This window comes from Hydra vulgaris, chromosome 03 (assembly GCF_038396675.1).
Source record: "Hydra vulgaris chromosome 03, alternate assembly HydraT2T_AEP".
Classification (NCBI taxonomy): domain Eukaryota; kingdom Metazoa; phylum Cnidaria; class Hydrozoa; order Anthoathecata; family Hydridae; genus Hydra; species Hydra vulgaris.
This window is the reverse complement of record NC_088922.1, coordinates 5,258,038-5,319,244: the sequence shown is the minus strand read 5'-3', so window position 1 is coordinate 5,319,244 and position 61,207 is coordinate 5,258,038. Positions and strand designations below refer to the sequence as shown.

Sequence of the window (61,207 nt, the reverse complement as noted above, 5' to 3'; positions counted from 1 at the left end):
CACAAAAGAGCTCAGTAAGTGCAACAAAAAAAAAAAAATCGTTTTACAATCTGAAATCATCATCGATTTATTAAAAAATAATTTGAAACTGTATCTAAGTGAAGACATAAACAAAGAGCGCATTTTTTTAAGAAGAAATAAATAATAATAAAATAGTTCAAATTTTTTTTGAAGACCTAATAATGTATATTTTCAGCACTATAACATTATTTTTTTCATTACCAAATGATAGCGGCTAACCTAAAATTAAAAAATCCCTGAAAAATAATTTGGAACTTTAAACAAACTTCAGCATTAACGCTATAGAAACAAAGTAGTGCTAAAAACTCGCTCAAGCGAGTTATTTTCTAAAAAAAGTTAAGCTAAAAAATTGAACAAAAGAATTGAGCTAGATTATGGGCACTACATGGTTAAAGGTCAGTCCTACTTTAAAAAAAAACACGTGGATAAAATGGACCAGAGACTTTTTTATACATTACCACCAAAAAGTGTTTCATAACGATTTTTTTCATTTTTGTGAGATGTCCAGTTTTGAAGCATTTCCCACTGAGCGACAACACCTTTTATGAAAAAGGTTTAGACAATGATTACATTGAAGATAGTGATGGTTTATATTAATTTTCACATTAATTATACTCATTAAGTAGTACAATTTCTAAAATGAAATGATTGATCGAATGAAGTGAAATAAGGAAACAAACAATAATACGAACAGCAATATAGGCAATAATATTAAAAATAATAATAGTATTTATAAATAATATAAATATAACTATAATAAATAACAATTCCCAATAAATAAAAATGAAAAAAATAATGAAAAATAAACAAAACAAAGTTAGAAACAAAAGAAAAAGAAAAGAAAAATAATTAAAACGTGTACACGAAATAAGTGTGAAAGAGTAAATATATATATATATATATATATATTTTTTTTTTTTTTTAAGTGGCTATAATAATATATTTTTAATTATGCTTTTATTTTGTTGGCAGCATGTAACAATCTCAAAATATTGTTTTAGTTTTCCATTTAATTTGAGATAAGTTTTAAAAACGACAAAAGAAGAAGATGTTAGAAAAAATATTTTGCACAAATATTTGGAAAATGCGAATAGAAGTAGAACTCAATACCAAAGAAGATGCTAATACAAACGTGAATAAAAACTTTTCTAAAGTTTTTATTCACCTACAGCTATGCAATCTCTCTCTCTCTCTCTCTCTCTCTCTCTCTCTCTCTCTCTCTCTCTCTATATATATATATATATATATATATATACATACATATATATGTATATATGTATATATATATATATATATATGTATATATGTGCATGCATATATACTCATACGTGTATATACATATATATACATATATATATATATATATATATATATATATATATATATATATATATATATATATATATATATATATATATGTATACACACATATATATATATGTATACACACAAATATATATATGTATACACACATATATATATATGTATACACACATTAGTGCATTAGTTACATTAGTGCTCTAACGTGTTTAAAATTTACATACGTAATAAATGATAAATAAAACAGTATTAATGCATACAATTTTAGCAATAAAATTTTTGCTAACAATATTCAGCAAAATAACATAAAAAATAAAAAAGTGTAAACAAGAGAAAATCATAAAAATTATCAATCCACAAAAAATCATTTTGTATAAAAATGCATAACATATAAACAAGAGTTATGCCTTATTAAAAGTAATGCAATAAAAATAAGAATTCGGGTTGATTAATAAATATCAACTAAAACATAAACATAAAAGCAGATTTGCTTTTATGTATATCGTTTGTTACTAATAGTTTGTAAACCATTAGTAACAAAAGCTAAAGAAAATGCAAAAGTTTAACTGATTATTTTAAGTAATTTAATTCAAACCTTTTTAAATTGTCAAAAAAGATATTTGAAATCTAATATATCAAAGTCCATGTTTAGCAAATACTGTATTAAATTCTCTTTAAGACATTCCAAAGTGCAATTTAAAACGAAGTTTTGTTTTCCATTGAAAATTGGATAAAAATTTTTCCAAACGAAGGTCCCCGATATTGAATTTGGCACAAACTTAATTTAAGATTTATTATTGGAACGACAAAGTTATTCTCTGAAAATTTGGTAGGATATTTATGAGAGATTTCATTCAAATAGGATTGAAATGTTCCTGGAGATAACCCGCATTTTGTTTTAAACATAAATAGTAATTAATGACTTTTTAATGACTCATTACTAAGAAAGGGTTTTGTTCGATATTAAATGGAAATATTTTTTGAGATTTTACCTTCAATATATTTAATATGAAATTTCCATTTTTATCTAAAAGCACTTCCAGAAAGTTTGTAGACAATTTCCTTTTTTTGTGAGAATAAAATAAATTAGTGTCATCTGCAAATAAAATAGTATTGAGTATTTTTGATGCTAAAGTCATTTACATAAAGTAAAAATGATAGAGATCTTAAAATAGAACCTTGGAGTACCCCACAAGTTTTTAAGTTATTTTTCGAGTCTTTTGATTCTAACTGTTAGTTAGGTATGATTTAAACTAAAGTAAACTTTGATTTTCGATACCGCAATTTCCTAGTTTTTTCAAAAGTATTTTATAATTTACAGTGTTGAAGGCTTTAGATAAATTAATAAAAACCCCTATTGTATAGCAATCACTATTAAACACATTTGAAATATGCTTAACCAATTCAATTATTGCATGGTCAGTGGAATGTTTTTTTTTTTAAACCGTATTGATTAAAGTATAAAATCTTATTTTCAGTTAAATGTTTATAAAGTCTGTTATATATAATGCGTTCAATTAGTTTTGAAAAGCAGGGCAAGACTGAAATTGGTCTGTAATTTGAAACATTAGTCTCATCACCAGATTTGAAAATCGGTGTTATTTTTGCAATTTTAAATTTATCTGGAATATGATCTGATTTAAGTGAGAGATATATATAATATAATTCTTGTTCCTACGAGCCTGTATATATATATATATATATATATATATATATATATATATATATATATATATATATATATATATATATATATATATATATATATATATATATATTAGTATCAGGAGGATGGAGGTATGCATCCCCCCACCTTCCTACCAGAGTCTGAAAAGTCCTAAAATAAATTAGAAATTGAGGACCTTTTTTTTTTTTAGAAGACCTAAATGCGGTACAAAATACAAAAATACTTCAACAAGCGGTACAAAATACAACAATATTTCGAAAATATTTCAATCCATAACCCTTCCCCCATCCCTTCCCTACCCAAAATTCCTTCCCAATCTTCTCATGTTTTGTAGTTTACACATTACATTTTCTGAAGATAAAATTACTATTTAAAACTCTGGAATATAAATTCAAAATTTGTAAACATTACAGAGAAATAATTATACAGTTGGCGACAATATAATTTTAAAATACTGAAATTTACTGAAATTATTTTTACTTTGTTATGCTTAAAGGTTAACACAGTTGAAGCAATCCTGTATAAAAACTTCTTAGGTAATTTTATCTTCCTCAATTTTATTTTTATTGGTTTTAGTGTATATTGACAAAATAAGCATTGTTTATTTACATTTATTATATTTAATTAGACTTAACAATTAATGAATGAGACTTAGCTTAATGACAAGTCAAGCGAGAATGAGTTTTTGTTGATGAAACTAGAGATGATAACTCTTTTGAGCAGCGACCATGATAGAAAAATTGTAGAAAAGAGAAAGAGATGCAACTTTACAACAATGGAAAAGAGGCTCAAGCTTAGCAGATAGAGCGGTTCCAACTATGTATACAATGCGTTTATGGACCTTGTTTAAAACAAAAAAAGCATCATTATAAGAACCAGCCTAAATATGACAACAGCACTCCATACAGAGATAAATAAGAGATTTGTAGAGGTAGCAAACATAATCAACTGAGTTTTGTTAAAGTTAAATATTATAAGCCAAAATATGTGAGCTCCAATCTGTTACAGATCAGTGAGATCAGATTCAAAATTGGCTGCCTGTTCTAAGCGATCAAAGAGAGAAGACTTTTTGTCAAGACAGGAGTAAAAACTTTATTTATCAGCAAAAAGAGCTACTTTAGATGTAGGGTTGTCGGGAAGATCAATAATGTAGATAAGAAACAAAACAAGACCAAGAATAGAACCTTGTACTTCAGAAGTTATTGGAAATAAATAAGTAGGCCTTCGAGGATGATTTTAATAAAGCGGTTAAAAAGAAATGATTTGATAATCCTAGATACACAATTTGAAACAAGCATATAAAGAAGACCAACATGCTAAACTTTGTTAAAAGCTTTATATATATATATATATATATATATATATATATATATATATATATATATATATATATATATATATATATATAAGTACACTCCCCTCCCCCTCCCCTACCCTTTATATAAAAAATCAGAACTCAGATTTTTTTTTGCGCTGTGGTTATCTTTGTAAATAATTCAAGTCTAATTTAAGTTTAATTGTCCAATATTCATATTCATGTTCATGCTTAAGCTCATTTTCTACTCAACAGGTCCCTAATATTGTTTAAAAAATGTTTATATTAAAAAAGGTCACCTTATTACTCAAATGAAGAGAAATTTTATATAAATCTATTAAAAAAAATTTTTAAACAAACTTTTTTTTTATAAAGACCTACTAGCGATAAATTTTTTTTGACAAATATAACAAACAAACAATGTAATACTTAATTACAACACAATATACAAATGCTCAAACAATCTCGATAAATTGCTAATTTTTTTGAGCCTTTGAAGACTGATATTAAACTTGCATGGTATTATATACTAATATATTTAAATTATCAAAATTAAAATGGTAATTTTTTTATAGGATAAGAATAGTTTCTATATATAATGAGAGCATCACAGTTGTTAGTTCAATAAAGCAAAAAATAAACATTTCCATACAGTATGCCTAGATATATAACTAACTTAAAACTAATTTAACTTTGTCACTAAAAATTTATTTTAAATTGGTGTTTAAACATCTAGTTGTGCTTTTAATGGTCATATTCTAAAAATATACCAGAATAAAGGAAAACAATTTAAATTTATGCAAAAAAAGCTAAAAAAATTGTAAAAAAAAGGCAAAACAACACTAAAAAAACCCAAAAAAACGCTGAAAAACCAAAATAAAACAAAAAAAACCGCATTTTTTTGACCCAAAATAACGTCAAAGGAAAAAACGCGTTTTTGTGCAACTCTAATAGTATTGGCCTCAATCATCAATAAGAAACAAAAAGAAAAACGTAGCAAAATCAAAAAATCAATAGATATTTTTTCAAAGATGTATTAAACACTGCATCCTCCTAAAACTTCTTTGTATAAAAATCCATTGAACAGTAATTTAGTAAAATCTTTATGATAAAAGTTAAAAAAACTTCTATATATCCAAAAGCTAGCAAGAAAAAGATATTTCAATTAATAATTTCAAATAATTTTAATTAAAAAATAGGCTGTACTCATAAAATCGTGTATAAACAGTAAAGATTTTTAAAAAATTACAAACATTTCAGATAAATCCTACAAATATATGTTTTTGCGATCAAAAAATTATTTAAAAAGCAAATTTGATTTACTATTAAAGAAAAGTAGATATAAAGATAACGATAATCCAAGGAAGTACAAGTTTTTAAAAGAGGTAACACTTAATTTATGTACTGATAATATCCCAACACAACACAAAAAATTACTTGATTTAGGACCTAACTTAGTTCCTACTCCGAGTTAGTTCCAGTATAGACATAATAACTATAACAGAAACGGTAGCTTTAAAGTTAAAATATTCAAACAAAAATACTGATGCTAACAAAATTAGACAAGATGTATTTCTAGTTTTGAAAATTTAAAACTGGTTTCTGAAAATTTAGAAAGGATCAGTTTAAAACACTAAAAGAACTTAAGTCTAGCAACACAACTAGTATTTATCCGTTTGATAAAGGATCAGGCTCTGTTTAAATTAATAAAAACGATGCTCATAAAAAAATTGAAGAACAACTTCAGAAATCTAAAATCATAAACTATGATCCAACTTAAAAGCTCCTTTGCATAGTTAAGAATAACTTGCGAAATCTGAAAACAAAGTTTACAAAAAACTAAATATATAGATCATTTATACAAGTGATGCTACTCCTCCACGATTATATGGTATCATTAAAGCACACAAACAAACTAATAACTACCCAATACGAATTATAGTAGGCACAATAGAGTCACCTAGATATAAGTTATCCAATTTTTTGGTAAATCACATTCAACTAACCTCCAATCTTAACAAAACAAAACTTCGAAATTCAAAACAATTTGTTGAATGTGCTCATTCGTGATATAACGATCCTGGTGAATTTCAAGTTTCCTTCAATATTGTTAATATTTACCCTTCAAAACAAGTTAAAGAATCAATCAATATTTTATTAGAACAACTCCGTAACAGTCCTATCTTTAATTCAAAATTGTCAAACTGTTATTTTTTGCACAAAAACAACGTACACGTTTTAGAAGATGCTGGTCCTTTAGGTTTATCAAAGATGATAATAGTGGTACAGATTTTTCTGTAACATTATAAAGAAAAAGCGTTAATACAGGTACATATCTTACACCACCAATATATGTAAAATCAATTAAAAGGTATGTTGACGATATCCATTCCCGTTTTAATAATGAGGCAGAATCAGAACCTTTTCTCGACTTGTTGAATAATCAACACACAAATATCAAATATAAAATTGAGAAAGAAAGTGATTCACACAAAACAAATTTTATTGATCTCTCAATAACAAATAACAAATCCGGAACGTATCTTTTTAATATCTGTTGCAAGGATGCAATAACAAATGTGCAAATAAAGCCAAATTCTTGTCACGATCCAAAAATAAATTATGGTATATTCAAAGGTTTTATCGAAAGAGCTTTTGCATTATGCAGTAAAGAACGTATAAATCATGAATTAAAGTTTCTTACAGAAATGTTTATTGAAAATGGTTATAATAAAAAAATACTTCAAAACATTGTCAAAAAAATAAAAAACAATAAGTAAAATAATCAACAAAACAACAACAATAACATCAAAAAACTAGAACTTAATTATATTTTTCTACCACGGGTACCAAAATTAAGTACTCAATTAAAGAAGATATATAAAAAATTAGGGTACACTCAAGTTTTCAAATCACCAAAAAACCTTCGACAATTAGTAACTCAAGAAAACAAGCCTTGACTTCCCAACGAATCTTATCTTGAATTCTACAAACTGGAGTATTTGCGTAGATAACTCTATGTAAATGAAACAAACTCAAGGTTTTAACATGCATTTGCCAACATCAGAAACATTTTTTGGAGGAAAAAAGGAAAAATTCAACTTGGTTAAAGTAGAGGCAGACTATTTTAAGAGAAAAGTGAAAGTCTTTGGAAATACAGTATCACCAGTGTTCTCCAAATGAAGGTGGTTTGAATAAAGAAGACGGTAATTAGACGGAAATTTTATTTTTCTTATTTAAGACACAAGAAGACATTACATTGAAGTTTTATTGTTTTTTAATGCTTTTTTTTACGGTTTTTATATTACTTGAATAACATTTTTTTAAGAGTTTTTTATATTGCTTGAATAACGAGGGTATATATAACCCCTAGAAATACTTTATTATATTAGAAAGAATTTTATAAGGATAAGTTTATATACTATAAATCGATGTTTTAACTTAATTTAATTATATAAAAACTTATCTACTATGTTAACTTTTAATAGAGAAATATTAACAGACAAATAGAATTAATACAAACCAATAAAAATTATAATACAAATCAGGGTTGTTACGGCATAATATGTCTGACAGATCTTTCGACATATTTTTAGACATATTTTCTACCGACATAAAATATGACCCACATTTTTTCTATAGACATATTTTGACATAACTTTATGTCTGAATTATTTTCTGCTGACATAAAATATGTCAGACATATTTTCTATGGACATACTTTGACATAATTTTATGTCTGAATTATAGCATTTTAGCTTAATTTAAAGAGTAAAGTGAAAATAGTCTAACAAATTTGTTGCTTTTTTGCAATCAGTTTTGCTTTATAAAACTTTTATTTTAAAGTCTATAAGCAAAAATTAGCGATGCATCATTTGATAGTAGTGACTAATATTGACTAGTATTGATGCATCATTTGATAGTATTGATTAGTATCAAATAGTATTGGCGATTTCCCGTTATAAGAATCTAAAAACCATCTCAAGCTGAGTTTTTATTACTGAAAGTGGTTTTTATTAGTATGACTAAACTTAAAATTATTCTTTTGATTAAAATAATAATAGAAAAAAAATTATCAGTTATTTTTAATTAATAGTTGATCTTGAAAAAGGTTTCATTATGAAAAACTGAATTCAAAAGATCCTAATAATTTATAACTAATTACGAATAATATACTTATAGTTATAATAGTTATGATACATTCATCATTAAAAAAACTGACAATTGCATTATGATTGCATAGTTAACTGCCATAAACTTGCATAAAATGTTTTGAGTGAAATATATATTTTAATAATTATTTATTTTGTTTTCCTTACAATTTAAAGTCAAAAATGGAGAATAATTTATTAAATGAACAAGTAAAAGCTCAATTTGAAATAAATAAAGAAGGAGGAAAATGTAAAATGTGCAAAAAATTTTACAAAGGCAAATTAAGTAAAATCAAAGATCACCTTCTTCGAAAACACAAAGAAAAAGCCGACGAAATTGAATTAGTTGAAGCTACCCCAGCTACAAGGCATCGAAATGACGATAAAATTCAATTAATTAAATAAATCAAGCTAGAAGTTGATGTAAATCAATTAATTAGAGAAATGATTCGATTAATGATGCGCCGTAACTTGTCTTTAGCATCAGCTAATGAAATCGGACAAATGTCTTTAGTAAAAAACGCACTCAAAAAATTCAATATTTTTATAAATCGTCACAGCATGAAACGCTACATTCAACATGCATGTGAAAATATTTTTTCGCTAATAAGAGAGGAAACTGAAAATGTTCTTATGTCGTTGATGTTTGATATTGCGTCGCGATATGGAAGAAACGTGTTTGGAGTTAGTTGCAGATATATCAAGGACGGGGAAATAGTTGACAGAACCTTAGGCATAATTACTCAAGAAGGTCGATAGTTTGACGAAATTTTGGCTGCTCAATTGGAAAATGTGATTGGAAAAATTGGAAAATGCGCTAAAGATATCTACCCCAGTAGGCACAGCGACGTGACAAAAACGTGAATTTCACGTTATTTAGGCACGTGACAATTAGGTGACTTTTTGGTCCCCATGAAATGACCAATTCACGTTATTTATGGACGTGTTTTTCACGTTACTTTTGGCACGTGATATTTAGGTGACTTTTTGGTCCCCATGAAATGACCAATTCACGTGATTTATGGACGCGTTTTTCACGTTACTTTTGGCACGTAATATTTAGGTGACTTTTTGGTCCCCATAAACTGTCCAAAAGACGTGCTTTTTACGTTAATTTTGGCACGTAATATTTAAGCAATAATTATGCTTTATAATTACAATTATAAGTGTTTGGATTCGTGTAAAGAAAAAAAACTCATCGTCGAGGAAATATTTAATACGTATAAATACATGGTTTTATTAGTCAGTATATTAGTTCTTGACATAAAAATTTTTAATTTGTAATAAAAGCTGCATTTTTGTTAAAATATCCTCCTTATATCCAAAGTAATAAGTACGAAGTCGTAGATCTGCAACTTACGAAGAGCACGCTTCAAACTTATATATCTATTCTCCCATAAAAGCACGCTTCAAACATAATCTAACAAATCAGTCGATATTTTCTTCTATAAGAGCACGCATCAAACTTTATCTAATGAATCAGATTTAGCTGAAAAGAAACGAATAAAATCTTAAATAATAATATGATTATTTAATAATTATCTTAAATCACAAACTTTTAAAACAAATCTTACTTTGAGAGTTGCCAACTACTTTTGGCAACAAGATTTTCTAGGGTGTTATTTGTTTTCTTTTATCTAAATCATTAAATAATTTTAAGAAAACAATACTACATACAATGTAAAAAAATAAAAGTTATTTGCCTTCTAATTTTATACTCTGATTGCTAAAAAAGTAAATAAGTATTTAATAAAAAAAGATGTAACAAAAAAGTCGACAGATGATTAAAAAAAAAGAAGTACATAATAAAAAATACAAGTTTAAAAAAATATTTTTTATCTATATATATCTATATCTGATATCTATCTATAGATTTATCTATATTTATATCTATATAAAGTTAATTACTGATGGGCGTGATTAGAAAAAGACCTGTACTCACCTTATGTGATAACATCTGTGTACTATGTGATAACATGATAATTTGTTTTTTTTGTTTTCCATTTTCTTATATTTGCATCTGTTTCTGCATTAACTTGTTCATACATTAACTCACTAGATGCAAAGGTGACAGCCCACAAAGTTGTTTAAATGAGTAATCTACAAAGTTTTGAACAGCATTAAATGTCATTTTAGAATGCACACAAAAATTAAAACAATTTATAAAAATGTAATAGTTATCACATAACCACAAAGCATTATAGTGGGGATTTTATATCATGATTTTCCTTATCCATGGTCAGATTTTCACCTTGAGGCTCCTTTTGCTGTGGAAACATTCACCACGACTAAGGAGCCTCATCTACCCCTAATTATATACAATATATTAAGTATAAAACTAAAAATATGTATAATAAAGTATTGTCAAATTAGGTCACCAATAAATACAGAGTGCTGAAAATTCAACTCAGAATCAAGTTGCATTCTCCAACAAGATATGAATTAAATCAAATTCTTACTACAGAGTGTGATCACAAAAGAAGACAAAGAGAGGGAAAAGTGAAATTTCTCAAACTTTAAAAGTTAAAAGGTTATTGGGTTTTACTACAGAATGATATTCCTAGGCAATAACATAACAATACCATTGGGTCTTCCTAGTTAATATTATTTTATGCAGAACTTATCATTTGTCATATAGCTTAATAAATTTAATATTAAATAAGTTATAACTTATTTATTATCAAATTAATTACATTGACAAATTTGACAGTCTAAAATAGTATACAATATGGTAGAAAAAAAGTATACCTTGTAGTAGGGTTTGATCTTTTGCGTGTTGCAATATGAGAATTATCTGCCATAACGTTACACAATTTTGAACTAAGCTTTATAATATATTTATTAAACCTAAATTGATAAAACTTGGTTATAAGATAATATGTTTGGATAAAATATTATATATGTGACATTTTATTTTTGTCAAAAATGCATTGCGACATTATAAGATATCTTACGCCCTACTTTTTAAATTAATTATTATAAAATTACAATGCAAAATAATTACATTATTATAAAAGTAAAATAAAAAGTAATTACAATAATGAATATATAAACTACATATTTCATGTAATCATTATATCTAAAATATCCGGAAAAAATTTACGGAAAATATCCAGAAAAAATTCAGAATATTTCCCCCCTCATTTTTCCCTTAATTTTGCATTCAGCCAAGTCTTTTCTCAATTTTTTAAAAACTTTTCTTAATTTTTGTATGAATGATGACTAAAATAACATAAAAACAAATAGATGAATAATATATACTAGTTATATGTTGTAATAAAAGTTGTATGTATGGAAAACTTTTCGGATATTTGGAAAAAGATAAATTTCAGAAAAATATCTGGTATTCTGGGAATATCCTGAATAAGGTTATCCCTGAAACTAAATTATAAAAAAATAGTAAATAAAGAATATCTTTCCAAGTTTCTAATTACAGGTTTTTATTATGAATAAAAAAAGTTCCAAAATACACAATATTTTGGCAACGTAACATTCACGTTTTAACCAAGTAAAATTGTCACCTGGACAAGGTCACCTAAAATATACATGATTGAAACATGAAGAAGGAAACGGGGTAAGAGCAGGCATCAAACTTTATCTAATAAATAAGTCTATCTAATATATTTTATCTAATATAATTTATCTAATATAAGTCTAATATATTTTCTCTAATATTCTAATATCTCTAATTATCTAATATATTTTATCTAATATAAGTCTATCTAATATAATTTATCTAATAAATAATTTGTTGTCAGATCAGGTTATCCTGCTACTGGTAACATGTAACCCAGTACAATCTGCTTCATGTCCTGCTGCCTTGTAGGATACGCCTTTTTAGGCAAAGGCTAGGAGATGCCAACTCCGATTTAAAACACCCCTTGCCTTGGGGCTCTTGGTTGAGTAAAGGCTAGAGATGGTGTCTCGATAAAAATACTCATCTTGGGCAGATGTTAAATGCACCCAGCTACTGTCTTGTAGAAGGCCTCCTAGGCAAAGACTTAAGGGGTAAACAGATTCTATCTGTTGACCAGCCTCGCACCCCTTCTTCATCTATTAGGCTGGCGCAGATGTATTTTTAATACATTGTTTCCAGTTTAGGATGTTGAATGCTGGATCTTCTTGACTCAATGCATGGGTTTGCTTGTGTCACTGTTTTTATGACTAGGCAACTCATTCTATTATCTCCTTATGAGGGTACAGCTCTAAAACTCAGTTTTATGGTTCTGAGGCTGGCTGGTAGTCAGGTTTCCCGAACTCTGTGGTAGCTCTCAGAGAGGCTGATTCCATCAACAGCTGAAAAATATCAAAGTATTAACAGTGCCATGTTGCGCATGGATGGTGTCCCTGTTTGTACTTTTGGTGTGCATTGCGGAGGCCACATTTGGAGCCCTTTGTTACGGCTTAGGGTTTATTAGTAGTAATGAGGCAATTGCTTGGGCTATTAAACAGTGTTCTGAGTACTATCTATGCTTTGAGTCAAGTTCTTCAATCTAATTTAAAAATGAATAAAGTACCAAAAACTATAAAACACAAAAAACCATCATCATCACCAAGTTCTCTAAACCTATCATTCACTAATATTCGTGGTCTTCGAAGTAACTTTTCTTCTGTTGAGTCTTATCTCTTGCAAAGTTCACCAGACCTACTTGCTCTTTGTGAGACTAATTTGAGTTCGGCTGTCTCATCTTGTGATCTTAGTGTTGATGGTTATCTTCCTCTGATTCGTAAAGACTCCAATAGTCACATGCTTGGCCTGGGCATTTACATTCGTAAGAATTCACCTGTTTGTCGTGAAACTAGGTTTGAATCCACAGACTATTCTTTCATGTGCTTTCGTTTAGCACCACTTCACTCTATTGCCTTTCTCTTTGTTCTATATCGATCTCCTTCATCTCAAGACTGTACTCTTTTTGATGTTATTTCTGATCATATTGACCAAGCCCTCTCTCTTTATCCATCAGCTAATATAGTTGTTGTCGGTGACTTTAATGCTCACCACTCTGAATGGCTTGGTTCTAGTGTCAGTGACTCTGCAGGCATTAAAGCCCACAACTTTTGCCTTTCTCAATCCCTAACTCAAATAGTCAACTTTCCAACTCGCTTTCCTGACAACCCTAATCATTTACCTTCTCTACTCGACTTATGTCTTGTTTCTGATCCTAGTCAGTGCTCAGTTTCTCCACATTCACCCTTAGGAGCTTCTGATCACAGTTTGATCTCTTTAAAACTAATATCTCATTCTTCTTCATCACCTGAATACCCCTACTATCGAACCTCTTACAACTACAGTAAAGCTGACTGGGATTCTTTCCGTGATTTTTTGTGATGGCCCTTGGGTAGAAATCTTTCAACTTCCTGTCGACAAATGTGCTTCTTATATAACTTCGTGGATTTAGGCTGGCATGGAATCTTTTATTCCCTCTCGACGATTCCAGGTCAAGCCTCACTCTCCTCCATGGTTTTCCTCACACTGTGCTGCTGCGATTGCCAATCGAAACCGTTACTTCCATATTTATCAGCAAAACAATTCTCCAGAAAACAGACGTCTGTTTATTACTGCTAGAAACAACTGTAAAAAGGTTTTGTCTAACGCCAAAACCCGCTATTCTCAGGTCATGAAATCTCGTATCTCATCTCAAAAATTAGGCTCTCGTGACTTCTGGAGAATCTTTAATAATATCAATAATAAGGGCAAATCTATAATTCCACCTCTCTTGTATGGTTCAGACTTTGTCACCTCACCTAAAGACAAAGCCGAACTGTTTGCTAAAAACTTTTCATCAATATCATCTCTTGATTCCACTAATTGCGTTCTACCTGATATTGCCAACAAACAGGTTGATTCATTGCTTGACATTCATATCACTTCAGCATCTGTATCTAAAGTGATTTCCTGTCTAGACTCTTCTACAGCTTGTGGCCCAGACAACATACCTGTTATTGTCTTGCAGAAGTGTTCTCCAGAGCTGTCGTCTATACTCTCAAAACTATTCAACAAGTGCTTATCAGAGTCTTGTTTTCCAGCCTGCTGGAAAGCCGCATCTGTTATCCCTATCTTCAAAAATTCTGGGGAGCGATCTGATTCGTCTAACTACCATCCCATAAGTCTTCTTCCTATCATAAGCAAGGTTTTTGAATCTTTAATTAACAAACACTTAATTTCTCATCTTGAATCTAATAACTTACTTTCTGACCATCAATATGGATTTCGATCTTCTCGTTCTACAGCTGAATTGCTGACAGTAATAACTGACAGGTTTTATCGTGCATTAGATGAAGGTGGAGAGGTTAAGGCCATCGCTCTTGACATTTCAAAAGCGTTTGATAAAGTTTGGCATGCTGGTCTTCTCCATAAGCTTTCTTCTTATGGTGTATCCGGCAACATCTTTAAGATCATTGAATCCTTCCTTTCCAATCGTAGCATAAAAGTTGTCCTTGATGGACAACACTCTTCTTCTTATTCTGTAACTTCAGGGGTTCCTCAAGGTTCTATCCTTGGCCCTATACTCTTTTTAATTTACATTAACGATCTTCCAGATATTCTCACATCTAAGGTGGCATTGTTTGCTGATGATACTACCATTTATTCTTGTCGTGATAAGAAACCAACACCCTCTGATTGCCTGGAGGGGGCATTTGAGCTTGAAAAGGATCTCACTTCTGCTACAGCATGGGGCTCACAGTGGCTGGTGAACTTTAATTCAGATAAAACTCAATTTTTTTCAGCCAATCGTTATCGCAATAATTTAGATCTTCCTATATTTATGATGTACTCGAGGTGATGTACTCGATGAGTCACCTACTCTTCATCTTCTAGGATTAACTCTTACTTCCAATCTTTCTTGGAAACCATATATCAAATCGGTTGCAAAATTAGCATCTGCTAAGGTTGCATTTCTTTATCGAGCTCGCCACTTTCTTACTCTGGATTCTATTCTCTACCTCTATAAATCTCAAATCCGGCCTTGTATGGAATACTGTTGCCATATCTGGGGCGGATCTTCTAATGATGCCCTTTCTCTTTTAGACAAGGTGCAAAATCGCATCGTAAACATAGTTGGACCTGCTCTTGCAGCCAACCTTCAACCATTATCACATCGTCGTAATGTTGCTTCTCTTTCTCTTTTCTACAAATACTATAATGGGCACTGCTCGAAAGAGCTAACGTCTCTTGTGCCATCTACTAAAATTCATTCTCGTGTTACTCGTCATTCAATTAAGTGTCATCCTTTTCTGTGACTGTTCCTAAGTGCTCCAAAAACGCGTCTAGTTTTTTTCCTCGAACATCAGCTCTTTGGAATTCGCTTCCTTCATCTTGCTTTCCTGATTCATATAATTTGCAATCTTTTAAATCGCCCGTCAATCGTTATCTTGCTCTACAATCTTCATCTTTTTTCTTACAGTAACTTCCAACTTTAATTAGTGGCTGCTTGCAGCCTTGTTGGAAGCGAAGATGTTTAAAAAAAAAAAAAAAAAAGTCGATATTTTCTCCAATAATAGCTCACAACACCAAATTTAGCTCAAAAGAAACAAATAAAAACTTAAATAATAATATGAATATTAAATAATCATCTTAAATCACAAATTTTTAACACAAATCTTACATGGTGAGTCACCAACTGTTTTGGCAACAAGATTTTCTGGTGTTGCTATTTCTTTGATCTAAATCATTAAACAATTTTTGAAAAAGCAATGCTATACTTGAGAGAAACTTGCTTTACATATTGGAAGGTCGTCAACATTGAAAGATAAGTAAAATGCAGTTTTAAATACAATAGCATCATAATTATCTTTTTGTGGGGAAAACATCGAACAAATCCGCATTAATAGCCTGTTTTATATTGTACATAATAACAATAGTAATAAAAGTCATATAATATATATAGTAATAATTTCGCATAACTCGAATATATATATTAACCATATAATATTTAAATAATATAAAAAAAGGAAATAAGTATTAACATTTTTTAACAAGTAAAGCACGAGATCAAGATGTCATATATTATAAAAAGATTAAGTATTTAATAATAATATATACATATATCAATAATAAATAACATAACACATTTATTTATTGATATTATCTTGGGTAAATTCTTTAACCTTGTTGATAAAAACCAAATAAAGAAAGAAAATCTATTTTGGGTTTTTATCTAAACGACTCTTGAGTAATAATGTATGCAGAAGTTCTAGAGACATTATTATTGCTCAAGAATCAAGAATAAGTTCTGCTAGAACTTATAATTTGTCCATGTAGTTTACTTAATTTAATATTAAATTCGTTATAACATAACTTATTTCGTACTAAATTAAGTAAGCAAAATGGACAAATTCGCCAGTCTAAAATATTATATCATAAAGTAGAAAAAAAGCATACCTTGTATTTGAGTTTAATCTTATTTGTGTGGCAAATAGGGACGGCAAATAGGGTACTGATTTATTTAACTTAATTTGATATAATTTAAATATTAGATATTACAACTTAAAGTATATTGTTCTTTTTAGTTCTGTTTTAAATGCATTGCGTTAAAAGATATTATATAGACCAATTTTTTTTTTTTTTAATTGAGATAATACTACAATAAAAATTAATTATATTATTATAGAAGTAAATAATTATAACTAATATAATGAATACAAAAACTATACTATAAAAAAATAATTAATATAATAAAAAATATTGTTCACATTTCTTATGCCAGTTTTTTTGAGAATAAAAAAAGTTCCGAAAGACGAGATATTTTGGCACGTAACTTTCACGTGACTTTCACGTAAAATAGTAACCTGGACGAAGTCACCTAAAATACACGTGATTGAAACGTGAATAAAACGTTGCGTGCCTACTGGGACACAACTTGCACAGATCAGGGAAAGAATATGATGAAGGCTTCAAATATTCTCCAAAATGCACAAGATCAAATGAAAGTAATCCTTGAAATTTATGGTGACGAATTTATAGATTTCGAAGACGAAGAAATTGATATTCGCGCTTTAGAGAATGAAGAAGGGAATTATAGTGAAGCCCACACTGTTTGCGTTGAAAAATCAGTAGGATTGTTCTGTTCAGCCATGTTTTGTGGCGCACATGTGTGTCAGCTAGCTGCCAAGGACGTAACGTCAATGTTTGAAGATGCATTGAATAATATAAGAAAGGTTGCTATTGAATCCAAAAAAGTAGCATATATTCAAACATATAAAAATCTAAAAAAGCCTCGTATAGACATTGCACCTCGTTGGGATTCCACTTTTTTAATGATAAAAGATTTTCATACCAACGCAGAATCATATCAAAAGATAAGACACGACAAGTTAAAGTTAAATGATGCATCATGGAGCTTAATAGATGAATATTTCAACGCATTTTTACCAATACATTCGGCCATGATGGATTTTCAATCACCAAAGTTATCAATGAGTGAATTCTACGTTCGATGGATTCAAATGAAAATAGAAATCGAGGACATTCCAGCAGGTGATTTGGGATTAAAATTGTTACTGACCAACGTAATTAATACACGAGAACAAGTTTTTTTAAATGTGAAGCATTTATTGCTGCTTTAGTTCTGGATCCTAGATTTTGCTTTACATCAGGTCATCAACTGCTGAATACATAACTGTTGAATAGAGGAATCATACAGTTGATCAAAATCCATCAAAAACTTTGCACCCGACAAGAACAGTCAAATTCTTCATTAACAGAAGAATCCATACAATTAAATGCGTCATATTCATCAAATACTTCTGAAGAGATGATTCCGATGAACTCAGAAGATGTTGAAGCTGAAAAAGTACGCCGTTTCATTGAATATACTGGAGGAGGAACAAGGCAAGGTATTGTTAATGCATCTTCAGAATCAGATGAAGATATTCGTCAACTAATTTTAAAATGGGCTCTTAATGAAGCGCGAGTGACATTAGACGCTGAATTCAACATTCTTGCTTACTGGAAGAAAAATCAAAAAACAAAATGGGATCGGTTCTATGAAATTTCGCAAGTAGTTTACGGTGCAGCGTTCTCCAGCGTAAAAGTTGAACGTGATTTCTCTGGATTCGCTTTGGTTTATAGCCATCTACGTACTTGCATTTCAAATGATTTCTTAAACTCTATCATGGTGGTAAAAAACAATCTGGATTTAATTGATAAAATAAAATTCGTTTAAAAAACTTGTTTACTTATTAAAAAAACAATTCTCATTTTTTTTTAGTCAAACAACTGTTTTTTTACAAGATCTCTCAATTTGCAATAGAATCTTTTGAGATTTCATTTTTCATTATGAAAACTTTTGAGGAATTGTCAATTGAACCTGTCATTTTGAAAAGGACACAAGTCCAAAACTTTTAAGAATTAGTTAATAAATTTAAATTAAAAATTTCTGTATGATTTATATTTTTTTATAAAAAATAAAAGTTACATAAGTTATATATGTTCTTGATTTATCTACTTTTATGTTTAATTTCTTTAGTAGTGTAGAAATTATTTTAATAAAAACCATGTTTTGTTAATTTTTAATAGTTAAAATAAATGGACTTGTGCCCTTTTCAAAATGACAGGTGCAATTATTTTATTGTTAAATAAATCATAACGACTCTTGAGTAATAATGTATGCAGAAGTTCTAGAGACATTATTATTGCTCAAGAATCAAGAATAAGTTCTGCTAGAACTTATAATTTGTCCATGTAGTTTACTTAATTTAATATTAAATTCGTTATAACATAACTTATTTCGTACTAAATTAAGTAAGCAAAATGGACAAATTCGCCAGTCTAAAATATTATATCATAAAGTAGAAAAAAAGCATACCTTGTATTTGAGTTTAATCTTATTTGTGTGGCAAATAGGGACGGCAAATAGGGTACTGATTTATTTAACTTAATTTGATATAATTTAAATATTAGATATTACAACTTAAAGTATATTGTTCTTTTTAGTTCTGTTTTAAATGCATTGCGTTAAAAGATATTATATAGACCAATTTTTTTTTTTTTTAATTGAGATAATACTACAATAAAAATTAATTATATTATTATAGAAGTAAATAATTATAACTAATATAATGAATACAAAAACTATACTATAAAAAAATAATTAATATAATAAAAAATATTGTTCACATTTCTTATGCCAGTTTTTTTGAGAATAAAAAAAGTTCCGAAAGACGAGATATTTTGGCACGTAACTTTCACGTGACTTTCACGTAAAATAGTAACCTGGACGAAGTCACCTAAAATACACGTGATTGAAACGTGAATAAAACGTTGCGTGCCTACTGGGACACAACTTGCACAGATCAGGGAAAGAATATGATGAAGGCTTCAAATATTCTCCAAAATGCACAAGATCAAATGAAAGTAATCCTTGAAATTTATGGTGACGAATTTATAGATTTCGAAGACGAAGAAATTGATATTCGCGCTTTAGAGAATGAAGAAGGGAATTATAGTGAAGCCCACACTGTTTGCGTTGAAAAATCAGTAGGATTGTTCTGTTCAGCCATGTTTTGTGGCGCACATGTGTGTCAGCTAGCTGCCAAGGACGTAACGTCAATGTTTGAAGATGCATTGAATAATATAAGAAAGGTTGCTATTGAATCCAAAAAAGTAGCATATATTCAAACATATAAAAATCTAAAAAAGCCTCGTATAGACATTGCACCTCGTTGGGATTCCACTTTTTTAATGATAAAAGATTTTCATACCAACGCAGAATCATATCAAAAGATAAGACACGACAAGTTAAAGTTAAATGATGCATCATGGAGCTTAATAGATGAATATTTCAACGCATTTTTACCAATACATTCGGCCATGATGGATTTTCAATCACCAAAGTTATCAATGAGTGAATTCTACGTTCGATGGATTCAAATGAAAATAGAAATCGAGGACATTCCAGCAGGTGATTTGGGATTAAAATTGTTACTGACCAACGTAATTAATACACGAGAACAAGTTTTTTTAAATGTGAAGCATTTATTGCTGCTTTAGTTCTGGATCCTAGATTTTGCTTTACATCAGGTCATCAACTGCTGAATACATAACTGTTGAATAGAGGAATCATACAGTTGATCAAAATCCATCAAAAACTTTGCACCCGACAAGAACAGTCAAATTCTTCATTAACAGAAGAATCCATACAATTAAATGCGTCATATTCATCAAATACTTCTGAAGAGATGATTCCGATGAACTCAGAAGATGTTGAAGCTGAAAAAGTACGCCGTTTCATTGAATATACTGGAGGAGGAACAAGGCAAGGTATTGTTAATGCATCTTCAGAATCAGATGAAGATATTCGTCAACTAATTTTAAAATGGGCTCTTAATGAAGCGCGAGTGACATTAGACGCTGAATTCAACATTCTTGCTTACTGGAAGAAAAATCAAAAAACAAAATGGGATCGGTTCTATGAAATTTCGCAAGTAGTTTACGGTGCAGCGTTCTCCAGCGTAAAAGTTGAACGTGATTTCTCTGGATTCGCTTTGGTTTATAGCCATCTACGTACTTGCATTTCAAATGATTTCTTAAACTCTATCATGGTGGTAAAAAACAATCTGGATTTAATTGATAAAATAAAATTCGTTTAAAAAACTTGTTTACTTATTAAAAAAACAATTCTCATTTTTTTTTAGTCAAACAACTGTTTTTTTACAAGATCTCTCAATTTGCAATAGAATCTTTTGAGATTTCATTTTTCATTATGAAAACTTTTGAGGAATTGTCAATTGAACCTGTCATTTTGAAAAGGACACAAGTCCAAAACTTTTAAGAATTAGTTAATAAATTTAAATTAAAAATTTCTGTATGATTTATATTTTTTTATAAAAAATAAAAGTTACATAAGTTATATATGTTCTTGATTTATCTACTTTTATGTTTAATTTCTTTAGTAGTGTAGAAATTATTTTAATAAAAACCATGTTTTGTTAATTTTTAATAGTTAAAATAAATGGACTTGTGCCCTTTTCAAAATGACAGGTGCAATTATTTTATTGTTAAATAAATCATAACGACTCTTGAGTAATAATGTATGCAGAAGTTCTAGAGACATTATTATTGCTCAAGAATCAAGAATAAGTTCTGCTAGAACTTATAATTTGTCCATGTAGTTTACTTAATTTAATATTAAATTCGTTATAACATAACTTATTTCGTACTAAATTAAGTAAGCAAAATGGACAAATTCGCCAGTCTAAAATATTATATCATAAAGTAGAAAAAAAGCATACCTTGTATTTGAGTTTAATCTTATTTGTGTGGCAAATAGGGACGGCAAATAGGGTACTGATTTATTTAACTTAATTTGATATAATTTAAATATTAGATATTACAACTTAAAGTATATTGTTCTTTTTAGTTCTGTTTTAAATGCATTGCGTTAAAAGATATTATATAGACCAATTTTTTTTTTTTTTAATTGAGATAATACTACAATAAAAATTAATTATATTATTATAGAAGTAAATAATTATAACTAATATAATGAATACAAAAACTATACTATAAAAAAATAATTAATATAATAAAAAATATTGTTCACATTTCTTATGCCAGTTTTTTTGAGAATAAAAAAAGTTCCGAAAGACGAGATATTTTGGCACGTAACTTTCACGTGACTTTCACGTAAAATAGTAACCTGGACGAAGTCACCTAAAATACACGTGATTGAAACGTGAATAAAACGTTGCGTGCCTACTGGGACACAACTTGCACAGATCAGGGAAAGAATATGATGAAGGCTTCAAATATTCTCCAAAATGCACAAGATCAAATGAAAGTAATCCTTGAAATTTATGGTGACGAATTTATAGATTTCGAAGACGAAGAAATTGATATTCGCGCTTTAGAGAATGAAGAAGGGAATTATAGTGAAGCCCACACTGTTTGCGTTGAAAAATCAGTAGGATTGTTCTGTTCAGCCATGTTTTGTGGCGCACATGTGTGTCAGCTAGCTGCCAAGGACGTAACGTCAATGTTTGAAGATGCATTGAATAATATAAGAAAGGTTGCTATTGAATCCAAAAAAGTAGCATATATTCAAACATATAAAAATCTAAAAAAGCCTCGTATAGACATTGCACCTCGTTGGGATTCCACTTTTTTAATGATAAAAGATTTTCATACCAACGCAGAATCATATCAAAAGATAAGACACGACAAGTTAAAGTTAAATGATGCATCATGGAGCTTAATAGATGAATATTTCAACGCATTTTTACCAATACATTCGGCCATGATGGATTTTCAATCACCAAAGTTATCAATGAGTGAATTCTACGTTCGATGGATTCAAATGAAAATAGAAATCGAGGACATTCCAGCAGGTGATTTGGGATTAAAATTGTTACTGACCAACGTAATTAATACACGAGAACAAGTTTTTTTAAATGTGAAGCATTTATTGCTGCTTTAGTTCTGGATCCTAGATTTTGCTTTACATCAGGTCATCAACTGCTGAATACATAACTGTTGAATAGAGGAATCATACAGTTGATCAAAATCCATCAAAAACTTTGCACCCGACAAGAACAGTCAAATTCTTCATTAACAGAAGAATCCATACAATTAAATGCGTCATATTCATCAAATACTTCTGAAGAGATGATTCCGATGAACTCAGAAGATGTTGAAGCTGAAAAAGTACGCCGTTTCATTGAATATACTGGAGGAGGAACAAGGCAAGGTATTGTTAATGCATCTTCAGAATCAGATGAAGATATTCGTCAACTAATTTTAAAATGGGCTCTTAATGAAGCGCGAGTGACATTAGACGCTGAATTCAACATTCTTGCTTACTGGAAGAAAAATCAAAAAACAAAATGGGATCGGTTCTATGAAATTTCGCAAGTAGTTTACGGTGCAGCGTTCTCCAGCGTAAAAGTTGAACGTGATTTCTCTGGATTCGCTTTGGTTTATAGCCATCTACGTACTTGCATTTCAAATGATTTCTTAAACTCTATCATGGTGGTAAAAAACAATCTGGATTTAATTGATAAAATAAAATTCGTTTAAAAAACTTGTTTACTTATTAAAAAAACAATTCTCATTTTTTTTTAGTCAAACAACTGTTTTTTTACAAGATCTCTCAATTTGCAATAGAATCTTTTGAGATTTCATTTTTCATTATGAAAACTTTTGAGGAATTGTCAATTGAACCTGTCATTTTGAAAAGGACACAAGTCCAAAACTTTTAAGAATTAGTTAATAAATTTAAATTAAAAATTTCTGTATGATTTATATTTTTTTATAAAAAATAAAAGTTACATAAGTTATATATGTTCTTGATTTATCTACTTTTATGTTTAATTTCTTTAGTAGTGTAGAAATTATTTTAATAAAAACCATGTTTTGTTAATTTTTAATAGTTAAAATAAATGGACTTGTGCCCTTTTCAAAATGACAGGTGCAATTATTTTATTGTTAAATAAATCATAACTATTATAACTATGTATTATAAAAATGCTATTCGAAATTAGTTATAAATTACTACCGGTTAGTCTTCTTAATATGAATTTAATGAGCTGAATATCATTTTTGCGAAATATTTCAAATTCTTCAGCTTAAAGGAATTTAATTTGGCGCAAAGTTTTTGAAATTATGTGACCCGTTTTTTTCATAGAATCTTTTGAATTCAATTTTTCAAAATAAAATCTTTTTCAGGATCAACTATTAATTAAAAATAACTGAATCAGTGTTTTTTTATTATTATTTTAATCAAAAAAATAATTTTAAGTTAATTTTTTTATTTTTTTTATTTACACTTTGCCGATAAAAAAAAGTTTACAGTCGTAACTTATAAAAAAATAATTACATGACCGGGGCTAGAAGATGACACATTTAGTCTTAACATTAGGCCCAAAAAAATGCGTCATTACTAGACAAAATATAGTTTGACAATAAAATATAGTTTCAATGTATATATCTCTGATATATATTATAAAAGAAAATTTAAATATATCGCATATCGTTTAAAATTTATAGTTTTTCAAAAAATAAGATATAACAATTGCTTTGTAAAATAAAAGAAACAAAATTTATTAAAATATTAAATGACAAAAATAAACATTTAAGAATTGGTTTGAAAAATAAGAAGATATGATTTTATATAAAAACATTTTATTGGTAGAGCATTTTATAGTTTAACTTATTTAATTATATTTATAATCTTTTTTATTGCCAATTAAGTAAAAGCAAATAAACAGTATAAAACAGTAGATGCTAATATTCTTTTCGCTGCTGCATTTTAGAGAAGCCTCTCAGAAGCCAGATGACAGATTGAATAGATTCCATTTTATCTTCTGTTGGTAAAAGATCTGTCAACTCACAACCTCTAGAAACAGTAGGGTTCGGATTCTTTAAAGAATGCATCGCCAGAAGAAAATCCACCACAGACTTTATTTGATGAAGGTCAGAGTTCTATCTTGTGGGGCATCTCTGCATTAACTTCGAGCTTCTTGGTAATATTGTTGCCAGTACGTTGTTTGGGGAATTAGGATATTTCCACCAAGAAGCGCTTTAACTGGAACTATGAATCTATATAGTGGAGTGTAAGGCTCAAGAAAGACAAACTGGTGTGATCAGTGGCCTTTACATCCACACGTCAGATGTAAAGGCCACACCATCAAGATTTGACTTGCCTGTATTGAAAATATTTTTTACTTGTTCCTTGATGAATTTAAAAAGGAGAGGAATGTATTTTGTAGACATATACTTTGCTGTAATGGCTCTGAATTGACCGTTGGTTACAGTTTTCATCATCTGGGTGAATGCGTCAGTTTCTACAATAGAAAATGGTCGACTGTCCTGAATAACCCTAATAATAATGTGAACAACAGTTTTTATTTGATTGATGTCAGTGGCTTCCCATTCTGGTTTGGTAGCCTGTTTTCTACCTTGCGGTGTCTGTGTGTTGGAAGTGCCACAAGTTCCACTTGATCCAGGCTGTGGGGATACTGGTGTATCTTTTTGTGTCTGTGGACATCTCCTCTTTCTTCGTCTTTCTTGTGTTTGTTCAAAATCTGAGTCTTCAAAGGCAAGCTCATCAAAAATGTCTGGTGTTGTTGATTTTTGCTTGTCTTTCCTTTCTTATTGTTTATATATATTCAAGTGAAGTTATTGATTAAGTATATTTTGCCACATGCCTTAGATTTTGCCTTATTTTCATCCACATTGTTGAAGAATTTCCAAATATTAAATATTACAGAAAAAGAAACGAATCGGATTAAGTTTGCCAGATAGGATAAGACAAATATTTCGGATTATTTACTAAATCTAAAATCCATAAAACGGATCAGATTATTAATACAGATTCCTTTTCGGATGAAAAATTCGAAAACACGAATTAAACTACATTTTCGGTTTACGGACTTTTTATTGAAATATTTGCCTCTATTTGCTTAATATTTGCCTTCATAAAACGTGATTGATGCATGGAAACAGTTTCAGAAAAAGAACTAATAAATTAAAAGTTATTTGAAAATTTTCCTCAATATTCTTCTTGACAATAAATAATATTTTAGAAGCATGCATAAAGTTTTTAATAAAAGAACTAATTATTAGCCTAAATTGTTAAAATGAACGTAACAATTTTTCAAACTAGTTTTTATCTCTATTTCTATTTTTATTTCTTTTTAGAAATGCATGTCAACTCACCAATCGCGTAAAATCCACTTTGGCAGTGGGTGGTTTAAGTACATTTGTTCACAAATCTATAAACTTTGTTTTGCGTAATGATCTTAAGGTGGAAGTACCCCTTAAATTAAGTAAAAATTGAAAACAAATTTTTTGTTTGTTTTGGAAACAAAACTTAATGAAAAACACAATGAAATAAAGAGATATTGTAAACAATGTCAGGAAAGTAGAGTAATTCCAATTTTTTGAACCTTACTCATGAAGTTTAACCATAGCAACGCACATAGCAACGATAAGGCTTCTGCTTATCTGCTTATTTCAGAGGCTCACATAAAGTATAAATCTGCTTATAATAAAGGCTTTTTTCCACTTTTTTTTTACTTTAATTATCTACTTTGCTTAAATTAAATTTGACTCGATTGCCTCTAATTATTTCAGTTTTTAAACATTCTTAAAATGCAAATATTTACTTTGTTTTGAGTTGTTAAGTGTAATAAGAACATATTTTATCAAATTGTAAAAAAAATTAGTCTTAATTATGGGAAGAAAAGATAGAGTCAAGCAAACAACTAGAGTTACTGGAAAGAAAAGAGTTTTTTGTGGTAATCAACACACTTTATTATCACCAACATCAATGACAAACTAAAAAAAATATTCAGACATTGATACTAGTTCTTCAAAATCAGCCAACAAGATTGAATATATCAAAAAATGATATTCCAAATAAAAATGATGAAAAAATAAATGGTTATAGAGTAATTGATGTTGAAATTTTAAACACTATGCTTGAATCTTTATGTTGTCCACAGTGTATTAACGACAATAGCTTGGTATTGAAAGAAAACTTTGTGAAAAAAAAAGGATATGCTTCGAATTTAATATGTTGCTGCAGTGTTATAGAAAAGATTTCTATACATCTAAAGTTTATAACCGCACTCATGATATTAATCTACGTATTGTATATAGCATGAGATCAATTGGGCAAGGGTATTCAGGACTTGAAAAAATTTCTGCATTAATGAACCTCCCAAGTTCGATGAGTAAAAAAAATTACACTGGTTCTGTAAAGGTTATTACTGATGCTGTTACTACAGTTGCTAAAGAAACAATGCTTCAGGCTGCAAAAGAAATAAAATGTAATAGCAACAACATTGTTGATACTGGAGCATCAACTGATGGAACTTGGCAAAGTAGAGGATACAGTTCACTGAACAGAGTTGTGACAACATTGTCGATGGATAGAAAAGTGTTAGATGTTGAGCCAATGAGTAGACAGCAATAGTAGCCAATGTCAACTACGCAAAGATATAAAGTCTAAGAATTCAGAGAGCTACAAAAATTGGTACAAATCTCATAGTTGTAGCCTAAATTGTATTGGCTCACCAGGAAGTATGGAAACTGGTGCCAAACGCATATTTAGTAGATCTGTCAAAGAATACGGATTGCAGTATATTAAGTTTTATGGAGATGGTGACAGTAAAAGTTATCCAGCTGTGAAATTTACTTATCCTGGTGTTGAAGCTGAAAAGTAAGAATGTGTTGGGCATGTTCAGAAACGAATTGCGACACGTCTAAGAACATTTAAAAAAACATGAAAATCCTTTGTGGCCGTGGAAAGTTAACAAACAGTCTTATTGATAATCTTCAGAATTATTATAGGGTTGGGGTAAGAAGTAATAAAAACAATCTACAAAGCATGAAGAAATCCATTCATGCAATATTTTTTCATGTTACCTCATCAAAGGAAAATAACTGGCACACTCACTGTCCAATTGGTGAAAACAGTTGGTGCAGATATCATAAAAAAAAAGCAACTATTAAATCAATGTACAAACCAGGTGAAGGACTTCCACTATCAATTATAAAATATTTAAAACCAATATATGCAGATTTAAGTGAGAAGTCTTTGTTACGTAAATGTTTGCATGGGCAGACACAAAATCAAAACAAAAGTCTAAATGCAATGATTTGGGATCGAATCCAAAAAACAAAGTATGTCAGCCTAACACAGTTAAAATATGAAACATTTGATGCTGTAGCAAAGTTTAATATTAGGAGAAAAAGTTCTCTTTAAATTTATAAACAGTTAAACATGACTCCTGGTAAATATACATTAAGTTTGTGCGATAATCAAAATCGAAAACGTATTTATTTAGCTGGATATAAAAATCTAAAGTCATCCAAGAAGCGGCGAAAGGTTCTACCAGGGTTGTCAAAAGAATCAAAGGACAAATATGAAAACTTTGAAGGAAGTAAGTATGCCCCTGGGTCACTGAAACTTTATTTTAAACATAATTTAGTTCTATTTTATACTTTTTGTGAAATTTTAATTTTTTTTTTCTGTTTTTGCGTTTTTCTCAAAACAAGGTTTTTAAATGCCCCGGCTGTGATAACTTTGGAACCGCTTGGTGTTTAATGATGAAATTTTCAGTAATTGTCTTATTTTATACCTTCTGTTATTTGAACCTCCAATTTTATGAAATACTTGACAGAACACGTTCTACGCCTATTTCAGTTGCCTAATTTTGACCAAAATTCATTAAACGACAACATATTTGCCCCCTGAAGAACTAACTATCATATTTTTCATAAAATTTTAGGTTCAGATCACAGTTCAAAGTATTAGTTAAAGGGAATTGCGGTATGACAGTTTGAATATATGTAGTTCTTCGGATAAGTTAGCCGGGGCATTAACTGTTTTTTGGTTATTTTTTCAATATTTTCTTGGTTACCATGGCAACAATGCACAATTTATAAAAATTTCTATTCTGAAATATAAAATTTTGACATTATATATTGTTTAAGATCAATTTTACTGTTTGAACATGAGTTTTAACATTTTTGGGGTACTTCAACCTTAATGTTAACGAAATAGATTGCGAATCGTTATGCATTAAAATAAACAATAAAGCGACCAAAAATATTATTATCAATTCTATTTATAGTAAACCAGCTGATAACTTAAAATTATTTCAAACTTATTTGAAAAAATTTTCAAGCAAAATTTACATTTCAAAGAAACACGTGTACTTAACTGGTGATTATTATTTAAACTTGTTAAATCATGCTTCAAATGTAAATGTTCAATGTTTTTTAAATACGCTTATTGAGCACGATATAATTCCCACAATAAATAAATCAACGAGAATAACTAAGACCTCGTCGACGTTACTAGATAATATATTCACTAACAATTTTCATAATTGCTTCTTAGAATCTTGTATTACATTCTCAAGACGCGAACAATGCGTATAAATTATTTTTGGCACAGTTTTGTAAACACTATGATTTGGCATTTCCAGTAAAAAAAAAATTATAATTGCTAATTCACTTTTAAAGCCATGGATGACCGAAGGTTTGTATAAATCATCTAAGAGAAAACAAAAACTTTAAGGAAAGTATTTAAAACATAAAACATATAAAAAATAATTGAATTACAAAAAATATAAAAACATCTTAGAGTTGACTTAGAGTTGAAGGTTTCAAAAAAGTAAGAACTTTAATTCTGGTAAACCTGCTTCTCTTATGATTGAAGTTGATTCGCTATCTATCAAATACGACGTTATAGCATCGGCTAAACAATCGGCATCGGGCAATTTAAAGATATATTTATACGCCCTGACCGCACAGCAGCAGAACAAAGTGAGTTCAATAAATTAAACTCAGAAAGAAAAGCGGCTAATTCTGACCTTGACAAACTTGGAAAACTTGACAAGCCCTTTAGATTTGTCATCCGCAGCGATAAATTGATGTCTCACAGGAAGTTGAAATCAATGGACGTAAAAAGCATACTTTCATCAAATGGAGAGATGCACAAGCAGCCAGAATTACAAAAACACAATGAATCAAAATGTTTAACTGCAAATACTTATTTAAATGCATTAAATACAAAAATAAAATCTACTAAATCTAACCCTAAAAATACATTTTAAAAATGTTTTTATACAAACGCAATTTCTCTTAACCCTGATAAAATGAACAAATTATCTGCACTCTGTGAAATAAATAATATGATTTAATCTTTATTTCTGAGACATGGTTTACTGAAATATCTGCTTCTCAATTGAAAAATTACTCACTAGTAAAGAAAAATTGAATTGGTTACGGTAGTGGTGTTGCTATCTTCATCAAGCGTGATCTTGTCGTGAATGAAGTATTTGATCGTCATCTAAGAGAGATGTTAAACAGCAGCAACTCCGAGCAATTATGGTGTGAAATTAAAATCGGTAACACAATTGTTTTTATTGGTCGTGTCTATAGACCGCCTTTATCGCATATAAATGATATAAATAAAACAATCATGTTGGCTAAGCAAGCTGTTGATAGAAAAGCGTATAGTTGTATGTTACTTGAAGGTGATTTCAACTTTCCGGATATCAAATAGCACGATGATGACAGGATCGAATTACTAAACGGTCAAAATAGTGTGGCAAGTGTTTTTCTTAATTTGGCTAATCATAACCTAGAACAATTAGTTGATTTCTCAACATTCAAAGCATCTAATGGTAAAGCAAAAAAAAATTTTAATTTAATTATTACAGACTCTTCAACGAGAATAATCAAGTTATCTAGCTCTCTGCCGTTAGGTAATTTGTCGTTGGGATTATGTCGACCTTTCTAAAAATGAGACTACTTTCTCAAACAAAAAATATGACTTTAGTAAAGGTGACTATATAAATTTTGGTGAAAAGATTATGGAAACTAATTGGACGCAATTATTTGAAAACAAAAACACTTATGAGTGCTTTGAACTTTTCTACAATAAATATGATTAACTCAGCAAGCAATTTATTCCGTTAAAAAAAGTCCTTTATACTCGTAATGCGCCGTGGATGAGTAAGGAAGTACTAGCTATGATATAGCAAAAAAGCAACTGGGCAATTACTTATCTGCGACTAACTGGCGATTAGCGACACTGATTCGTAAATATAGGAAACTAAGAAACAAAGTGCCGAAAGCATGTAAACGTCGTGTTCAAGTTTATGAAGCACAACTAGCATCAGATAAAAGTAATCCTAAAAGAGTGAACGCTTATTCTAAGACGCAACAGAATGTTCATGCATCTATTAGTGCTGATGTATTAGTATCTGATGCAAAAGGTGAAACGTTAACAGTGGGAATACATTTGGCAAACAGAACTAACGAACACTTCAAATCAGTTTTTGTTGATGATAGTAAAAGTAGTCATTTACCTATTTTTGAGAGAAGGCATGATCGAGAGGACTTAGGCAATATAATTATTAATTTTGAAGCGACGCTAGCTCATTTGAAAGGTTTGAAACCGAATAAATCTATTGGTGCTGATAATATTATTCCAAAGGTACTTAAAGAACGCGCAGCTCAAATGATTTACCCTCTTACTTTACTTTACAATAAAGCACTGTCCGAAGGCTCAACACCTACAGCTTGGAAACAGTCACACTTCACACCGTTGTTTAAAAAAGGAAGTCGTCTTAATGCCGCTAATTATAGACCAGTGTCTACCACATCAGTTCCATGTAAAGTAATGGAAAAGATTATCAGCGAAAAGATAACTAAATATCTTGAAAAAACACGCTGCATCTTACATAATCAGCATGGGTTTATGTCCAAAAAAGGATGCACATCTTACTCATTGGAGAGTGTCGACTACATCACAAAACCGTTAAGTAAAATAAATTTTGTCGATATTGCATTTTTGAAATTCGTGAAAGCGTTTGATAAAGTTTCTCACCGTAGACAACTTCATAAATTAAAAGCCTTTTATTAAGTTCACTAAATTCATAAAAATTATTTTCATTAAACTACTTACACATTAAATTCTTCACACATTAATTATATACTAAATTATTTACAAATTAAATTAATTACTTATTAAATTCATAAAAAAAAGGGATTAATGGCAATGTTTTTAAATGGATTGAGTTCATTTTTAATTAGTAGAAAACAGCGAACTGTTTTAGGAGAACATTCTAGCGACTGGACCAATGTTCTAAGCGGAGTTCCTCAAGGGTCTGTACTTGGTTCAACAATATTTATCATTTATATAAACGACTTAACGGATAAGATAAAATTAGTTCATTAAATCTATACTGACGACACTAAACTGTTACAAGAAATAAGACCTGAGTTTCACGATACTGATTGCCTGATCCTTCAACACAACTTGATTCAACAGCTTAAGCTCAAAAACGATTTTGAGATTATAAATTGGCATAATCCACCTGTTTGCAGATCATTTTCCAACGTTCTAATGCGTGAATTCATATATAATAATGCTCGTCACAATTTTTTTTACAAATCTTATTGTCAATGATTGAAAATAGGCTCCGTCAGTTAACGCATTTAAGAATAGAATTGACAAGTATTTTTTTTCTTCAGCTGCAAACAGTACATCTTTTGCTAAAGATGAACTGCACGTTTATGCATTAATTCGTGCTTTAGCAGCTACAAATATTGGCTTTTTAGATACTATTTATTATAGACGTAAACTTTAATTAAATAAAAGCAATTTTTTTTTCTCTTTTTCTCAATTTTGATATCAACTTACTTGCTATGAAATAGCAAATGCTTTTTTTTTACTTAAAGTTTATATTTCACAAGCCGTAAATTTTTGTATATTTTGTTGGTTTTGTTTGTTTATTTTTTAGTTATTTGTCATTTTATCTAAAAAGATTTATTTAAATATATTACTATTACTATTACTAAGTTTGAAAAAACAAAGAAACACGAAAAAAAAATTCTTATGCCAGGTTGTTGGAAAAACACGCGGAAACACACAAAAAACGTGGAATGTGACAAAGCAGATGATCGGTAAAAATAAATGTCCAAAAAACGATTTGCCACAAAAACTCTTAGTTGACGTGGAAATTATTTACAATAAAGAAGCCATAATTAAAAAGTTTAACAAATATTTTTTTGATATTGGTCTATCGTTAGCTGGTAAAGTTCCAAAATTTACCTCAAACTTTGAATCTTAAACGAAATCAACCAATAAATCTATGAAAGAGGTAAAATTAAACATAAGTGAGTTGCGAAATGCCTTTAACTATTAGAAAAATAATAAATGCGACGGCATAGTTGAAATTAGCGTGAATGTTGTTAAAGCAGTGTTTGATATTATTGAACCGTCACTGTTTTACATTTTTAACCTTTCATTAAAATGCAGAATTGTTAATTAAAGTTAAATTGATTCGTAAAAATTTTTTGGATTAATAATCCAAACATAGAAAAGAATCCCAAAAATAAAAATCTGCTAGCAGTTCGTAAAAATATTTCGGATTAATAATCCAGACAGCAAAAAGAATCCGCAAAAAAAAAAATTCACTATAAGTTCGTAAATTAATTTTCGGATTATGGTTTGTAAAATATTTAACGATCGGACTGTTTAATCCGCAAATTAAGTCAGATTGACTTTTTGAAACAATAACGATACCTGTGATTTACAATTTTTGTAATATGGTAATACAAAAACAATAAATTTTGTATTGAAATTATATTGTATTGAAATTCATCTTTAGATGAGTAATCTGAAAATGAAGAGAAAATTGTTGCAAAATAAAAGTTCACATGTTCAGATGATATACTGTATAATTACCCAAGTCAATGGTTCCCTGATTCCATAATGCTGTAACTTTTTACTAATTAGCGGTTATTTATAATAATAAAGATAAATTATTTAGCGGTTATTTTATAATAATAAACATCAACTTTTTTCATTTTCTTTACGTAGTTAATCAATTCGTTTAGACGTCATCATCCCGTGAAATATTTCCATATCAGTTCAGACAAAATTTTAAAAAAATAAAAAATTTCACTTCACATTTTAAACAATTATCTAATTACAAACATATATTCAATTAGATATTTGTGTGACTTTGAATGGAATAAATTATTATTTAAACATTTATCAAAATAAATAAAAAAATTATATGTAAATGGTCGCTAAAAATGGGTGCCACGAGCGCCCCTGAATTTAATATTTGTTAAGTATACGTAGAATATATACTTCTTTGGCATTCCTGGCTTTACTTCACTTTTCAAAACAAATGAAATTATGTACGCTAAAAACGATTTTCACGTGCCCGCTAAATTTTCTAGTGCCCAAATAATAATAAATGCGTGTAAAAATGAATCTAAATACTTTAAAATATAATAACTATTGGACTTTGAAATAGTAATACAATATTTATTATAAATACACCACAATATTTATTATAACTATTTTTCATCAAAACAAGCAATTAGTAATTCTAATTGTTTTACATCACAGCAATACAATAACAATAAATAATGTTTTAATTACATCTCTGGTATTACAATACAATATTATTGCATTGTAATGTGTTATTGTATTTAATTTTAACAATTACAATTACAACAGTCCGAACCCTAAGTATGATAAACCCTTGTTTAGTACAAAAACGTAAAATTTAAAAAATCTATACATTGACCTAATTTTTTTCATTCATAGAAAAAATCTCTCCAACATGATTTTCATAGTTTGTAGGAGTGTAAAACAAGCTCTTTCCCATGATCCGATAAAAAAAAAAAAATTTGCCTTCATTAAGTTTAAGGGGCTCAAATACATGTTATTTTACGCTATTTCACTTTTGTCGCCATATTGGTTTCAGAATAACCAAACTCATATTTTTGAAAAAACTGATTTTTTATCTATATTATTATATTAGTACCTGGAACCTTAAGAAAACATAACAATGCTGAAAAACATTTTGTTCTAGAGATATAACGTGAAATGGTCCTATAATAAAATGTTATTATACATTTATCAGTGTATATAATCATACGTAATGCGTCAATATTCTTGTAGTCAGCCATCAAATATCAACAGACTCAAGCACTCTACTCTACTAACACCTGTTCCACAAAATTTGAAACTGGCTTTAAACTTGAATAAAAACTTAAATAAACACGATAAAATTTTTTTTTTGGTATGTTCTTAGAATTAAATATCCAGAATAGGAAAATAAAAATAAATTTATCAGACTCCATATCTTCGAATTTGATCAAGTCAAGTATTGGTACCTTGAACCAGCTTTTGTTCAGCATTTAGGTCAAGTCTACTGGCACAATAAAGAAGCTGACGCTCAAGGTTTGATATATTATTTGTAGACCATCCATTCTTGTACACATCCCGCTCAAGCATTGCCCAAAAATCCTCTATAGCACAAACTCCTGGTAAGTTCTGTGTCTCGATAATATTTATTAATAATAGTTTGCAAGCGCTTTTGTAAACACTCTTTTAAATAGATCTCTTGGTTTACCGCTTGGCAAGAAGAAACAATGTAAATAGATGTGACTCCTCGAGAGGAGATCGCCACCCATACAAGTAATTTTTTTTCAAATTTTGCAACATCATAATTCTTAACAATGTTTGGTGTCAATTTTTGATCATTTGAATAGTATGTATTATTACCAGCCAGTGTGCTATTCGACAAAGTAAAGTATGACTCATCGTCAATAAAAAATTCATGGTTGCGATATATTGAATAAAGTCGACCACATTTTCGGCAACCCCAAAGCCTCTGTTCAGGAGTTCTGCTTGATCTTTTTTTTCTTTTATAACAAAGAATAGGCTTTTTAAAGCATTTTAAGATTCGTCCGATGGTGCTCTTGCTACCACCAAGTCTTCTAGAAACCTTTGAAAGTGACACACCTCTTCGATTGTTAAACATTTTCCTTAATTTGATGCGGTTGTTTTGTGTATTAAGAGTAGGCCTTCTTCCAATTCAAGCTTTGCGACCCAATGGTTTATTTTGATCATAACTGTTCATATATCTATAAATTGTAGCTTTTGAGTAGTCCTCCATCTCGAAATGGTTCCAAACAACGTGTTTTTTTTATAAAAATTATATACACGACCTTTTAGGGCTTGTTGATTTGGCATTTTAAATTGTTATCTAAACAAAAAATGATCAGAGTATTTATATGAAAATTGAAAGAGGAAAGATAGAGCTTTCATTTGATACCAAATACTAATTATTTTATCAAGCTTACTAATTAAATATCGCTAATTCAAGTCTCAAAGTCTCAAATTCAAGTCTCAAATTTTATGGAACAGGTGTTAGTACTTTGCAACTCGTTCTTGTGTTTAAAATATCTTGTATCTTAATACTATTTTATCAATACTGATGAACAGTAATAAAGTATGAAGCCATAAAAACGGAACATTACGGAGATTTAGAAACCACACTCAGCTTGTGCAAAACAACGACAACAACTGTTAAAAGCTTTAACTAAACCTGAATTTTTGTTTAAAACTTTATGGCAAAAACTTGTTTTTTTCATCTATATTCTTTTTCACGCAAAGTTAGCCGGTTTGTTAGCACACCCTAGTGGAAATATTTCTTACGAAAAAAAAGTACACCAGAAACGGATTGCATTTACGAAACCACCGTACTTTGTTCTGTTATGACCTAGATTTTGAAAATATTCTATCGACGTCTTTCAAAAATAAAGGGGGGTTAAACGGACAGGTTATGATTTTTTGGTGTTCAAAATATGTAACTGTTGCGTTAGTTCGCTAACGCAACAGCCAGTTGGTTTCTTGAAAAATTAAATATAAAAGAGAAAGCGCTCTTTTCGCTCTCTCGCTCTTGCGTTTTATATTATTCAACGTGTGACTTAGCGTATGCACTTGGCGCGATCCAAGATTTTATTGTAAATAACGAGTCGTATCTTCAAGAAATTTATAAAGTAATCTTATCTATGTAATTTAATACTAGAGTCCCTCCTAAACTCTTTAGTAACTTCCAAAGACGACGCAAACTTTAAATTTTGTAATATTGATATCAATTAAGAATGCTAACGGGTGATGCGGAAGTTATCCGACAAATCCTAATTTTATCATTTGAGCATAATAATTAGTTTTTGTGGTTTTATGCATAGGCATAAACGTTCTATAAAATATAAACTTTATTATTTGAAACACAATTATTTAAAATGAGGTTAAATGCAGCTGAACAAGATTCTTTTCGAAAGCGACTAAAAATGTTTTTTGTAAATAAACCTAATATAAAAAAAAAAAAAATCGTAAATCATTTTGAAAAGGAAGGGTTTGCTCGAAGTACAATATATGATAACCTAAAAAGACTTGAAACTGTTCAATCGTTTTCTGATAGAAAGCACCCTGGTCGTCCGACATCCTGGACTAGAGAAAAGAAAGCCGAATTAACGAGACTTGTCAACAATCGAAAAGGGGTCAGTCAGAGAAAAATAGGTATTAAATTCGGTGTAAATCAATCGACAATTGGTCTTCAGTTAAAAAAAATGAATATTAAATATAGAAAACGTGAAAAGACTCCAAAATACACTATAGAACAACAAATAAAGGCAAAGAAAAGAAGCAGGAAACTAGTTAACCAACTATATAACACAAAATCGCTTCTAGTCATCGATGACAAAAAATACTTTTGTTTTGCAGGGGACAACATGCCTGGAAAATCTGGATACTACACAAACAACAAAAAGACATGCCCAGAAAATGTTCGTTTTATAGGAAAAGAGAAATTTCCAAAAAAATTATTAATGTGGATAGCAATATGTGTTCGTGGTATGTCCGAGTCATTGTTTCGCACTTTCAAGGCTGTAGCGATCAATTAATCAACCTAAAATAATGAATGTTTAGAAAAACGACATCTTCCATTAATTCACAAGTATCATGAAGACTTTAAATATTTATTTTGGCCAGATTTAGCAAATTCTCATTATTCTAAAGATTCTCTAATTTAGATGGATCAATATGTCTATTATGTTGATAAAGAATTCAATCCCCCAAATGTGCTTCAAGCACGACCAATTGAAAATTTTTAGGGACATATGGCACAGAAGGTTTACGAGGGAGATTGAGAAGCTTCAACAGAGCAAGTTTTGATTGATCGCATTAAACTAAAACTGCAAGAAATTGATTTAAACTTTTTACAGTCGCATATGAAAGGCGTCTGAGCAAAATTGTGATCAATTGCAGATGGTGGTGTTTTTTCATATAAAAGATATTATATTTTTATTAAAAGATAAACGCTTTATTTAAAAAAAATATAATAGTAGTTTGTTTTTTTATTTATAAATAATTAATTGACGTTTTTATTTTGTCCGATAACTTCCGCATCACCCGTTACACAAAAAATTTCAATGATAGAAGCCTGGAAGAAAATTTATTTATCTTTAAAAAATCTTTCATAAATGGCGACAAAGGAAGTTTGAAACTCCCTCTATTTGAGGGGGTTGTTAACTTTACGAGGTTAAAATTTTAGAACGTTGAAATAGTTTTTTACTAAATTTTAGAGTTTTAGAGATGAATTTTAGTCGAGTTTATAATGGTAGAGTTTTTTTTTAAGTGCCATCATTGCCCCCTTTCCTAATTCCCTATTTGGACTTTAGGGCCCTAATTTGAGGATAGTATTGTTCCCAAACTCTAATTACCGTGATTTTTTTTTAACATATTATTTGTGTTAATGTGAAAATGTATATCTGGAGGTTATTCATTTTAATAAAAAATCTTGAAATTATGTAATAATATAATTATATAATAATAAAATTATTAATAATAATTGAATTATATAATAATTAAAATTATATAATAATGAAATTATATAATAATAAAATTATAAAATAAAAAATTTTGAAATTGATCTTTTAGTATAAATTTAAATGTTTTTTTAATTAGAGAATGGTTTAAACGACAGAAACTAATGCTTACGTTTATATATATTTCCATTTACAATCAATAAAAGTTAAGAAAGATTCTTGTCTTTAAGGTTACTAGAAACTTTGTATCCACATTGTGCAGCGTAGGCCTTTGAAAACCTAAAATTTGGTTCCACAAGTTTGCCGATAAGGTAGTATCCATAGATTATAAATCTTTTTCAAGATTATCATAAAATCTGTTTGCATTTACACAAAGTAAATAAATTTCCATTGAAGCAAGGATTTCAATAACTTTTCTATCATCAGGCAGATCAACCAGTGGAAGGTTAACGCAATCAATATAAGATGCAGCTAAAAGCTTGGATTTTTTAAAAATCTTTACAGAAGATTTGTAAGCATTAGCTAATGAACAGATACTTTATAAAGTTCTGAGCTCACCATAATTTTCGAAATCTTGTTTTTTTTTTTTGGTATTACACCAAAGACAAGAATTGCCTATGGTGTGATAGCAAATAAAAATGTAAGGTTGATGCTGCACTTTCCAAAAAATATCGACCAATTTCATATTGAATGCACAAAAAGTATTTTAAACTATTTAGCTTTAAAATAGTAATAACTTTCTCAAGATTTGAATGAGATTCAGACACGTTTTTTTATTTTAAGCCAATAATAAACAATTTGTTTACGCCACCATCTTTGTATTTTTCATCACCTATTCCTTCCTCATGGCTGAAAAAATTTTTTTGACATTACGTTCTACCACTTTTTCTAAAATCTTTAAATAAACTTTTAAAATTCCGCCTCCAACATCAATGCCCAGCTTTAAAATGTAATATTTTGACAATTTTCTTTCCTTTATTATTGTCTCAACAAGTCCTTTAATGTTTTTACAATAAACCAACTATCTGCAATCTTTTTCAAAAATCGTTTCTTGAACATTAAAATTATTATTTAAAATGTTCTTCACTTAATTTCTCTTTTACATTGCTTTCAAATAAATCTCTTTCCTTTCAGCTTCTAAATATACAAAGAACTTTGGCTCCTTGTGTATTACTAAGTTTAAAAGTGTTTCTAAATTTGTTTATTTCCTAAATTAGGGTTTTTTCAAGAAGAAGAAGCGCTTTCGAAGAGCTTTTGTTTGTTCAACGACAATGGCTTTACCTTTAGCTGCGGCCTTGATTTTATCACACTCCTCCTCAACTTTTAATTTTCAATACTTTTAAGCATTGAACTTTGGCACCTCGTCTTAATATCTTAATATCAAAAGAAATTTACTTCCATGTTTTCAGTTTTTATATTTCAAATATTTTATGTAAATTTCTTCATTTTAAGTTTAAAATATTAAATCAAGAATAAAAGATTCACCCTACCTTTGTCAAGTTCTTCTGTTAAATTTTTGCTTCTCGTTGTGATAGTGCAAGGGTAAAGTAATCCCCCTCCAATGACAACCCTGCAACTTTTACATATTTTTATTTTTCCAATTGATAATGCTCTTCCCAACTTGATTCTCTTCTATTTTTAGATGTTGTTTTTGAAGTAATTGTAGTTCGACCTATTTCACAGATGTCACAAACAGAATATTATTGTTTTCTGGTAAACTTACTTTGACTTTTGAAAATTCATACGGTTTACTCAGAATAATGTTTTTATCTCCTTTTTCAAGTCTTTCTAATGCTTTTCTACACTTAGTACAAATGCCATTAGGAAAGTTTTCATTGTTCAAATAATTTTAAAAAGAAGTTATGTATTCTGTTTAATGTCACACTTCCTTATTAGTATGTAAATGCGAGTATAACACATAAAAAAGTGCATTTTCAAAAAAGTGTGTGTATTAGAAAAAATGGTACATCTTCACCATTTTATCAACATGTTTATTATGGGCTATTCAACTAGCATGACATTAAAGTACACCTATCATAGCAGCAAAACTTCCAGATTGTTCAACTTGTGCATCCCCAGAGTTTAATGTCACTACTAATCTTCTTCCACTACCGACACTAGGCATAGAATTGAATTGATTAAATTTTTTGTAAAATGTTCTTGTAGAATCAATTGCTGCTTTTGATTGAAAAAGCAGTCCAGATTGTGTATTACTAAATGATGTAGTATTAACACCGTTCCATGAAGAAAGATAAAAATCTTCTAATCCAGATGAACAGAATATACACATACTATTAACATCAAATCCAGGAAATACTGAACAATTACTATAGTGATACGACGTCCATGGGGATATCATATTGTCAGTATGAACAGAAGAATTGAATGCATCATATATGCGTACTCTTAATTCCCACCAATCTCCAGATTTGCCAACAACATGCATTCTAATATATTTTAGATAAACACCATTCCCATTTCCTGCAGTGTTCAATAATATATATTCATTACCGTAAATTGTATTCGTATATCTAAATATTGCTAAGTATAATTTACGAGATGAAATGTATGGTGGTAATGACGGATTTCTTGAAACAAAAGGTTGTATCCAATATAGAACTGGATTACCAGTATTATTAAAAAGTTCAATTGATAGTTATTAAATGGTTAATCAAATGTGAAGTATTCTCCCATTGAACAAGAATTAAACCTATTACAATCTTCTAAAGAGTTATAATAAAATGGTTCTCCTAGTGGAGAAAACAAAAATCACTGGCTAAACTTATATTATCTATTCGAGTAGCATCTGTAACGTGAGAATAATCTCCTATGCAAAGTCTATTATCTGCATATATTTTAATAAATACGCTACCTGGTACTGTTCAACTACTTGGCACAGTTCCTGAAAGTGCTAACCATAGTTTTCTGAGAATACCAGAGCTATTATTAAAGGTTATACTATATACTAATGATCCAGTAGTACCTGTATGTGGTTGAAGAGTTTAATTTTTTTCTCCAAGGCATGTTAAAGTTAAATTTGGTATTATTCCTAATTCATTAAGAGTCAGTGTTTTATTATCAACATAATTTTTTGTAGCAGCATCACTTGGGTTCATAGGTTCTGCTACAATTATTATGTTGTTTCCATTCAAATCAATATGGTTAATTGCATTATTTAGACCATCCCTCCTAATAAACAAACTATTAGCTTGAGTTGATGTTAATCCATTTGTTACTTGTTTTGAATTTGAATCAGAAGTGTGTCCGAATTTATCAACAGCCATTTTCTTTTTATATATAAAGAAAAAAATTTTAACTATGTTTTTTTAAAAATTTACCATAGATTATTAACAATATTCTGAAAATCATATCCTTCATCTAGTTTTTTTAAAACATATTAGCACAAGTGCCCACAGAATGATGTATTTCCAAATTGAACTCTATCACTATTATAATAAACTGGACTTTTTAAATAATTAACAACTTTAACTGGTGGTGGTAGTCCATAAGAGTCAAAACTTAGTTTTTTATATCCTTCTTTGCACCATAAAATTCAGTGAAATCCCTGCGTACTTGAATCTCCTGTATTTAATTTTCCACATTCTTTTTTTTTGTGTGTATTTTTAGGTAATTCATCTCTTACAAATACACCTTTAAAATGTTTTATTTTTAATTTTTTTACTGCTTTGATCAATTGAAAATTTGTCAGCGGCTCATTTTTTAAAATTATTCCTTCAACATTGATAAGTTTAAGATAATTGTTTTTAAGTTTTTCCATTTTGGCTTATAACTGGGCTCTACGATCTAGACTCTTTGACCTCTTTGACCTCTTTGATCTCTTTGACCTCTTTGACCTCTTTGACCTCTTTGACCTCTTTGACCTCTTTGACCTCTTTGACCTCTTTGACCTCTTTGACCTCTTTGACCTCTTTGACCTCTTTGACCTCTTTGATCTCTTTGACCTCTTTGACCTCATTGGGCTCTTTGGCCACTTTAACCTATAAATTATTAAATTCTTTTAGTTTGTAGTGTCCATACGCTAATGTGTGTATACCACCTTCTAAAATCCTTTATCATCTTCTGCGCTATTTTATTGCTATTCTATTATGCTATTTTATTGACCTCTTCTGTGTAAACTTCATGTAAATCTTATGATATTTATTTTCCTAACATGATGCTTTTTATTCAATGAGCAATCTTTATAATCTTTGTGTGTTATATAATTTTTAACAACATTTGTCTTTACTCTTTTACAGTTTTTCTTCTCCACTCCGTGTACTTTGTAAGAATACAACTTTAATCTAAGTCCTACAATTTCTTCAATTTGTGCTCTTTTTGATTCATCTTTAAACATTCCTAATACTTTATTATTAACTTCAACTTTAAAACCAACTTTATTAATTGCAGGATGATTTTCATCAAATTTGCTTTCAATATCTTTGGCAATATCTGCATATATGTCTTTTTATTTCGTATGCTAAATAATCTGTATCTGTGAATAATAGTTTTGCTCTATCATCATATTTACTCTTTATGTAATCATAGTGAAATTCATACATTAGATATTTACTCAAATCTAATATATACATTCCTAAGTAATTTTAGTATATTTTAATTTTGTTCTTTTGATACGTATTGCTTTTAAGTTTTCATCAAACATTGTTCTAGTTTCAAAGTTAGGTTTTGATGCTAATTTAATAGCTTGATTTCTGTCTGTTACTAATATAATATCGACTCTGTTTTCAATATACTCCATTGTTTTTCCAAATACTGAATTGTTCATAAGTTTAAAGAAATCTATTTCATAGTTATTAGTTGATTTAGCTCTAAGTTTTTTATTTTTTTAAATGTATTTAATTAACCATTCTCATACTACAAATTATATTCCTCTATAAATTTTTGTAATCTTTAATCCTAATCTTTCATATAGTTTTAGAATTTCATAATGTAATATATAATTTTCCTTATTATTTAAGTTAGGTACTAATTTTTCAACACCATTAATGGTTATTTTTTCAGGTGCGAGCGTATAATCATTATGTTTATTATGCAGATGTTTAGGATAATCTAAATCTACTTCTAGTATACACCCTATATTAGAATTAGCTATTATTGATTTCCAGTTCATCAACTCATTTTCATCCATCCATTTAAAGACATGTGTTGGAAATGGTTTACTCATTACCCATCCATATTAATTATTAGCATCTAGATACTGTATATAGGTTGATGGTTTGCTTTGATCATAGGCATCACCCATATACATATTGTTTGCTTTTCCGTATCTATTTGATGGTATACTAATTCCACCACTTATACCTTTCTTTTTCATTAGTATCATATTGTAATCACTTAGTAATTCTAATTCTATTTTGGTTATCTTTAATGCCGCATCCCAAGCTAATCCTGGTTCTGTATAGTACCAAGCAGGATCTAAATCATAATTATTCATCCAAACATCTCTAAAATTTTCAAATACATCAACCAGTAACAACACATCTGAAACATTGTATTAATTATGATAATCTCTAAATGTTTTATGATTAAACTTCCTCCACACATTTTGTGTATGCAAGTAATCATAATCATTTATTCCTTCACTGCTTAATCTTGAGAAGAATGATTCTTTTGGTGGTAACTGTGTCTCATTAAATTTATTAATAGAATCAACCCAATCATATAGGTATACACCTTTTCTTAGTAATAAATCTAATTTTTTACCTGAATATAATTTTCCTATATTTTTGCATTGATCTTTTTTTAAATTCTTTGATAATACATCTAAACTATCAGACATAAATCTATAACTATCTAAGAAACAAAGTTCACGGTTTAACTTCAACATTTTTTCCATCTTTAATATACTCACCAACTTTAATTTCTCAAGAAAAGCTATTATAATTTTCTTCATTGTTTGGTATAAAACTCAACTTTCCTCATGATAATTTCTTCATTGTTTGGTATACAACTCAACTTTCCTCCTGATAATTTCTTCATTGTTTGGTATACAACTCAACTTTCCTCCTGATAATTTCTTCATTGCTTGGCATACAACTCAACTTTCCTCCTGATAATTTCTTCATTGTTTGGTATACAACTCAACTTTTCTCCTGATAATTTCTTCATTGTTTGGTATACAACTCAACTTTCCTCATGATAATTCTTTATTGTTTGGTAAACAACTCAACTTTTCTCCTGATAATTTCTTCATTGTTTGGTATACAACTCAACTTTCCTCATGATAATTTCTTCATTGCTTGGTATACAACTCAACTTTCCTCATGATATTTTCTTTATAAACAAGTGAGAATCATAACCAGATAAATTGTGAAGTAGCACTAGAAAGAATCTTGGAATTTTATAATTTAAATTACAATCTTGATAAGCAGCACCTCTATTTTATCCAGTAATATGAAAGTGGTCATGTGCTTTATCATTTTCAGGTGTTTTTCCACAAATGTGGCATGATATTGCTGAATTAAAATCATGCCTGTTTCCATCAGTAATTATCATCCTTTTCAGAAATTTAATCTTGTTATAAATTTTTATGATATCTTCTTGTAAACTATTAACAAAAATTTGTGCAACATCATCTGCTTCATTAGTTGTAAGTAAATGTAACTGGACTGCTTTGATAAAAACTTTCGTCAAAAAATTTAATATAACAATAGAATAAACTTGGAATATGTTTTTGACATTGTTTAGTTATACTAAACAATGTCAAAAACATATTCCATTTTTTCATTTCATTTGATTCATTCGGATTTGGTTCACAAGTGTCAATTGGTTTGATAAAACTTTCAAAGTCATATACTACATAGCATATACTACAAACAGAATTCTCATTGATTTATTGTGATTAGTAAATTGCATTGTTGATTTTGGTGGTGGAAGTTCAATACGTACTGAATCATGTGTTTTACAATACGGTTTATGATTAGATAAAGATTCTTCAGAATTAAATTCTAATAAGAAACTCCTACAATACACTTCATGTTGATGTCAAGATGTTTTTGAAGAAAGTAATTTGCTCAAACTTTTTATTAAACAATTGTGATTAGTTTCAACATTTGAGATTAATTAAAATGTTTACGATCATTATTCTTTGATACATGCAAAATATGAACTTCTGAATCTTCATATCCGAATACATTGACACTGATATCTGTATTGTTCTTCTCAAATTCTTTGATTTGGTTTAATGATACTGGAAATTCTATTTTATCCCAGTTTATTTTTTCTGCTTGATTTTTAAGACCAATATCTATTCTTTTAGAATATTTATCTTTAGGATTTAATGCTCTTGCAATACACAACCTAAAACATTGATTATCTTCATTTTTCATATAAGTTATTGCTTTTTTAGTTGCTAAATTTTTATCAAGTGGAGTATATGATTTAGCTTTAATAGGATTATACTCAATAATATTTATATCCATATTTTCAACAGAAACAAATCTCCAACCTGATCCGGCCTGTTAATATAATGATAATGATTCTAAAATTTTCTGCTTTGATATTTGATAAAACTCATCTAAATCTGTTGTTTCTAATACAACTTGATTATTCGTTCTAAATACATCAGTTGTGGTTATAGTTTTTCCTGTTTTAATATCAGTACGCTCTATTTCACAATAGAGAACTATACAAACTTTTAAATTTTTATTTTCTTTTTAGGACTTTAATAGCGCTATTTTTAGCAGCATTTATGAAGGATAAAGCATCGTAACCTTCTATTTCTTTAATTGTAAATTATTTTGTTACATTTTTAACAGATGATTGCTTTAATTTAAATTTTATTTCTTCATTTTTATTATTGGGTACATTTTTATTATCTGGTTCAACTTTATCATCCGGTTCATTTTTATTTCTAACTTCCAATTTATTGTAAAATTTTTTAATGAGTTGATTTTTTGATTGACTTTATTCTTAATTGTGTCAGGTACGTATGACACAGTCCAATCTGCAATAGAATTAAATTTACTTTTTTTAATTCTTTTTTTGCTGTCAATGTATTCGCTGTATTTTTCATTGTATTAGGCACATATGACAGAGCCAATTTGCAGATGTATTGACTGTATTTTTAATTGTATTAGGTAGATATGACATAAGACAGCCTGCTGTAGATTGCGGCAGAGACGTGGTTGCACCTAAAAAGCAGGTACGAATTTCCAGAAGAGGGACCCGGTGAAGTACTTTTAACGTGAGAAAAATAACTGATCAAGGAAAATTATATTTATACTAAAAAAAGTTTTTCATGGATACAAAATATTACGAAACTCATTTGTATCAGCATAGTTTTTTATTATGTCTGAATGGGTCAATTTCCACATTTTCTCATGTTCCACTGACAAGAGAACACGATCCCCAACATGCTAAGATGTCAACCGATTTGCTAGACGAATTTTGACAAGTTTCAGTTTGCTGAAAACTCTCTCATGCTAAATTTTTTGGAATTGAACTAAATATCTTGTATAGAACTGCAACAGAATGGAATACAGCATCTAACATAACTTTACAGCATAAAGTTGTAAATGGTGAGAAAAGAAGGCAAAGTTTTGTTATCCTTCTCAGCAGCTTTTCTGTAGATCTCCACAAAATCAACCATTTCAGTAGTGAATTCATTTAAACTGATACCAATTTTGAATTTTTCAAGCACTGATTGAATTTTTTCTTGTGAATTAGAGTTATGAAAATTATGACTAATATCTTCACTCATATTCTTCAATAGAAGATGTCTATGCTTTCTAAAAATTTCCGCTGTAAAGAAAATTTGTCAACAAGAATTGCAGTTGTTGAAGCCACTAGATTATAAAACACTTCTGCCAGCCACTAACCTTTAGCCTGAGTAAGTCGCTAAACTTCTGTTTCATCGAAGTCCAGTCGTTTCTTTCTGCGAGTCCTATTCTCAACAAATATTTGCTGTTCAAGCTGATCTTCTGTTGCAACTTTAACAGCAGATAAAATAGCATTTTGGTCAGCACTGTCCCTTAATACTTAAAGCTTTTCCAGTGATGCATCAACAGACATTATCGCAAATAAAAAATCAAGTGTTTCTCCTTGAAGAATTTTATTTAGGGAACCCAAGATAGTAAAAATTTCTTTGAAGAGACATAATGTCACAATTGTTTCATATGACTAAAATTGGGATAAAAGACCTTGTGCTTCACTTCGAATACACATTTTAAGTTCCATGTCATTTGAAATTTGTTCAAGGCAATCGATTACTGCCTGGTATAGTGTCAGCAGTTGGTCTGTAGCATTTAAAGCACTGAAACAAAGACTTTGGGTAGCAGACAGTTCAATAGATTGATTCACATCCTCAAGAAGAGATTTGCACTTCTCAAAAATATATTTTCGTTTCCTTGAGTTTCCGTATAGAAAAGTCTTTAATTTCTGCCCATACAGGCTTGCTTTTTGTTCCAAAAAAGTGAAAAGAAACAATAGAAGATTTTGCCCAAACTTTCATAACCAGATTTGTTCCATGACATCCACAATAAATATTTGTTGCCATGGAAGAACACTGCTTCAAATGTGTTACAACTCCTTTGTTTATTCCTTGCATATTGCTTGCACCATCAAAAGACATACCTATACACTTTTAAATATCTACGTTAACTGATTTGATTTCATCTTTGATTTTTTCACTTTTTCCTTCACCAGTAGTTGTTCCAGTTTCAACCATTGAAATCAGATGTTCCTTTACAACGGCCTTTTCTGCAGCAAGTGTAACATAACGTAATACAATAGAAGTTTTCTCGTAGAGTGTAATATCATTGTTGCCATCAGCTGATGGTGAAAGAATACTGAGTTATTTACCTCTTCTGAAATACCCTTCTTGGCTATCTGTGTCGTAGTATTAATTAGCTTGTATTGTGTATATTAGAAAGAGGTGTAATTCTAGCACCCCTTCCAGCAGATTGTTTTTGAGTACTGCGAACATTTGAAAGTTTTTCATTCAGCACCTCATCATACTGACTGAGTAAATTTAACAAATTTAGAAATCTCCCGCACCACATTGAAAGACTTCACATTTTTCAGAGTCATTGTAAAAGTTGGCTTCCTCATTTCCACGTAAAGAAATACTCTCTGCTATCAAATACCGAATAGCATCAATAACTCGTATTAGGTATTGATGTAGTTTCTCCGCTTCTTTACGTTTCTTGTTCAGATGTCTCGTGGTTTCAATATTTAATATTTTATCAATTGTGGAGTCTGATAATGCATGAACCATAGCTTCAGCAGCATTTCGATGGTTTTTCTGGGGGCAATGCTTTGTTATGATGTGACGTAAGTTTGATCAATTATCAAACCCATCATGTAAAAAATTTCTGTCCTCACTTGATCCAAAGCATAAACAAACAATAGTAGAGATTAAGTTAGCCATGACTTTTTCTGCACAACTTTAATGTCATTAATTTTAACTGATTCAGTGTGGTACTTAGATAACCTTGAATGTTTTGTTGGCTGATTTGGCCCTAATACATTAATTTGCTTTTTATCAATCGTCTTTGCATTTTTCAGCTCTAGAAATTTTGCTGGATCATTTTCAGTGACATTTACAACGTTGACTGGTTACTTCTAAATAATTTTTATTGGTAGAGCCGCTGAATAATCTTTGTTGGTCCGCCGCTAAATAATCTTTATTGGTCCACTGCTGCAGTTACAGGCACTTCATAGTAACCCATTTCTACAGACACTCTCTCAGTTTCAGTAATTTTTCGGTTTCAGAATGTGTCTGAATATCTATAGTTCTGCTCATTTATCTGCTGCTCCTTTATCTGCTGCAATTCTGGCATTTTGATTATTGTCTGTTTCTTGTACAAATGATTGGTCACTAATCTCTGTTATTAGCTCTGTTTTAATAATGCTTACTTGTCATATTCACAATGGATGTTGATGTTAGTTCTATATTGTCTGTTGCTGTAAATGATGTCCTAGCTTTTCTCTGTATTTGTGGCACCTGCACTGACGCGAGACCTGCGGTTAACTTTAATTGTTTTGGATCATTACTAGCTACTTTTAATTCATGTTGCCGTTTTTGAGCATATTTTTCACCACCAGATTTGTATTTCAATATTGATTCTTTTTTTGTCCCTTCATTTCACCTGAAATATAAATAAATATAAAACTAAAACTATTCCTATGATAGACACCACGGCATTGGTTTCTTTCGTTTGAGTTATAACTACTATCGGTCCATGGAATTTATACATAGTTGTCCTATTTATAAATTCCATTGACCAATAGGGAGTGGGCAGGAGCATATTGAGTAGTAGTGAATGAAAGGAAAAACAAAAACTCATTATTATTTATCACACAATATTATTTATCAAACATATATTAACCATATTTATCAATGTAAAGAAAATGAATTCATGGATTTTATATATTTATTGTTTTGAACTTTTTAATAACAATTTTTTTTTTTTTCTATTGATGGGATGGTTAATTTCAGATAAAAAGGAGACATTGTTTAATCGTTCATCACTAAAATGGTTGTTTTCGGTATTCTTTTAGTTTAACAATACATCTGCCTCTACCTTCTTTTGTTTCAGCCGCCATTGCCTTAACATATCGTTCTCTTCTTTTTTTTAGCCTAGATGTTCGTTGTTCAGATGATTCATTTGCTCTAGCTCGAAATTTCCATTCTCTTTCTCGAGCAAGACAATCGATCATATTCAGTTTCCAGATTTCTTTTTTATATTTAGCTTTCTTCTTTATATTTCTACGTTTATAAGATTTTTTTTTTTTATTTATTTACTTTAGAAACATTAATTATTATTTTTAATTACTATTTATAAGTAAAGTATTAAAACGTTACTTACTTTTTTAAATTATAAAATCTATTAATTCCAGGATAACAACGTTTTTTGTTATTATTATTCATCATTGATTTTATTTATTTACGCTAAACAAAGTTTGTTGTTTTTTGTTTGGTTAAATTACTTTTAACGATTTCTTTTATTTACGCTAAACTAAAGTTTAGCGTATTTCTTTTATTATTACCGCTGACCAAGTATTTGTTTTGAGCGGACACCAAACAAACAAACAAACCGACGTGAAAACAAGTTAAATTAAATGTTTTAAAAAATGCCCTGATAGAAACTTATAGAACTGAAATAAATTTTTTCTGTTTGAGGATTGGGGGCCCAGTTTCCTGAGCAAGATTAAGGGCCCAGTACAAGTCCTCGTACCCTCGTACTGGGCCACCACGTCCCTGGATTGCGGTGGTCTTTGTTCAATCGGTGTGTTTTACTAATTGCTGTAGATTGCGTTATAATTACAGGAGTATGCTCAATAGGTGTGTTCGCTAACGCTTCTAATAATTCACTTTTTCTCATTCTGTAATAATATTTATTTTTCGCTCTTTTGCGATTTGTTTTAATTCTGTGACATTTTTGTTTTCCATTTTTATATAACAAGATATTTTTTTTAATTTTCATTTTCTTTAAATGATTATTCAAAATAATAAAAAATCTTCTCATTTTTTTTCTGATTTTTAAATATATCCAAATCCTCGTATTCTACCATAATAAGTAATATTTCGATATTTTGCAATTTTCTGCTCTTTTGTAATTGTCAATGTTCTATATACAAAAGGTGTAGGAGTTAAAATTTCCGAAGATGTTTTATCTGGAATAGGCTCATCGAGTATATTTTCCATTTTTTTATATGACAAGATTTTATTTATTAAACATTTACAAAGCAAATGTAAATACTTTTTAAACATCTTTTATTTTTTTAAATTTTCAGAATTTAATATTTCAATCTTAAATCCATTATCAACTTTTTCATCACGTAATTCAAGATATCTCCATCCATGCTTAGTCTCACGCATAACACTTTATAATGACTTATATATTTTAATTTCTCCAGTTTTTGTTAATTTAACAGTGACTGGTTGTTTCTTAATTGTTCTTAATCTTTCATATTTTGGATCTATAATTTTTTCTTGTTTATCACGATCAAAGGGTCCAAAATCGAGAAAAAACGGAGTCGAGAAAAATCGAGAAAAAACTCCGTCGGAGTCGAGAAAAAATCGGAGTTTCGATAATACTTTGTTATACATTAAAAAATTAAACTATCTAGTTGATAATTAAACATTGTTCTTGTATTTATTTTTTTTAATTTTATATATTTCGATTTATAATTCATAATAAATTTTTAAAAAATTTATATTTTTTATATTTCTTAATACTTTTATATTTCTTAATAAATATTTTTGTTATCATAATCTTTTAACGAACAAGTTTTATCTGGTAAGCAGAAGAAAGTATAGCTCAAAATGAGGTTTTGAGGTACTAAATTTACCAATTTATACCTGCCTCAACCCAAACCCTCTGTTGATGTAGTTGCATCCCCTTGCATATTCTACCTAAATCAGTCGATACAATAGCTCTCCTTTTTATGTTCTCAATATATCAATGTACTATCTCGTCTGCTTTTTTAAAAGCTAAAAAACCTCATTTTTAGCCATACTCTCTTCTGCTTACCGTTTTACCTAATAAATGGCTTTCTAACCGGCATAGGTTAGGAAGAAGGCGTGAACTTTCAGTTAAATGCCCTTCCGCGGTGCTCTGTAATAAAGACTTCTTGGGTACCTGTAATAAAAAAAAAATAAAAGAAAGGTATTTATTCTGAAGATCTTTTAAAATAATATTTTAAAAAAATGAAAACATCTATCATTTCATTAGAAAGCGAACTACGAAACTTGACGAATATGGAAGACAAGGAGAAAACTCTTTCTGCTTCCGAGGAAGTTTCCTGAATTCTGTGTAATGGCTAGTTCAAATTTCAAAACTGCTTCTGATTTCACACCAGTTACTTCATATTCTTTTGGTGAAGGTCTTGACTTTTTTTGGCTTTTTTGCTGTTGATTGATTTTGATATAGAACTTCTTGAATTTCCACAAAAAAAAGATGTCGATTGTGATGGTTCTTCTTGGTTGCTTTTAGCGCGATCATTTATTTTGGTTGGAGACTATTTTCTTTTGTTGCAAATAGTTGATCAAATAATTTTGCAGCATAAAATTGAACATTTTTGGAAAAGTAAAAAAGTGTGTGGTTTTTATTTAAAAAAAAAATCGGGATTGTGCAAATAATAACTCAATGATACCAACCTAATGTTTTTACGATTTTCGTAAAAACATTAAAAATAATCAAAGGTTGTGAAAGCTGACATTAGTTCTAATTTTGCAGAGGCGTTAATCTCCAGATACGAAAATCGTTAAACATTTGACTTTAGCATGAAACATCTTAACTTTTTCTGAAATTGTGGACGCTGACTTGCTATTATGTGGACGCTGACTTGCTATATATATATATATATATATATATATATATATATATATATATATATATATATATATATATATATATATATATATATATATATATATATATATTACTAACTATGCCCATAATTTTCAAAAAGCATTCTTAGTGTTTCGGATTGAGTTATGGACCTAATTCGATTAGGTCCATAACTCAATCCGTCAAGAGCTGTCAACTTGGCAAGAAGATAGTTTAACGACATCTTAGTCAAAACTGGTCTGGAACTGGATGATTTTTAAATCTATTTTCTCGCAACTTTTGACGTGACCAATAAGGTCGTTTGTGCTGCTTCCTAGACAAGCGATTCTTTTATGGCATTTTTTGCAATCTCCGTATTTCTTATCATTTACTACAACTTTATCAAAGTAATTCCGCGCTTCCGAAACCATTTTAAGTTATTAAGTCACATTTTATCCCATTTTAAGTTATTAATTCTAATAGGTAAGTATAATTAAACATTAATTATTATTATTTGTTATCACTGATAACATTTTATTACACAATTTCGCCACAATGCAAATTGGGCCGACTTATGGTGGACAAAACTATTTTGATCATACTATATACGACATTATTGTAAAAAAAAAATATTTTATGTTTAAAACTTACCACGTTATTTTAAGACCAGTTTTTGTATATATTATAAATAATGATCTTGACTAAATTTTTTTTTTTATAAAAGTAAACTATTAAATAGTTAAAATACATTAACTAATATCACACACGCATAATATTTTAAAAGTTACTGTTTACAATATCTTTGCTTAAATAATGAAAAGTTCTTGCTTTTTTGACAAAAGAAGATATTTTTTTATGCATTACATTTTATTACACCGCAACTGATTTTGTGGATTTATAAAATACTATTATTAAAAAGATACTATTATACTCAAAAGAGTTTTTGAAATAATACAATGGAAACGAGTATGTTTTATAAATGTATTATATGATTCTATGATGTATTCTAGAATCTGTGCGATCAATTCATTCATTCCATAAAATTTTTCATTAAACACAGCTGCATCTCTATAAGCTCTTGAAAATTGCTGATTCGGAAATGACAAATTATAATCAACAGCAGGATATCTTTCTTGATTAAGCATAATTTACATAGTTTTCAAGTCGCGATGATCAAATATTGAAGCATTAGGATTTTGGTCTCCATCCTTACTTGTTTGAAATGCAACAATAATGTATCTTAGTTATTCAGAAGATGTCTTTACGCTCAGTCTACAAGAAAATGTAGTAGATTGTAGAACAGTTCTAGTTTCACACTGACGCGCGTGAAAACTTACTGGAAGTGTCCTTTTGATTCAATAGATTTATAAAGAATAATCCTTTCTACATCTGATGGGATCACATATGGTATAAACAATGATATTTTATTAAGATTAAAGCTGCAGCAGCAAGTAGTTTTTACCTAAAGCTGCAGCTGCTGTTGTTGCGATATTTTTAAACCACAGTTGATTTAATCTTTGCGCTAATTGAAAGTCATTTGGGTATTTAAGCATTCCTAACATTGTAGTTGCTTGACCTAGGTGATAAATAGTTTCTATATCTTGGTTTGATAATTGGTATGATATTTGACTAAATAAGTGTATAATACCATTATTTGTCAGCGTCACTGCATCTGTATTAGCATAAGCTGTTCCATCATCTAATTTAACAAGTTGTCTTTCAAATAAGAGAAAAGCTTTAGATGGAAGTGTTAACAAATCTTGTTGCTCAACGTTGATTCTTATTTCTCCAGCACTATTTAGATTTTTACGAACCACTGGCTCATATTCATGGAATTCAAATCTTTCAATTCCATTATCTACAATTGGCATTTCTGTAAAATTTAAAACTTTGGAAGTTCTCATTTTGTTTTTTTATATACAATATAAAAAAATTTTTTTTGATTGACAATTCTTAAAAAACTAATTGTATAAAAAAATTTCGCAAATCTACGTTTACTCAAGTCTTAGCGTAACTCATTGATTTAACAAGTGAAATCTAAGTGTAGCTCATTGTGCTCCTACGTAAGTCGAAGACCACGCCCTTTTTTAACTATATCTTCTATTCTTATAGCACTTTCATTTGATATTTTTTTTATTGATCTTATTGCAGACCCCATCATCTGCAGCATTTCTAGCAGCTTCTATCGCTGACGTTGAAAGTTCTTTTCCTGCTGATTTAGCTGCAGTTATTGCAGTTTTTCCTAAACTACTAGCACCCAACTTCTTCAACATAGTTGAAGATAATCTTGTTGCATTTGACGTTTTTATTCGTTTAAATAAATCTCTTATACTTTCGAATATACCACTTTCTCCAATAACATGTTTCTTTATATATCTCTTATTATGAACAATTAGCATTTTTTATGTACTAAATATTTTTATATGCACTAATATGTAATTATAAATTATTTTGTATTGCTTTATACTGTGAACTATTTATTATACCTTGTCGTAATAATTTATCACAAATTGCAACAGCTTCATTTCTTGATCTAGTGTTACCTTCTTTCCATGCAGCTATACGTAATTCAAGCATTTCAATTAATGCAATAGGGTCGCTAGGAAGAATTATAATTTGTATTTTTGTTCCTATTCCTATTCCTACTCCTGTTCCTTTTGATTCACGCTTCCTATTTTCTTATATATTTTTCCAAATAGGTGCTATTATTTCTCTGTATTTTCCACTGCTAGATGACTTTGGTTTGTATGGGTTTTCAAAAGTAATTGCATCGGTTTGTATTAACATATCTCGATATTTTTTAAGGTCATCTTCACTATATATTTCCTTATTAGGATTAAACTTTGTTATCAACTCCCAAAGTCCAGGAGTACCATAATATGTTTCATCATCAATAATTATATCATCATCATTAATATGTGTTGATTTTTTTCCAATATATAATATATCATCTTTAGAATGTATTCCAAATGTAGTATCTGTAGATTTTTTACTATTAATATACATTCTTCGATAATTTAATGATATATTTCCTGAGAGGATAATAGTTCTTTAGAATCAGTTATCTTTATCTCTTTATTTGCTTCAGGATAAGAATTTGAAAAAGTGAGTGCAAATTTATTAGCTTGATTTTGCAATTTATTTATGTTTTCTTTTATTCCATCATGACTATCAATTAATGGCTTGTACAATTTTTCTAAGTCTAACTGTAAATTAGTTTCACCCATCTTTTCATATAAACTATTTCTCTGTATTTTTTTTTTAATATCCAAGAATTCTTTATTAATTTTATCTCTTTTTTCAGGATCTTCAATTTTTAGAAATGACATTTTGCTTTTTTATAAAAAAAGATAAAAAAAACACAACATAAATTGTTACGTTGTGTTTTATGTTTTAATAAATTATTTTTTCTTTTGACGTTTACATTTTCACTAAATCTACTTTCGAGTATATTAATTGCCTCATCTATTCCTTGTTTAATTAATGCTTCTTTGGTTTGTTCATTAATTAATTCTTCTGAATTTTTTCTAATTTGCTCAAGCATGGCTTTAAATTTTTTAAGTTCACTAAGTATTGGTTCAAAATCAGTATCAGTTATTTTTCCATCTACTAAAGCTTTAGAAATATGATCACTTATTGTATTTAGTTTTGAATCAGCAAGTACTTTAATCTTTACATGCTTTTCTGCTTTTAAATTTAATTTTTTATAAACTTGCCCTCATATTCATGATAAAACAGCTGCTCCTAACGCTCCTGCTCCTTCCACTTTCACATGCGATAGCTACTGCAATTATTGTGCAGCAATTATTGTTGCTAAAAAGCCAATTCCAATAGTTCCAAGTGCCATGGTGCTTGCTAGTAATGAATTACCAATTGCTGAAATTATTTTTACAGCTCTTTGATACTTTTTACTTAACATATTTCTCTTTTCTCTCTCACGCTCTATTTCTTTTTAAACCTCATTAATTTTATTTAGACTATATATATGAGCTTGGTTTTCCATAGTGTCTTGGTTTTTAGAATTATCATTTTCAACTGGCGCATTTGGTATATCTGAATAAATATTATTACACAGCTTTTTGCAACTAAATTCCATTTTTAATAAGGGAAAAAAAATATTTACAATAAATTAACAAAGCAAAAACTTTCTTCTTTTTTAATTAATACGTCAGAAACAGAATTATTAACAATATTTACTACAATATCATCAACAGATTCTGATATTACAGAATTTTGTAAACTTAACATTTTTAATTTAAGTTCTTCTTTTAATGAAACTAACGCAACAACTTCATTAACTACTACACCAAACCTTTAAAGAATATATTGATGTGACAGAGATTTTATTGTAATGTCGTGTTGTGCAAATATTTCATATTTATTCTCATTTATTAATACTGAAGGGTGCTCCAAATCTTTTTGTACCTTAGAATGAAGAAGTATTGTTAGAGGTTCATCTGGTATATATTTGTTTATAAATTTATGTATTGGCTGATTATTTTTTGGCATTTCTTTTTATATTGCAATATAAAAAAATTCAAGAAATTACAGAATCATATTCAAGAATGGAATATTAGCAAATTGTGAATTTGGTCCTAACAATAGAACTGATCCTGTTGATGTATATCCATTTCAACTATGCAACTGTCATTTTAACTCCTTTTCCATTCTTTTTTAAGTACACAATACCCTTTCAGCAATTTTATCAACCATAGCTGATCCAGCTCCTGAACCTACTCCTGTTAATAAGCCTGTTGGAAGTGCTGGAGCAACTCTTGATATTAAAAATTTTCCAGCTGTACAAAGTAAAGGACAAAGTGCACCAATAAATCCTCCCTTTATTTTAGAATTGTGTGCTAGTTGTGTTTTACTTAAAGTAATTATTAAGCCTTTACGTTTTTCATATGCTCTTTTAATTATATTCAATTTATAATCTGTTACAACTAATACATGCTCACCATTGAGATCTGAATGTGATAACTTAATACTAGCTCCATAACCATCTTCAATTGCTTTCTTAAGTTTTTCTAATTGTCCTTGCGAAACATTTATTTTAATATTAGTATATTTACTCACTTTATATTACAAAAAATAATTTTTTGGTATTTTTTTTATAAAAATTATTTTACTTTTCTTATATGAAATCTATTAATCCTCGTACTTCTTCTCCTCGTAAATTTAAAGGATTCCCATTTTGATGATCACTTTAGTTTCCAATTCTGATATTGTTCTTAGTGTTACTGGTAAGAAAATTAAGTTATACGGCTCTTGAATAAATTTATATCCAGGACTTACAGTTGGAAAAAAATAATAATATAACGTTATCTGTTTCTCCATTTACATATGATGCTCTTATTATATCATTTGTTATTCATATACTGTTGACTCTCAATATGTTTACAATATCAGTTGATTGATATAAACCTGATGAAAATACTTGACTATTAAAACCTAAAACAGATCTAATTGAATTTAAAGTTGTAAAATCAACTTTAAAACCAGATGCAATATTTAAAACTGTTTTTAATGTGTTACTATTTGCTTCAATTGAAATATTTTTTTAATTAACAAGTTAGTATATAAAAATAACTTAATCCACTTCAGATTCTCTTTTAAAAGATAGATCTATAATAACAAACCCATGAGGTTCTGACCCAACTTTTTTACAAAAACTTTTCAACTCATCTTTTGACATGTCACTTGAAACATGATCATTATAAATGCGATTTAAATTTTTTAAATCTTGTGGAAATAAACAAAGAAAATTTGTATTTTCTCCTATAGTTTGTCTAGGTAACATAAAATAATTTTGTCCAAGATAGAAACAATCTACATTACTATGTTTTCCTCTTATATAATACTTTTCACACTTATTTTGCATTGTTAATTGTAAATCATCAAATATCATCAAATCATTTTATGAATATCAAGATCTTCAGTATCTGCTACATCTTCAGCTGTTTCAAAAAACTTACACTCCATATCTGTTATCTCATTTAAATTTTTTGAAATGTCTTCAATTATAAGCTCAGGGTTTGCATTTAATTTTTCTATTTTGTTTTGTAGCTTAAATAGTTCAAGAATAATTTCTTTTGGTAATTTTTCTTCAAAAGATTGTTTTAATATTTTGTATTCTGGTTAAAAAAGAGATTTTCCAAAAACTTGTAAATTATTATAGTCTAACCAACCAGGTCTCAAAAGTAAATTCAATAATAAATTCGTTTTTCCACAATCCGACTTTCTAACAATAATTCCTCTTATACTATTAGGAAACAACTTATTATTATTTCTCTTATTGTTATTCGCATTCCATGACAAATCTATAATATCCATTTTTATATATTTAAGATTTTCATTTTTACATAAAACTATATATCATTTTTTTCTATATATAAAAATGTACTGCGTTAAATGTAGACACTAAACTTGCAAAATGTTGTGAGTAAAAACAAAAGAAATATGCAACGTGGAGCTTGGGCTATTTGCGGAAAAACAAAAACTCAATTTATATCATCAAAAACAGGAGGAGATTTAGTGAGTTCGATTAATTCAGCAACAAGTAAAATAAAACTACCATGGTCTTGGTCCAAAGTTTCCAGGTGAAATGCATTTACCTGGAATGAACTTTGCAGGTCCTGGTACTAATTTAGATGAACGATTAACTTCTTATTAAAGTAAACCTATCCATTTTTATATAATTAAGATTTTCATTTTATATATATAAAAATGCTATATATAATTTTTTTCTATATATATATAAACATACAGCGTTAAATGTAGAAACAAAACAAATACAATTTGCAAAATGTTGTGAGTAAAAACAATAGAAATATGCAACGTGGAACTTGTGCTATTTGCGGAAAAATAAAGACTTAATTCGTATCAGCAAAAGAAGGAGGTGATTTAGTAGGCTTAATTAATTCAGCAACAAGTAAAATAAAACTACCATGGTCAAAGTTCCCAGGTGAAATGCATTTATCTGGTATGAACATTGCAGGTCCTGGTAATAATTTAGATGAAAGATTAACTTCTACTGACGCATATAAAGAATAGAGCAAACCTATAGATAGAGTTGATAATGCAGCTTACGATCACGATCTTGCTTATAGATACTTCGATAATACAGCGAAAAGAAATTTAGCTGATAAAATTATGATCGAAGAAAAGGATGCTATAAAAAATCCTACAATACGTGAAAGAATTGAACGAGGTATTATAAAACCAATTATATCATCTAAAGCAAAGTTTGGTTCTTTGAACCCATATGAAATAGGTGTTGAAAAAAACCACCAACGATCAGTAAAAAAGACAAGGATAAAGAACTGAAATGGACTGAAAAACTTGCAAACGAGCTTCATAGACCAATTGTAAAATATTTCAGAAAAAAAAAAGTTATTTTAAATGGAATCGATAAAATATGGGCTGCTGATTAAGTTGACATGAAATCTTTTTCCAAATTGAATAACAGTATAAAATGCTTTTTAATGGTGATAGATGTTTTTTCAAAGTACGGATGAATTGTTCCATTGAATAGTAAAACTGGAGTTGATGTTGCTAATACATTAAGTAAAATCTTTAACAAAAAAAGGTGTCAAAAAATGCGGGCAGATAAAGGCTTAAAATTTTATAATAAGCATGTTAAAGCGTTAGGTGTTGAGTTATGTTCAACTGAAAATAAAGAAAAAAGTTGTGCAGTTGAACGTTGGAATAGAACAATAAAAGATAAAATTGAAGTACTTTTCAGCTAATTCTACTAAAAAAATATATTGACGTTTTAGATGAAATAATAAATAAAAACAACAACACAAAGCATTCTTCAATTAAAATGATACCAGTTGCAGCTAGCGGTAAAAAGAATAAAAATATTGTTTGGTTAAATCTAAATGGAAATGCACGATCAGAGTCTGTAAAACCAAAGTTTTCAATTGGTGATAGAGTTAGGATAGTTAAAAAGAAGGGAACGTTTGAAAAAGGATACACACCGATATGGACTGAAGATGTTTTTACAGTGTCACAGATTCAGTTCACAGATCCACCAACGTTTAAAATAACTGACGATAATGGTGAAGAAATACAAGGTACTTTTTATGAACAAGAAATGCAAAAAACTGATCAAAATATATTTAGGATTGAAAAAGTTATTCTTAAACTCAAAAACAAATTATTAGTAAAGTAGTATGGATATCCTGAGTCGTTCAACTCATGGGTTGGCAATATAGAATTGATAAGTCTGTAAAATTACTTATATAATAGGTGTAC

The 61,207-nt window shown here is 29.2% G+C and overlaps 1 protein-coding gene and 1 long non-coding RNA gene across 2 annotated transcripts; one reads left to right on the top strand and one right to left on the bottom strand.

Moving 5' to 3' along the window:
* Positions 1 to 9,695: 9,695 nt before the first annotated feature.
* On the bottom strand, positions 9,696 to 17,011 carry LOC136077892 (uncharacterized). The gene is made up of 5 exons (XR_010637351.1): positions 16,878 to 17,011; positions 11,243 to 11,341; positions 10,437 to 10,594; positions 10,069 to 10,131; positions 9,696 to 9,983 (listed from the first exon to the last, which is right to left on the bottom strand). It is a non-coding gene; the product is annotated as an uncharacterized LOC136077892 (long non-coding RNA).
* An 11,210-nt stretch (positions 17,012 to 28,221) lies between these two features.
* LOC136078408 (uncharacterized) lies at positions 28,222 to 31,878 on the top strand. The gene is made up of 5 exons (XM_065794180.1): positions 28,222 to 28,381; positions 29,469 to 29,484; positions 29,590 to 29,619; positions 30,240 to 30,484; positions 30,992 to 31,878. Exons 1-5 carry the CDS (start codon positions 28,222 to 28,224, stop codon positions 31,876 to 31,878), a joined length of 1,338 nt encoding a protein of 445 aa, XP_065650252.1.
* The last annotated feature ends 29,329 nt before the right edge of the window (positions 31,879 to 61,207 follow it).

What these genes read in the sequence shown, in the direction of transcription:
- LOC136078408 (XM_065794180.1), top strand. Translation starts at nt 28,222, where the DNA reads ATGACTCCTGGTAAATATACATTAAGTTTGTGCGATAATCAAAATCGA. An exon ending in GAGTTGAAGGTTTCAAAAAA is followed by an intron (nt 29,620 to 30,239) that starts GTAAGAACTTTA and finishes TGGTTACGGTAG; the next exon opens with TGGTGTTGCTATCTTCATCA. An exon ending in TAGTTGTATGTTACTTGAAG is followed by an intron (nt 30,485 to 30,991) that starts GTGATTTCAACT and finishes GCTATGATATAG; the next exon opens with CAAAAAAGCAACTGGGCAAT.